General features: G+C 38.0%; 3 protein-coding genes and 1 long non-coding RNA gene across 4 annotated transcripts; 3 read left to right on the forward strand and 1 right to left on the reverse strand.

The window, feature by feature from the left end:
• Nucleotides 1-723: 723 nt before the first annotated feature.
• Nucleotides 724-31241, forward strand: LOC146385571 (uncharacterized). The gene is made up of 29 exons (XM_084931403.1): nt 724-816; nt 2518-2569; nt 2795-2833; nt 3387-3530; nt 3816-4073; nt 5630-6318; nt 6610-6674; nt 7093-7241; nt 7494-7562; nt 10556-11484; nt 11758-11822; nt 12243-12391; nt 12644-12712; nt 14904-16162; nt 16436-16500; nt 16921-17069; nt 17322-17390; nt 19582-20990; nt 21264-21328; nt 21749-21897; nt 22150-22218; nt 24411-25699; nt 25973-26037; nt 26457-26605; nt 26858-26926; nt 29119-29483; nt 29650-29711; nt 29807-29940; nt 30110-31241. The coding sequence occupies exons 2-29, from the start codon at nt 2536-2538 to the stop codon at nt 30196-30198; spliced, it is 8115 nt and encodes a 2704-aa protein (XP_084787529.1). The 5' UTR covers nt 724-816; nt 2518-2535; the 3' UTR covers nt 30199-31241.
• Nucleotides 31242-42254: 11013 nt separating this feature from the next.
• Nucleotides 42255-43413, forward strand: LOC146385572 (5-hydroxytryptamine receptor 4). Its single transcript, XM_084929991.1, has one exon. The coding sequence runs from the start codon at nt 42262-42264 to the stop codon at nt 43336-43338; it is 1077 nt and encodes a 358-aa protein (XP_084786117.1). The 5' UTR covers nt 42255-42261; the 3' UTR covers nt 43339-43413.
• Nucleotides 43414-48211: 4798 nt separating this feature from the next.
• Nucleotides 48212-57153, forward strand: LOC146385573 (uncharacterized). Its single transcript, XR_014800518.1, has 3 exons — nt 48212-48819; nt 51119-51353; nt 52533-57153. It is a non-coding gene; the product is annotated as an uncharacterized LOC146385573 (long non-coding RNA).
• Nucleotides 49418-59417, reverse strand: adra1d (adrenoceptor alpha 1D). Its single transcript, XM_084931404.1, has 2 exons — nt 57969-59417; nt 49418-51322 (listed from the first exon to the last, which is right to left on the reverse strand). Exons 1-2 carry the CDS (start codon nt 58921-58923, stop codon nt 50772-50774), a joined length of 1506 nt encoding a protein of 501 aa, XP_084787530.1. The 5' UTR covers nt 58924-59417; the 3' UTR covers nt 49418-50771.
• Nucleotides 59418-72089: the final 12672 nt, after the last annotated feature.

Raw genomic sequence — 72089 nt, forward strand, 5'->3', positions numbered from 1 at the left:
ATATGCAAATAAAAGAAATTCACACTGTTAAGCAACCAGTTATATTTGCAAATACTTGTGTTTGTACCAATGATTGTAGAAAAGTTATTTTCTACAATCATTGGTTTATACAGTGAATAATAATTTGTTCTATTGTAGATATTGGAAATTGCATATTGTTTGTAAGCTCAAAGAATGAAAGAAAGTAGTCTTTCTGACAGTTTTTTTTATTTTAACACAAATTTTATAAGTAAGATAGAAAAATAAAAGATAAAAGCTGCTAAGTGTCATTGCTCAGAGAGAATACTAAAAGCACTAGTTTCATTGATCAGACTTTTTCTGAAAGTGACTTTAGGTTTTGCTGATATTTTATGTAAATGACACAGATTGAACTTTTTTTTTTTTTTTTTTTTAATTTTTGACAGGTTGTTTAACCATAGTTTGTTTAAAGACAACTCAAACCCAGAGCAGTGTTTATTGCAAGTACTAATGATACAATTTAATCAGTAGTCCTTGCAGCACTACTCATGACAAGATTTTGAAACCATATATGAAAGTGTGAAACTGAAAGAATGGACTTGGCATTTTAATTGCACCTTAAGACTTTCAACATTCTCTTTGCTTAGAAAATGATGAACAAAACAAGTCCAGCTAGTTATGTCACACTTTGAAAAAGCAAGAATTTCTCGCTTCACTTATAAATAACCAAAGGCACAAGTCGTCAGTTACTTATTTGGACTCCAGCTGGTAAGGAGTCTGTTGCCTAGTTAGCCTACCATTCAGGGTGCGTTTAATACTGACTAAAAGAATACTGCTGCACAGTTAGACTCCCAAGAGGTAAGAGAAATTTTTATTTTTTTTATTTTTTAAATTCCGATATTAACACAAGTAAATATTTAAAATTATATATAATAAGGAATTAATTTACACCACAAACATCTAATTTCTTGTCAAGGTGTCATCATTCTGCACTGACAGCTCTGTATAACAAATATGAGAAAATGTTTTTGTACTTTTGCGTGTGTTTAATCCTTGTTTAAACAAAAACATATTTAACAAACACATATTTATATTTATTAAAGACTTAAATGATCATAATATGATCAAACCAATAATAAACAAAACATTTAGACATTGCATGATATTATTATTAATAAATCAGATTAAGTCATTTTTGATGTTCTAAAGTAGCAGACAGCGTCTTAATAATAAAGTACGTGAGAGAAGACTTTTATTATATATGTATGTTTATTATTCATGATGTCACTAACACTGTGTTGAGTGTAAAAGCTGTAACATAGGGCTGAGACCAGACTTCTTACTGGTTATAAATACATTTTTCATATGACAGTCATTTGAATTAGATTCAGAAAGAATAATTTTTTTTTTTTTATCACTAACTAAAATGCTGCTGCACAGTCAATTCTGATACACAAATACATGTTAAAAATACAATGAATGCATAATTAGTTTACACCAAAAAGGTCAAAGTTTTGTATGTTCTAATTGATTTTATAAGCTTTGAGAAGTCTGTTAATAAGCTGTAGATTCATACATTCTTAATTAAATTGGGAGTTTTCATCATCACATTTCTAAATTTGGATTACTGTTTTCTGAAAGTAGTTTCTCACAATGTTAGTTTTTCCTGTTCACATTCAGGTATTTTTCTCAAATTAATCAAATGCATTTTTGAATGCCATTGTTCATTTCACATTAGACTGTTAAATAACAAGGAAATGCCTGCCAACAATGAATTGATTCATTTTTAAAGCCGAAAAAGTTGTATGCTGAATGTGTAATTGAGTGGTTCTTTGTATTTTGAATAATAGATTGCCCTGCTTAGCTTGTCAAGGTGTGGCCACTCTGCACTGACAGCTGAATGTACAGTGAATATGAAAACAAAGTTCTTGTACCTTTGTTCTTTGGAATTTCAAAGAATTCCAAGTAAAGAAAAAAAGCTTAACTTAACAAATACATACTGATATTTATTAAATACTTAAATGGATTCTAATTGCAAACAGTCTGATAGAATAGAAAGATTGAATTATATGATTCTAAATTCATGATATATATAGTTTTAATGTCAGAAAATGACAAATAGTAAGAATCTTGATCACAGAACACATGAGAGAAGATTCATATTTTGTTATTATTTATTCAATTTCATTATACATGCTGTCACACCATATGCCTGAGACCACACTTCTTATAATTTGATTATTTCTTAGTAATATATAAGTATAAACATTTCAGATGAAAAGAAAAAGTATTTCTCAAACATGTCCTCTGTAATTTTAGTTTATTCAAATTGTGGCAGTTTTGTAACTCTTTTCTACACCTGTTATGAGTGAATGAAAACTACTGCCAAACTGAGACATAGAATAGAAAACTGAACCAGAGTCAACAAGTAAAAAGTCATTTTGTTTTGTTCACACATTTTTGTAAGTGCAAATTTTACTTCTCTGGGAAAATTTAAACACAAAACAAACAAACAAACAAAAAACTACAAATATATTTATGGAGGGTTGTGTTTTACAGGAACCAGGCACAGGGAGGATGGAACCTCTCACATTCCTCCTCCTATTAGCAGGTATTTGTAGGATTGTATCTTTCTGTCATTTCACTCTCTTGATATTTGTGGTTTCATGTGTTTGCACGTATGTGTGTGTGTGAGAGAGGGAGAGAGAGTGCAAATAGAGCGATGATGCTAATAGCAATTTATATTTAAAATATATGAAAGTATAGACTGAATTTGCATAATTTAGCTTTTTGCCTAAATTCAGATGAGAATAATAATCCAATTAATATTTTACAGGACTAGTGGGAGCAGCATCTACTGACAATTCAACAACAGGTAACAAAAACAGAAGCTGAAGGAGCCTAGAGCTGAATGGGCTAAAAGATTTCCCCACCCCTCACTCCCATTCCTCTGTTCGACATCCCCTCCACCCCCCACCACAATTTGACGTAACTAAAGAAACTTTAGTGTAATGAAACTAATGTACATGCTTTTAAGACAGTGTTCTTTTTAATGCACAGCTATGTCAGCATTTTACTGTATTCAATGAGTAAAATGCTGAACAGCTGAGGTGGAAGAACATGTGGGCATGGGGGACTCCCATTCTATTAACCCAAACCTACTAACACTTCTATTTTCAGTTAGCACAAGCCCATCAGACGTCAACATAACATCAGTACCAAGCAATGCAACTTCAAACGAAATCCTACCACCACTAAACTCATCTTTACAATCATCAAACACCACAAGCTCATCTACAGTTAATCATGCTTTTACTGCCTTATAACTTCTTTTTCATTTAACCTCACCACCAATCAACCCAGTCTCAATGGGAAATGCAACCTCACCAATGCCTTTTCTTTTTACAATTACCTTTTATTTAACACAGTCGCATCTCTGGTAAACATTACATCAGTACCAAGCAGTACAACCTCACCACCAGAAGGTACAACTCCACCAACAGTTTTTGGAACCTCAGCACCAATAAACTCAAACATAACCTCATTACAACCCACCACAACATCATCTTCAGGTAATCTAATACAAATCGTGCACATTCAATATATGAATGACAGTTAATTTATTATGTTCCATAATCCACTAAAAATATTTTAAGTAGTGGACTTTAGAACAAAATCAAAGTGAAAATGAACTGCAGTATATATTCCTTTGTCTAAAATGCTTTTACTCGTGTCTAAATTATGCCTCAAAATAATCGATGCCTCTGTATTCAGTGTCATTATTTTATTTTAAGCAAAGATCATGATGACCAGATATTGTAAACACAGGAGTAATAAAAGTTGTTGTCCCTCAACAGAAAACATGACATCAGCACCACCCTCACCAACAGCAACAGTCAGCACGAACATGACCTCATTACCAGTTAACCCAACTTCATCGGGTAACGTGACGTCAGCATCACCCTCACAGACAACACCAGGCATAATGACTTCTCCGCTACTCAATGCAACTTCACCAGAAAACGTGACATCAGCACCACCCTTACTATCGTCTCTCAATGCAACCTCACCTCAAGTCAACATGACCACAATACCACTTAACCCAGCCTCACCAGGTAATGTGACATCAGCACCCCCTGCAGCAACAACACCAGTCAGCATGACCTTAACACATCTAAATGCAACCTTACCAGGTAACATCACCTCAACATCATCCTCACCAACAACACCAGGCAGCATTACTTTATCACCACTCAACACAATTTAACAACAGATCAACTGTCCTCAATACCACTTAACCCAGTCTCGTCAAGATGACCTCTATGCGACTTAGCACTACCTCAATAACAATAAACACAACCTTGCCTGTGAACATGTTGTCAACAACATTAAACCATAGAACAAGTTGATATGACCTTAACATTACTTTACCCATCCACAGAACCAGTCAACATAACCTCAGCGTCACTCAGTACACCCAGCATGACCTCACCAACAGTCAAGCCATTATCTCCAGACCTAACTTCGCAAGGAACATCCATACTTTCAAATGTCACCTTTTTTAGCACTACAACTACAGCAGAAAAGCCGATCAGCTGATCATTGATCAGTTTGATGATTGAAGTAGTAACAGGAGGGGGAGGGAGAGAGAAGAGGCAGTCGCTCCATATATCGGTTGTTAAGCTTAACGTGGGAATGCTTTACAAACATCCAGAAATGAACTTACACACTTGCTTTACTTCTCTCTGGGATAACTTTCTCGGAGATGAAATGCCGGTTTGGTAGCGAGGATCCAAATGCTGACCGCCAACAAGTCTCGCACGCCACAGCCGCTCTATCACGTGACGCATACTGCTCCGACGCGCTAAGGTTATGAGCTGAGTTACGCCATGTTGCAAGTTTTGTAAAGTGCTTTTGTGATATTTAATGGATCGGATTACATTTTTTTATTTCTCTCCAATATCCGATCCAGTAATTTAGGTCAGTATCGGACTGATACCGTAATATCGGATCGGTCCATCCCTAAACTCAACCTCAGCCACACCAGATAACATGCCCTCAGCACCATCCAAATCAATAGCACCAGTCAGCACAAGCCCATTGGCACTCAGTACAACCTCACTACAAGTCAACATGACTTGAACAGCAGTTAACCCAGTTACACCAATTAAGGTGACCATAGTACCATTAGCACCAATGGCACCATTCAACATGACCTTACCAGTAGTCTCTACAACCTCACCACAAGTCAACACACCTTTAACACCACTTCACATGACCTCACCAAATCACCTCACTATAATGCTCACCAACAGCACCAGTCAGCATGCTCTCACCCCACTCAGCACAACTTCACTACAGGTAAACATGATTTCAACACCACTTATCCCAAACTCATTTGCAGTCAGCATAAACTCATCAACACTCAGTCTAACCACACAAGTAAAGAGGAGCCTCACCTTTAACCTCTATCGCCAGGAAAATCAGTGTCTGTTAAATCAATCCATGACTATGAGAAAACATGTTTTTCTTTAATAAAATACAGTATGTACCAGTTTATAATAAAAGTGAATGTCCTATCTGTGGCATGTTCATGAAATTCTTTAATTCTCCATTTGTAAAATTAATATATTGTAACTGACATTTGTTCCAACTATATCTATCGCCTCAGCTACTGCCAATGGCACGAATGCTTCCTCAAATACAGCGACAACTTTGGGCTCTAATACAACTGCAGCCACAACAGTGGGTTCCAATACAACTGCAGCTACAGCTGTGGGTTCCAATACAACTGCAGCCACAACAGTGGGTTCCAATACAACTACAGCTCCAAGTGTGGTTTTCAATACAACTGCAGCCACAACAGTTGGTTCCAATACAACTGCAGCCACAACAGTGGGTTCCAATACAACTGCAGCTACAGCTGTGGGTTCCAATACAACTGCAGCCACAACAGTAGTTTCTAATACAACTGCAGCCACAACAGTTGGTTCCAATACAACTGCAGCCACAACAGTGGGTTCCAATACAACTGCAGCCACAACAGTAGTTTCTAATACAACTGCAGCCACAACAGTGGTTTCCAATACAACTACAGCTCCAAGTGTGGTTTTCAATGCAACTGCAGCCACAACAGTTGGTTCTAATACAACTACAGCTCCAAGTGTGGTTTTCAATACAACTGCAGCCACAACAGTGGGTTCCAATACAACTGCAGCTCCAACCACAACTACAACTGCCACGCCAACACTAGCACCTAAAATCAATTTAGGATTTAAGCTGCAGGAACCCTTTTCACCAGAACTTGCAAACAACAGTTCACCAGCCTATAAACAGTTAGAATCAACAGTGACTGAACAGGTGAGTTCTTGGAATTTGGAACCTTCCCAAAAAATCAACTTATCTAAACGTCTTTGTTCTTTTGATCTGAATGTACTTAAACAATAGATATATAAAAATATGAATAAAGAGAATTCTAGCTGGTTACTCCAAATAACTAAGAATTTTATGATGAGCAAGGGAACGTATACATGAAACATAAAATGTATGAAATCTTTGTGATATGACTTATATGAACTTGATTTTAAAATATTTGAAATTTCATTTTATATGATATGTATTTATATATCTTTCAATACAATTTATTCCTAGCTCAACAACGTCTATAGTAAAAAATTTGGACCTAGCTTTAATCGAACTGTCATCAATAGTTTCAGGTAAGAAACACAGCTTAAGATTACTTTCTAAAACTAAACATTTATTAGCTACTAACCATTTAATGATCAAGGAACTGACCACAGACCATTGTGAGGTCAGTTGACTAGTTTCAGTTGTTGTGCAAAGGTACTGTTTATATGGCTGCAGAAACCTGCAATCAACTGAGACTGAAGAATTCACTTGGAACAGTGACAAAACATTTCTCCCACTGAAAATTTATGTCCAGATGAAAAGATTCAACTTTTTTTACTATACCGGATGATTGAGCATGCATCCAGACAACTAACCATTTACCTTTTATTTTTAACAATAGATTTAATAAGTTCATTCTTGCCTTCTTGATGTAAGGCTAATCAGTGATAAAGATTTGACAAATAAAATGAAAGCATAGAAAATCACTACATTTTTCCTTTACAGTCAAGGATCCATTGTGGTTGATGCTGAGCTGATATTCAATGATGTCAGCACATTACCAAATATCAGCTCTGCAGTTGCAACTTTGACAGAAGCTGTTGCAAGCTCAACTTTTAACCTCTCAGTTAACACTTCATCTATTTCAGCAAAAGGTCGGTCCTCATGTAATTTGTTGTTTCATCCTTCCTGATCATTTATTGTCATAAATTGTTATTTTGGATGTCGATATCAAATATATCGACATATATGAAAATATTCCTTTGCAGCATTTGATTGAAAATAATTACTTTGATTCCATCACATCTTAAATGAATAGTGTTTAATGTCTTTAAACACTATTCATTTGTGAACAAGGAAATAGTCACAAGACTGTGCAATAACTTATTTAATATTGTGATTTCCAGCTGTGACAATAACACCAACAGAACAAATCACAACATCATCTTCAACAATGAATCCAAGTACCACACCAGGTATTACCATGAAATAACTATGAATTTTTACATGTGATTATCACAAGCATGTAACACCATCATACAGCCTCACTCTTATAACCATTTTATCCAGCCTCACCACCACTCAACACGACCTCTGTGCTAACAACATTTAATGTGATATTGATTCCACTGAACTCAACTAGAGATGGCACGATACCACTTTTTTATGTCCAATACCGATACCGATATCATAAATTTGGATACCTGCTGATACCGATAGGAATCCGATATAGTTTATTTTTTAATCAATAAAACAGTTTTTTTAATATCTTGCTGCATTTTATATAGGTTCATACTCACGTTTTAAAAACAAAACACTAAAGCTATTCTGTTATACCTGTATGTAAAAAACACACTGCACACAAAATATTTCATAATTCAGCAATACTGAGCTAATAAACTTAAACCTACACCATCCTCCCTATTCTGGTATTTTAAAGAGTACTTACCAGAAATATTAAACAACCTAACTAATAGGGTTGCAAACTCCCAGCAAAAAAACAACAACAGGGAACTACCCCCCACCCTCTGCCTCATGATGCATAATCGACGTAATCAACCTTAATTTAATGCACGTGTAAAAAAAATGCACAGAAATCAATTATTTTTCTACAATAATTAAATAGATTCAGCATCTTTCTTCAACAGAATTGCAGACTGCACAGATGGAAAAGGTACTATAGCTTACTAGGGTATATATTAGACTTAATAGTTACTATATACAGTAATGGACTTCTATACATTTTACCTCTGATTAAAACTTTGGTTGTAAGATTCAGATAATTGTTTATTAATAGCTAGACATTTTAAATGAGAATAAGAAAGAAACATATTCTTTGGGCCCCCCTTTTCCCTGTTAATGCCCTACCTGCCCCCCTGGCAAAACCTTGCTAGATCCGTCCCTGCACAGTTACCAGCCGTCAGCTACGTAGAAAAGGATCCTGGTGTAGAAAGTAATCTTAAATAAATTCTAAGAACAGCTTATCAAGCTTAAACGTGCTGCTGTTGTTCAGCCGCTAGTTTCCTCTTTCTGGTGCAAAGTGGGCGATAAATAAACAAGAGAAACGGGGCTCGCAACAGAAAAGCCGATCAGCTGATCATTGATCAGTTTGATGATTGAAGTAGTAACAGGAGAGGGAGGGAGAGAGAAGAGGCAGTCGCTCCATACAGGGAGTGCAGAATTATTAGGCAATACCAGCCCAAACCAGTACTCCACCTCCACCTTGCTGGCGTCTGAGTCGGACTGGAGCTCTCTGCCCTTTACCAATCCAGCCATGGGCCCATCCATCTGGCCCATCAAGACTCACTCTCATTTCATCAGTCCATAAAACCTTAGAAAAATCAGTCTTGAGATATTTCTTGGCCCAGTCTTGACGTTTCAGCTTGTGTGTCTTGTTCAGTGGTGGTCGTCTTTCAGCCTTTCTTACCTTGGCCATGTCTCTGAGTATTGCACACCTTGTGCTTTTGGGCACTCCAGTGATGTTGCAGCTCTGAAATATGGCCAAACTGGTGGCAAGTGGCATCTTGGCAGCTGCACGCTTGACTTTTCTCAGTTCATGGGCAGTTATTTTGCGCCTTGGTTTTTCCATACGCTTCTTGCGACCCTGTTGACTATTTTGAATGAAACGCTTGATTGTTCGATGATCACGCTTCAGAAGCTTTGCAATTTTGAGACTGCTGCATCCCTCTGCAAGATATCTCACTATTTTTGACTTTTCTGAGCCTGTCAAGTCCTTCTTTTGACCCATTTTGCCAAAGGAAAGGACGTTGCCTAATAATTATGCACACCTGATATAGGGTGTTGATGTCATTAGACCACACCCCTTCTCATTACAGAGATGCACATCACCTAATATGCTTAATTGGTAGTAGGCTTTCAAGCCTATACAGCTTGGAGTAAGACAACATGCATGAAGAGGATGATGTGGACAAAATACTCATTTGCCTAATAATTCTGCACTCCCTGTATATCGGTTGTTAAGCTTAATGTGGGAATGCTTTACAAACATCCAGAAATGAACTTACACACTTGCTTTACTTCTCTCTGGGATAACTTTCTTGGAGATGAAATGCCGGTTTGGTAGCGAGGATCCAAATGCTGACCGCCAACAAGTCTCGCACGCCACAGCCGCTCTATCACGTGACGCATACTGCTCCGACGCGCTAAGGTTATGAGCTGAGTTACGCCATGTTGCAAGTTTTGTAAAGTGCTTTTGTGATATTTAATGGATCGGATTACATTTTTTATTTCTCTCCAATATCCGATCCAGTAATTTAGGTCAGTATCGGACTGATACCGTAATATCGGATCGGTCCATCCCTAAACTCAACCTCAGCCACACCAGATAACATGCCCTCAGCACCATCCAAATCAATAGCACCAGTCAGCACAAGCCCATTGGCACTCAGTACAACCTCACTACAAGTCAACATAACTTGAACAGCAGTTAACCCAGTTACACCAATTAAGGTGACCATAGTACCATTAGCACCAATGGCACCATTCAACATGACCTTACCAGTAGTCTCTACAACCTCACCACAAGTCAACACACCTTTAACACCACTTCACATGACCTCACCAAATCACCTCACTATAATGCTCACCAACAGCACCAGTCAGCATGCTCTCACCCCACTCAGCACAACTTCACTACAGGTAAACATGATTTCAACACCACTTATCCCAAACTCATTTGCAGTCAGCATAAACTCATCAACACTCAGTCTAACCACACAAGTAAAGAGGAGCCTCACCTTTAACCTCTATCGCCAGGAAAATCAGTGTCTGTTAAATCAATCCATGACTATGAGAAAACATGTTTTTCTTTAATAAAATACAGTATGTACCAGTTTATAATAAAAGTGAATGTCCTATCTGTGGCATGTTCATGAAATTCTTTAATTCTCCATTTGTAAAATTAATATATTGTAACTGACATTTGTTCCAACTATATCTATCGCCTCAGCTACTGCCAATGGCACGAATGCTTCCTCAAATACAGCGACAACTTTGGGCTCTAATACAACTGCAGCCACAACAGTGGGTTCCAATACAACTGCAGCTACAGCTGTGGGTTCCAATACAACTACAGCTCCAAGTGTGGTTTTCAATACAACTGCAGCCACAACAGTGGGTTCCAATACAACTGCAGCCACAACAGTGGGTTCCAATACAACTACAGCTCCAAGTGTGGTTTTCAATACAACTGCAGCCACAACAGTTGGTTCCAATACAACTGCAGCCACAACAGTGGGTTCCAATACAACTGCAGCCACAACAGTAGTTTCTAATACAACTGCAGCCACAACAGTGGTTTCCAATACAACTACAGCTCCAAGTGTGGTTTTCAATGCAACTGCAGCCACAACAGTTGGTTCTAATACAACTACAGCTCCAAGTGTGGTTTTCAATACAACTGCAGCCACAACAGTGGGTTCCAATACAACTGCAGCCACAACAGTGGGTTCCAATACAACTACAGCTCCAAGTGTGGTTTTCAATACAACTGCAGCCACAACAGTTGGTTCCAATACAACTGCAGCCACAACAGTGGGTTCCAATACAACTGCAGCCACAACAGTAGTTTCTAATACAACTGCAGCCACAACAGTGGTTTCCAATACAACTACAGCTCCAAGTGTGGTTTTCAATGCAACTGCAGCCACAACAGTTGGTTCTAATACAACTACAGCTCCAAGTGTGGTTTTCAATACAACTGCAGCCACAACAGTGGGTTCCAATACAACTGCAGCTCCAACCACAACTACAACTGCCACGCCAACACTAGCACCTAAAATCAATTTAGGATTTAAGCTGCAGGAACCCTTTTCACCAGAACTTGCAAACAAAAGCTCACCAGGCTATAAACAGTTAGAATCAACAGTGACTGAACAGGTGAGTTCTTGGAATTTTTTTAGCCTTCCCAAAAAGTCTACTTATCCAAACTTCTTTGTTCTTTCGATCTGAATGCACTTAATCAACAGATATATAAAAAATATGAATAGATACAATTCTAGCTGGTTACTCCAAATGACTAAGAATTTTATGATGTGCAAGGGAACGTATACATGAAACATAAAATGTATGAAAACTTTGTGGCATGACTTATTTTAAATTTCATTTCATATGATATGTATTTATATATCTTTCAATACAATTTATTCCTAGCTCAACAACGTCTATAGTAAAAAATTTGGACCTAGCTTTAATCGAACTGTCATCAATAGTTTCAGGTAAGAAACACAGCTTAAGATTACTTTCTAAAACTAAACATTTATTAGCTACTAACCATTTAATGATCAAGGAACTGACCTCACAGACCATTGTGAGGTCAGTTGGCTAGTTTCAGTTGTTGTGCAAAGGTACTGTTTATATGGCTGCAGAAACCTGCAATCAACTGAGACTGAAGAATTCACTTGGAACAGTGACAAAACATTTCTCCCACTGAAAATTTATGTCCAGATGAAAAGATTCAACTTTTTTTACTATACCGGATGATTGAGCATGCATCCAGACAACTAACCATTTACCTTTTATTTTTAACAATAGATTTAATAAGTTCATTCTTGCCTTCTTGATGTAAGGCTAATCAGTGATAAAGATTTGACAAATAAAATGAAAGCATAGAAAATCACTACATTTTTCCTTTACAGTCAAGGATCCATTGTGGTTGATGCTGAGCTGATATTCAATGATGTCAGCACATTACCAAATATCAGCTCTGCAGTTGCAACTTTGACAGAAGCTGTTGCAAGCTCAACTTTTAACCTCTCAGTTAACACTTCATCTATTTCAGCAAAAGGTCGGTCCTCATGTAATTTGTTGTTTCATCCTTCCTGATCATTTATTGTCATAAATTGTTATTTTGGATGTCGATATCAAATATATCGACATATATGAAAATATTCCTTTGCAGCATTTGATTGAAAATAATTACTTTGATTCCATCACATCTTAAATGAATAGTGTTTAATGTCTTTAAACACTATTCATTTGTGAACAAGGAAATAGTCACAAGACTGTGCAATAACTTATTTAATATTGTGATTTCCAGCTGTGACAATAACACCAACAGAACAAATCACAACATCATCTTCAACAATGAATCCAAGTACCACACCAGGTATTACCATGAAATAACTATGAATTTTTACATGTGATTATCACAAGCATGTAACACCATCATACAGCCTCACTCTTATAACCATTTTATCCAGCCTCACCACCACTCAACACGACCTCTGTGCTAACAACATTTAATGTGATATTGATTCCACTGAACTCAACTAGAGATGGCACGATACCACTTTTTTATGTCCAATACCGATACCGATATCATAAATTTGGATACCTGCTGATACCGATAGGAATCCGATATAGTTTATTTTTTAATCAATAAAACTGTTTTTTAATATCTTGCTGCATTTTATATAGGTTCATACTCACGTTTTAAAAGCAAAACACTAAAGCTATTCTGTTATACCTGTATGTAAAAAACACACTGCACACAAAATATTTCATAATTCAGCAATACTGAGCTAATAAACTTAAACCTACACCATCCTCCCTATTCTGGTATTTTAAAGAGTACTTACCAGAAATATTAAACAACCTAACTAATAGGGTTGCAAACTCCCAGCAAAAAAACAACAACAGGGAACTACCCCCCACCCTCTGCCTCATGATGCATAATCGACGTAATCAACCTTAATTTAATGCACGTGTAAAAAAAATGCACAGAAATCAATTATTTTTCTACAATAATTAAATAGATTCAGCATCTTTCTTCAACAGAATTGCAGACTGCACAGATGGAAAAGGTACTATAGCTTACTAGGGTATATATTAGACTTAATAGTTACTATATACAGTAATGGACTTCTATACATTTTACCTCTGATTAAAACTTTGGTTGTAAGATTCAGATAATTGTTTATTAATAGCTAGACATTTTAAATGAGAATAAGAAAGAAACATATTCTTTGGGCCCCCCTTTTCCCTGTTAATGCCCTACCTGCCCCCCTGGCAAAACCTTGCTAGATCCGTCCCTGCACAGTTACCAGCCGTCAGCTACGTAGAAAAGGATCCTGGTGTAGAAAGTAATCTTAAATAAATTCTAAGAACAGCTTATCAAGCTTAAACGTGCTGCTGTTGTTCAGCCACTGGTTTCCTCTTTCTGGTGCAAAGTGGGCGATAAATAAACAAGAGAAACGGGGCTCGCAACAGAAAAGCCGATCAGCTGATCATTGATCAGTTTGATGATTGAAGTAGTAACAGGAGGGGGAGGGAGAGAGAAGAGGCAGTCGCTCCATATATCGGTTGTTAAGCTTAACGTGGGAATGCTTTACAAACATCCAGAAATGAACTTACACACTTGCTTTACTTCTCTCTGGGATAACTTTCTCGGAGATGAAATGCCGGTTTGGTAGCGAGGATCCAAATGCTGACCGCCAACAAGTCTCGCACGCCACAGCCGCTCTATCACGTGACGCATACTGCTCCGACGCGCTAAGGTTATGAGCTGAGTTACGCCATGTTGCAAGTTTTGTAAAGTGCTTTTGTGATATTTAATGGATCGGATTACATTTTTTATTTCTCTCCAATATCCGATCCAGTAATTTAGGTCAGTATCGGACTGATACCGTAATATCGGATCGGTCCATCCCTAAACTCAACCTCAGCCACACCAGATAACATGCCCTCAGCACCATCCAAATCAATAGCACCAGTCAGCACAAGCCCATTGGCACTCAGTACAACCTCACTACAAGTCAACGTGACTTGAACAGCAGTTAACCCAGTTACACCAATTAAGGTGACCATAGTACCATTAGCACCAATGGCACCATTCAACATGACCTTACCAGTAGTCTCTACAACCTCACCACAAGTCAACACACCTTTAACACCACTTCACATGACCTCACCAAATCACCTCACTATAATGCTCACCAACAGCACCAGTCAGCATGCTCTCACCCCACTCAGCACAACTTCACTACAGGTAAACATGATTTCAACACCACTTATCCCAAACTCATTTGCAGTCAGCATAAACTCATCAACACTCAGTCTAACCACACAAGTAAAGAGGAGCCTCACCTTTAACCTCTATCGCCAGGAAAATCAGTGTCTGTTAAATCAATCCATGACTATGAGAAAACATGTTTTTCTTTAATAAAATACAGTATGTACCAGTTTATAATAAAAGTGAATGTCCTATCTGTGGCATGTTCATGAAATTCTTTAATTCTCCATTTGTAAAATTAATATATTGTAACTGACATTTGTTCCAACTATATCTATCGCCTCAGCTACTGCCAATGGCACGAATGCTTCCTCAAATACAGCGACAACTTTGGGCTCTAATACAACTGCAGCCACAACAGTGGGTTCCAATACAACTGCAGCTACAGCTGTGGGTTCCAATACAACTGCAGCCACAACAGTGGGTTCCAATACAACTACAGCGCCAAGTGTGGTTTTCAATACAACTGCAGCCACAACAGTTGGTTCCAATACAACTGCAGCCACAACAGTGGGTTCCAATACAACTGCAGCTACAGCTGTGGGTTCCAATACAACTGCAGCCACAACAGTGGGTTCCAATACAACTACAGCTCCAAGTGTGGTTTTCAATACAACTGCAGCCACAACAGTTGGTTCTAATACAACTACAGCCACAACAGTGGGTTCCAATACAACTGCAGCCACAACAGTGGGTTCCAATACAACTGCAGCCACAACAGTTGGTTCTAATACAACTACAGCCACAACAGTGGGTTCCAATACAACTACAGCCACAACAGTGGGTTCCAATACAACTGCAGCCACAACAGTGGGTTCCAATACAACTACAGCTCCAAGTGTGGTTTTCAATACAACTGCAGCCACAACAGTTGGTTCCAATACAACTGCAGCCACAACAGTGGGTTCCAATACAACTGCAGCTACAGCTGTGGGTTCCAATACAACTGCAGCCACAACAGTGGGTTCCAATACAACTACAGCTCCAAGTGTGGTTTTCAATACAACTGCAGCCACAACAGTTGGTTCCAATACAACTGCAGCCACAACAGTGGGTTCCAATACAACTGCAGCTACAGCTGTGGGTTCCAATACAACTGCAGCCACAACAGTGGTTTCCAATACAACTACAGCTCCAAGTGTGGTTTTCAATACAACTGCAGCCACAACAGTTGGTTCCAATACAACTGCAGCCACAACAGTGGGTTCCAATACAACTGCAGCCACAACAGTAGTTTCTAATACAACTGCAGCCACAACAGTGGTTTCCAATACAACTACAGCTCCAAGTGTGGTTTTCAATGCAACTGCAGCCACAACAGTTGGTTCTAATACAACTACAGCTCCAAGTGTGGTTTTCAATACAACTGCAGCCACAACAGTGGGTTCCAATACAACTGCAGCTCCAACCACAACTACAACTGCCACGCCAACACTAGCACCTAAAATCAATTTAGGATTTAAGCTGCAGGAACCCTTTTCACCAGAACTTGCAAACAAAAGCTCACCAGGCTATAAACAGTTAGAATCAACAGTGACTGAACAGGTGAGTTCTTGGAATTTTTTTAGCCTTCCCAAAAAGTCTACTTATCCAATCTTCTTTGTTCTTTCGATCTGAATGCACTTAATCAACAGATATATAAAAAATATGAATAGATACAATTCTAGCTGGTTACTCCAAATAACTAAGAATTTTATGATGTGCAAGGGAACGTATACATGAAACATAAAATGTATGAAAACTTTGTGGCATGACTTATTTTAAATTTCATTTCATATGATATGTATTTATATATCTTTCAATACAATTTATTCCTAGCTCAACAACGTCTATAGTAAAAAATTTGGACCTAGCTTTAATCGAACTGTCATCAATAGTTTCAGGTAAGAAACACAGCTTAAGATTACTTTCTAAAACTAAACATTTATTAGCTACTAACCATTTAATGATCAAGGAACTGACCTCACAGACCATTGTGAGGTCAGTTGGCTAGTTTCAGTTGTTGTGCAAAGGTACTGTTTATATGGCTGCAGAAACCTGCAATCAACTGAGACTGAAGAATTCACTTGGAACAGTGACAAAACATTTCTCCCACTGAAAATTTATGTCCAGATGAAAAGATTCAACTTTTTTTACTATACCGGATGATTGAGCATGCATCCAGACAACTAACCATTTACCTTTTATTTTTAACAATAGATTTAATAAGTTCATTCTTGCCTTCTTGATGTAAGGCTAATCAGTGATAAAGATTTGACAAATAAAATGAAAGCATAGAAAATCACTACATTTTTCCTTTACAGTCAAGGATCCATTGTGGTTGATGCTGAGCTGATATTCAATGATGTCAGCACATTACCAAATATCAGCTCTGCAGTTGCAACTTTGACAGAAGCTGTTGCAAGCTCAACTTTTAACCTCTCAGTTAACACTTCATCTATTTCAGCAAAAGGTCGGTCCTCATGTAATTTGTTGTTTCATCCTTCCTGATCATTTATTGTCATAAATTGTTATTTTGGATGTCGATATCAAATATATCGACATATATGAAAATATTCCTTTGCAGCATTTGATTGAAAATAATTACTTTGATTCCATCACATCTTAAATGAATAGTGTTTAATGTCTTTAAACACTATTCATTTGTGAACAAGGAAATAGTCACAAGACTGTGCAATAACTTATTTAATATTGTGATTTCCAGCTGTGACAATAACACCAACAGAACAAATCACAACATCATCTTCAACAATGAATCCAAGTACCACACCAGGTATTACCATGAAATAACTATGAATTTTTACATGTGATTATCACAAGCATGTAACACCATCATACAGCCTCACTCTTATAACCATTTTATCCAGCCTCACCACCACTCAACACGACCTCTGTGCTAACAACATTTAATGTGATATTGATTCCACTGAACTCAACTAGAGATGGCACGATACCACTTTTTTATGTCCAATACCGATACCGATATCATAAATTTGGATACCTGCTGATACCGATAGGAATCCGATATAGTTTATTTTTTAATCAATAAAACTGTTTTTTAATATCTTGCTGCATTTTATATAGGTTCATACTCACGTTTTAAAAGCAAAACACTAAAGCTATTCTGTTATACCTGTATGTAAAAAACACACTGCACACAAAATATTTCATAATTCAGCAATACTGAGCTAATAAACTTAAACCTACACCATCCTCCCTATTCTGGTATTTTAAAGAGTACTTACCAGAAATATTAAACAACCTAACTAATAGGGTTGCAAACTCCCAGCAAAAAAACAACAACAGGGAACTACCCCCCACCCTCTGCCTCATGATGCATAATCGACGTAATCAACCTTAATTTAATGCACGTGTAAAAAAAATGCACAGAAATCAATTATTTTTCTACAATAATTAAATAGATTCAGCATCTTTCTTCAACAGAATTGCAGACTGCACAGATGGAAAAGGTACTATAGCTTACTAGGGTATATATTAGACTTAATAGTTACTATATACAGTAATGGACTTCTATACATTTTACCTCTGATTAAAACTTTGGTTGTAAGATTCAGATAATTGTTTATTAATAGCTAGACATTTTAAATGAGAATAAGAAAGAAACATATTCTTTGGGCCCCCCTTTTCCCTGTTAATGCCCTACCTGCCCCCCTGGCAAAACCTTGCTAGATCCGTCCCTGCACAGTTACCAGCCGTCAGCTACGTAGAAAAGGATCCTGGTGTAGAAAGTAATCTTAAATAAATTCTAAGAACAGCTTATCAAGCTTAAACGTGCTGCTGTTGTTCAGCCACTGGTTTCCTCTTTCTGGTGCAAAGTGGGCGATAAATAAACAAGAGAAACGGGGCTCGCAACAGAAAAGCCGATCAGCTGATCATTGATCAGTTTGATGATTGAAGTAGTAACAGGAGGGGGAGGGAGAGAGAAGAGGCAGTCGCTCCATATATCGGTTGTTAAGCTTAACGTGGGAATGCTTTACAAACATCCAGAAATGAACTTACACACTTGCTTTACTTCTCTCTGGGATAACTTTCTCGGAGATGAAATGCCGGTTTGGTAGCGAGGATCCAAATGCTGACCGCCAACAAGTTTCGCACGCCACAGCCGCTCTATCACGTGACGCATACTGCTCCGACGCGCTAAGGTTATGAGCTGAGTTACGCCATGTTGCAAGTTTTGTAAAGTGCTTTTGTGATATTTAATGGATCGGATTACATTTTTTATTTCTCTCCAATATCCGATCCAGTAATTTAGGTCAGTATCGGACTGATACCGTAATATCGGATCGGTCCATCCCTAAACTCAACCTCAGCCACACCAGATAACATGCCCTCAGCACCATCCAAATCAATAGCACCAGTCAGCACAAGCCCATTGGCACTCAGTACAACCTCACTACAAGTCAACGTGACTTGAACAGCAGTTAACCCAGTTACACCAATTAAGGTGACCATAGTACCATTAGCACCAATGGCACCATTCAACATGACCTTACCAGTAGTCTCTACAACCTCACCACAAGTCAACACACCTTTAACACCACTTCACATGACCTCACCAAATCACCTCACTATAATGCTCACCAACAGCACCAGTCAGCATGCTCTCACCCCACTCAGCACAACTTCACTACAGGTAAACATGATTTCAACACCACTTATCCCAAACTCATTTGCAGTCAGCATAAACTCATCAACACTCAGTCTAACCACACAAGTAAAGAGGAGCCTCACCTTTAACCTCTATCGCCAGGAAAATCAGTGTCTGTTAAATCAATCCATGACTATGAGAAAACATGTTTTTCTTTAATAAAATACAGTATGTACCAGTTTATAATAAAAGTGAATGTCCTATCTGTGGCATGTTCATGAAATTCTTTAATTCTCCATTTGTAAAATTAATATATTGTAACTGACATTTGTTCCAACTATATCTATCGCCTCAGCTACTGCCAATGGCACGAATGCTTCCTCAAATACAGCGACAACTTTGGGCTCTAATACAACTGCAGCCACAACAGTGGGTTCCAATACAACTGCAGCTACAGCTGTGGGTTCCAATACAACTGCAGCCACAACAGTGGGTTCCAATACAACTACAGCTCCAAGTGTGGTTTTCAATACAACTGCAGCCACAACAGTTGGTTCCAATACAACTGCAGCCACAACAGTGGGTTCCAATACAACTGCAGCTACAGCTGTGGGTTCCAATACAACTGCAGCCACAACAGTGGGTTCCAATACAACTACAGCTCCAAGTGTGGTTTTCAATACAACTGCAGCCACAACAGTTGGTTCTAATACAACTACAGCCACAACAGTGGGTTCCAATACAACTGCAGCCACAACAGTGGGTTCCAATACAACTGCAGCCACAACAGTTGGTTCTAATACAACTACAGCCACAACAGTGGGTTCCAATACAACTACAGCCACAACAGTGGGTTCCAATACAACTGCAGCCACAACAGTGGGTTCCAATACAACTACAGCTCCAAGTGTGGTTTTCAATACAACTGCAGCCACAACAGTTGGTTCCAATACAACTGCAGCCACAACAGTGGGTTCCAATACAACTGCAGCTACAGCTGTGGGTTCCAATACAACTGCAGCCACAACAGTGGGTTCCAATACAACTACAGCTCCAAGTGTGGTTTTCAATACAACTGCAGCCACAACAGTTGGTTCCAATACAACTGCAGCCACAACAGTGGGTTCCAATACAACTGCAGCTACAGCTGTGGGTTCCAATACAACTGCAGCCACAACAGTGGGTTCCAATACAACTACAGCTCCAAGTGTGGTTTTCAATACAACTGCAGCCACAACAGTTGGTTCCAATACAACTGCAGCCACAACAGTGGGTTCCAATACAACTGCAGCTACAGCTGTGGGTTCCAATACAACTGCAGCCACAACAGTGGTTTCCAATACAACTACAGCTCCAAGTGTGGTTTTCAATACAACTGCAGCCACAACAGTTGGTTCCAATACAACTGCAGCCACAACAGTGGGTTCCAATACAACTGCAGCCACAACAGTAGTTTCTAATACAACTGCAGCCACAACAGTGGTTTCCAATACAACTACAGCTCCAAGTGTGGTTTTCAATGCAACTGCAGCCACAACAGTTGTTTCTAATACAACTACAGCTCCAAGTGTGGTTTTCAATACAACTGCAGCCACAACAGTGGGTTCCAATACAACTGCAGCTCCAACCACAACTACAACTGCCACGCCAACACTAGCACCTAAAATCAATTTAGGATTTAAGCTGCAGGAACCCTTTTCACCAGAACTTGCAAACAAAAGCTCACCAGGCTATAAACAGTTAGAATCAACAGTGACTGAACAGGTGAGTTCTTGGAATTTTTTTAGCCTTCCCAAAAAGTCTACTTATCCAAACTTCTTTGTTCTTTCGATCTGAATGCACTTAATCAACAGATATATAAAAAATATGAATAGATACAATTCTAGCTGGTTACTCCAAATAACTAAGAATTTTATGATGTGCAAGGGAACGTATACATGAAACATAAAATGTATGAAAACTTTGTGGCATGACTTATTTTAAATTTCATTTCATATGATATGTATTTATATATCTTTCAATACAATTTATTCCTAGCTCAACAACGTCTATAGTAAAAAATTTGGACCTAGCTTTAATCGAACTGTCATCAATAGTTTCAGGTAAGAAACACAGCTTAAGATTACTTTCTAAAACTAAACATTTATTAGCTACTAACCATTTAATGATCAAGGAACTGACCTCACAGACCATTGTGAGGTCAGTTGGCTAGTTTCAGTTGTTGTGCAAAGGTACTGTTTATATGGCTGCAGAAACCTGCAATCAACTGAGACTGAAGAATTCACTTGGAACAGTGACAAAACATTTCTCCCACTGAAAATTTATGTCCAGATGAAAAGATTCAACTTTTTTTACTATACCGGATGATTGAGCATGCATCCAGACAACTAACCATTTACCTTTTATTTTTAACAATAGATTTAATAAGTTCATTCTTGCCTTCTTGATGTAAGGCTAATCAGTGATAAAGATTTGACAAATAAAATGAAAGCATAGAAAATCACTACATTTTTCCTTTACAGTCAAGGATCCATTGTGGTTGATGCTGAGCTGATATTCAATGATGTCAGCACATTACCAAATATCAGCTCTGCAGTTGCAACTTTGACAGAAGCTGTTGCAAGCTCAACTTTTAACCTCTCAGTTAACACTTCATCTATTTCAGCAAAAGGTCGGTCCTCATGTAATTTGTTGTTTCATCCTTCCTGATCATTTATTGTCATAAATTGTTATTTTGGATGTCGATATCAAATATATCGACATATATGAAAATATTCCTTTGCAGCATTTGATTGAAAATAATTACTTTGATTCCATCACATCTTAAATGAATAGTGTTTAATGTCTTTAAACACTATTCATTTGTGAACAAGGAAATAGTCACAAGACTGTGCAATAACTTATTTAATATTGTGATTTCCAGCTGTGACAATAACACCAACAGAACAAATCACAACATCATCTTCAACAATGAATCCAAGTACCACACCAGGTATTACCATGAAATAACTATGAATTTTTACATGTGATTATCACAAGCATGTAACACCATCATACAGCCTCACTCTTATAACCATTTTATCCAGCCTCACCACCACTCAACACGACCTCTGTGCTAACAACATTTAATGTGATATTGATTCCACTGAACTCAACTAGAGATGGCACGATACCACTTTTTTATGTCCAATACCGATACCGATATCATAAATTTGGATACCTGCTGATACCGATAGGAATCCGATATAGTTTATTTTTTAATCAATAAAACTGTTTTTTAATATCTTGCTGCATTTTATATAGGTTCATACTCACGTTTTAAAAGCAAAACACTAAAGCTATTCTGTTATACCTGTATGTAAAAAACACACTGCACACAAAATATTTCATAATTCAGCAATACTGAGCTAATAAACTTAAACCTACACCATCCTCCCTATTCTGGTATTTTAAAGAGTACTTACCAGAAATATTAAACAACCTAACTAATAGGGTTGCAAACTCCCAGCAAAAAAACAACAACAGGGAACTACCCCCCACCCTCTGCCTCATGATGCATAATCGACGTAATCAACCTTAATTTAATGCACGTGTAAAAAAAATGCACAGAAATCAATTATTTTTCTACAATAATTAAATAGATTCAGCATCTTTCTTCAACAGAATTGCAGACTGCACAGATGGAAAAGGTACTATAGCTTACTAGGGTATATATTAGACTTAATAGTTACTATATACAGTAATGGACTTCTATACATTTTACCTCTGATTAAAACTTTGGTTGTAAGATTCAGATAATTGTTTATTAATAGCTAGACATTTTAAATGAGAATAAGAAAGAAACATATTCTTTGGGCCCCCCTTTTCCCTGTTAATGCCCTACCTGCCCCCCTGGCAAAACCTTGCTAGATCCGTCCCTGCACAGTTACCAGCCGTCAGCTACGTAGAAAAGGATCCTGGTGTAGAAAGTAATCTTAAATAAATTCTAAGAACAGCTTATCAAGCTTAAACGTGCTGCTGTTGTTCAGCCACTGGTTTCCTCTTTCTGGTGCAAAGTGGGCGATAAATAAACAAGAGAAACGGGGCTCGCAACAGAAAAGCCGATCAGCTGATCATTGATCAGTTTGATGATTGAAGTAGTAACAGGAGGGGGAGGGAGAGAGAAGAGGCAGTCGCTCCATATATCGGTTGTTAAGCTTAACGTGGGAATGCTTTACAAACATCCAGAAATGAACTTACACACTTGCTTTACTTCTCTCTGGGATAACTTTCTCGGAGATGAAATGCCGGTTTGGTAGCGAGGATCCAAATGCTGACCGCCAACAAGTCTCGCACGCCACAGCCGCTCTATCACGTGACGCATACTGCTCCGACGCGCTAAGGTTATGAGCTGAGTTACGCCATGTTGCAAGTTTTGTAAAGTGCTTTTGTGATATTTAATGGATCGGATTACATTTTTTTATTTCTCTCCAATATCCGATCCAGTAATTTAGGTCAGTATCGGACTGATACCGTAATATCGGATCGGTCCATCCCTAAACTCAACCTCAGCCACACCAGATAACATGCCCTCAGCACCATCCAAATCAATAGCACCAGTCAGCACAAGCCCATTGGCACTCAGTACAACCTCACTACAAGTCAACATGACTTGAACAGCAGTTAACCCAGTTACACCAATTAAGGTGACCATAGTACCATTAGCACCAATGGCACCATTCAACATGACCTTACCAGTAGTCTCTACAACCTCACCACAAGTCAACACACCTTTAACACCACTTCACATGACCTCACCAAATCACCTCACTATAATGCTCACCAACAGCACCAGTCAGCATGCTCTCACCCCACTCAGCACAACTTCACTACAGGTAAACATGATTTCAACACCACTTATCCCAAACTCATTTGCAGTCAGCATAAACTCATCAACACTCAGTCTAACCACACAAGTAAAGAGGAGCCTCACCTTTAACCTCTATCGCCAGGAAAATCAGTGTCTGTTAAATCAATCCATGACTATGAGAAAACATGTTTTTCTTTAATAAAATACAGTATGTACCAGTTTATAATAAAAGTGAATGTCCTATCTGTGGCATGTTCATGAAATTCTTTAATTCTCCATTTGTAAAATTAATATATTGTAACTGACATTTGTTCCAACTATATCTATCGCCTCAGCTACTGCCAATGGCACGAATGCTTCCTCAAATACAGCGACAACTTTGGGCTCTAATACAACTGCAGCCACAACAGTGGGTTCCAATACAACTGCAGCTACAGCTGTGGGTTCCAATACAACTGCAGCCACAACAGTGGGTTCCAATACAACTACAGCTCCAAGTGTGGTTTTCAATACAACTGCAGCCACAACAGTGGGTTCCAATACAACTGCAGCCACAACAGTGGGTTCCAATACAACTGCAGCTACAGCTGTGGGTTCCAATACAACTGCAGCCACAACAGTGGGTTCCAATACAACTACAGCTCCAAGTGTGGTTTTCAATACAACTGCAGCCACAACAGTTGGTTCTAATACAACTACAGCCACAACAGTGGGTTCCAATACAACTACAGCCACAACAGTGGGTTCCAATACAACTGCAGCCACAACAGTGGGTTCCAATACAACTGCAGCCACAACAGTTGGTTCTAATACAACTACAGCCACAACAGTGGGTTCCAATACAACTACAGCCACAACAGTGGGTTCCAATACAACTGCAGCCACAACAGTGGGTTCCAATACAACTACAGCTCCAAGTGTGGTTTTCAATACAACTGCAGCCACAACAGTTGGTTCCAATACAACTGCAGCCACAACAGTGGGTTCCAATACAACTGCAGCTACAGCTGTGGGTTCCAATACAACTGCAGCCACAACAGTGGGTTCCAATACAACTACAGCTCCAAGTGTGGTTTTCAATACAACTGCAGCCACAACAGTTGGTTCCAATACAACTGCAGCCACAACAGTGGGTTCCAATACAACTGCAGCTACAGCTGTGGGTTCCAATACAACTGCAGCCACAACAGTGGTTTCCAATACAACTACAGCTCCAAGTGTGGTTTTCAATACAACTGCAGCCACAACAGTTGGTTCCAATACAACTGCAGCCACAACAGTGGGTTCCAATACAACTGCAGCCACAACAGTAGTTTCTAATACAACTGCAGCCACAACAGTGGTTTCCAATACAACTACAGCTCCAAGTGTGGTTTTCAATGCAACTGCAGCCACAACAGTTGGTTCTAATACAACTACAGCTCCAAGTGTGGTTTTCAATACAACTGCAGCCACAACAGTGGGTTCCAATACAACTGCAGCTCCAACCACAACTACAACTGCCACGCCAACACTAGCACCTAAAATCAATTTAGGATTTAAGCTGCAGGAACCCTTTTCACCAGAACTTGCAAACAAAAGCTCACCAGCCTATAAAAAGTTAGAATCAACAGTGACTGAACAGGTGAGTTCTTGGAATTTTTTTAGCCTTCCCAAAAAGTCTACTTATCCAAACTTCTTTGTTCTTTCGATCTGAATGCACTTAATCAACAGATATATAAAAAATATGAATAGATACAATTCTAGCTGGTTACTCCAAATAACTAAGAATTTTATGATGTGCAAGGGAACGTATACATGAAACATAAAATGTATGAAATCTTTGTGGCATGACTTATTTTAAATTTCATTTCATATGATATGTATTTATATATCTTTCAATACAATTTATTCCTAGCTCAACAACGTCTATAGTAAAAAATTTGGACCTAGCTTTAATCGAACTGTCATCAATAGTTTCAGGTAAGAAACACAGCTTAAGATTACTTTCTAAAACTAAACATTTATTAGCTACTAACCATTTAATGATCAAGGAACTGACCTCACAGACCATTGTGAGGTCAGTTGGCTAGTTTCAGTTGTTGTGCAAAGGTACTGTTTATATGGCTGCAGAAACCTGCAATCAACTGAGACTGAAGAATTCACTTGGAACAGTGACAAAACATTTCTCCCACTGAAAATTTATGTCCAGATGAAAAGATTCAACTTTTTTACTATACCGGATGATTGAGCATGCATCCAGACAACTAACCATTTACCTTTTATTTTTAACAATAGATTTAATAAGTTCATTCTTGCCTTCTTGATGTAAGGCTAATCAGTGATAAAGATTTGACAAATAAAATGAAAGCATAGAAAATCACTACATTTTTCCTTTACAGTCAAGGATCCATTGTGGTTGATGCTGAGCTGATATTCAATGGTGTCAGCACATTACCAAATATCAGCTCTGTAGTTGCAACTTTGACAGAAGCTGTTGCAAGCTCAACTTTTAACCTCTCAGTTAACACTTCATCTATTTCAGCAAAAGGTCGGTCCTCATGTAATTTGTTGTTTCATCCTTCCTGATCATTTATTGTCATAAATTGTTATTTTGGATGTCGATATCAAATATATCGACATATATGAAAATATTCCTTTGCAGCATTTGATTGAAAATAATTACTTTGATTCCATCACATCTTAAATGAATAGTGTTTAATGTCTTTAAACACTATTCATTTGTGAACAAGGAAATAGTCACAAGACTGTGCAATAACTTATTTAATATTGTGATTTCCAGCTGTGACAATAACACCAACAGAGCAAATCACAACATCATCTTCAACAATGAATCCAAGTACCACACCAGGTATTACCATGAAATAACTATGAATTTTTACATGTGATTATCACAAGCATGTAACACCATCATACAGCCTCACTCTTATAACCATTTTATCCAGCCTCACCACCACTCAACACGACCTCTGTGCTAACAACATTTAATGTGATATTGATTCCACTGAACTCAACTAGAGATGGCACGATACCACTTTTTCATGTCCAATACCGATACCGATATCATAAGTTTGGATACCTGCTGATACCGATAGGAATCCGATATAGTTTATTTTTTAATCAATAAAACAGTTTTTTTAATATCTTTCTGCATTTTATATAGGTTCATACTCACGTTTTAAAAACAAAACACTAAAGCTATTCTGTTATACCTGTATGTAAAAAACACACTGCACACAAAATATTTCATAGTTCAGCAATACTGAGCTAATAAACTTAAACCTACACCATCCTCCCTATTCTGGTATTTTAAAGAGTACTTACCAGAAATATTAAACAACCTAACTAATAGGGTTGCAAACTCCCAGCAAAAAAACAACAACAGGGAACTACCCCCCACCCTCTGCCTCATGATGCATAATCGACGTAATCAACCTTAATTTAATGCACGTGTAAAAAAAATGCACAGAAATCAATTATTTTTCTACAATAATTAAATAGATTCAGCATCTTTCTTCAACAGAATTGCAGACTGCACAGATGGAAAAGGTACTATAGCTTACTAGGGTATATATTAGACTTAATAGTTACTATATACAGTAATGGACTTCTATACATTTTACCTCTGATTAAAACTTTGGTTGTAAGATTCCGATAATTGTTCATTAATAGCTAGACATTTTAAATGAGAATAAGAAAGAAACATATTCTTTGGGCCCCCCTTTTCATTGTTAATGCCCTACCTGCCCCCCTGGCAAAACCTTGCTAGATCCGTCCCTGCACAGTTACCAGCCGTCAGCTACGTAGAAAAGGATCCTGGTGTAGAAAGTAATCTTAAATAAATTCTAAGAACAGCTTATCAAGCTTAAACGTGCTGCTGTTGTTCAGCCGCTGGTTTCCTCTTTCTGGTGCAAAGTGGGCGATAAATAAACAAGAGAAACGGGGCTCGCAACAGAAAAGCCGATCAGCTGATCATTGATCAGTTTGATGATTGAAGTAGTAACAGGAGGGGGAGGGAGAGAGAAGAGGCAGTCGCTCCATATATCGGTTGTTAAGCTTAACGTGGGAATGCTTTACAAACATCCAGAAATGAACTTACACACTTGCTTTACTTCTCTCTGGGATAACTTTCTCGGAGATGAAATGCCGGTTTGGTAGCGAGGATCCAAATGCTGACCGCCAACAAGTTTCGCACGCCACAGCCGCTCTATCACGTGACGCATACTGCTCCGACGCGCTAAGGTTATGAGCTGAGTTACGCCATGTTGCAAGTTTTGTAAAGTGCTTTTGTGATATTTAATGGATCGGATTACATTTTTTATTTCTCTCCAATATCCGATCCAGTAATTTAGGTCAGTATCGGACTGATACCGTAATATCGGATCGGTCCATCCCTAAACTCAACCTCAGCCACACCAGATAACATGCCCTCAGCACCATCCAAATCAATAGCACCAGTCAGCACAAGCCCATTGGCACTCAGTACAACCTCACTACAAGTCAACATGACTTGAACAGCAGTTAACCCAGTTACACCAATTAAGGTGACCATAGTACCATTAGCACCAATGGCACCATTCAACATGACCTTACCAGTAGTCTCTACAACCTCACCACAAATCAACACACCTGTAACACCACTTCACATGACCTCACCAAATCACCTCACTATAATGCTCACCAACAGCACCAGTCAGCATGCTCTCACCCCACTCAGCACAACTTCACTACAGGTAAACATGATTTCAACACCACTTATCCCAAACTCATTTGCAGTCAGCATAAACTCATCAACACTCAGTCTAACCACACAAGTAAAGAGGAGCCTCACCTTTAACCTCTATCGCCAGGAAAATCAGTGTCTGTTAAATCAATCCATGACTATGAGAAAACATGTTTTTCTTTAATAAAATACAGTATGTACCAGTTTATAATAAAAGTGAATGTCCTATCTGTGGCATGTTCATGAAATTCTTTAATTCTCCATTTGTAAAATTAATATATTGTAACTGACATTTGTTCCAACTATATCTATCGCCTCAGCTACTGCCAATGGCACGAATGCTTCCTCAAATACAGCGACAACTTTGGGCTCTAATACAACTGCAGCCACAACAGTGGGTTCCAATACAACTGCAGCCACAACTGTGGGTTCCAATACAACTGCAGCTCCAACAGTGGGTTCCAATACAACTGCAGCTACAACTGTGTCTCCAAATACAACAACCACTTCCACTACAGTGACAACATTACCCACAACAACTACCAGCACTGCATCAACAGATCCTCCTTCTGCAAATGAAGGAACCCTTGGTCTACAATTCAGTCTCAACCAAACCTTTATAACAGACCTCTCAGTCCCAAGCTCATCAGCTTTTCAGACTTTGGCTCAAACAGTGATTAAAGAGGTAAGACACCAATACTATGTGCTAACAAACAAACCTAAATGTCGGCTAGCATAATAATGTAAAATGTATATATTCTTGGAACTATATATGATTTAAGAGACTTTCATTTCTTTCTTTAACCTTTATTAAACACTTGTAAACACTTCACAATAATGTTCTCTTTCAGATAAACAGACTGGTTAAAAATGTCTTTGCATCATTCCTACGCTCCAGGGTTAACAGCTTTAAGTAAGGCTAAATTTCTGTCCATGACTTATGTTTTTCTTAGATATCTGCCCTTCAACTGCTTTTAAGAAGTATTGCTTCTGTCTTTGTCATTCTAGGAATGGATCAGTAGTTGTCAACATGACTCTTGTGTTCCAAGATCAAAACTCGGTTCCATCACTAACTAATGCAACTACAGCGCTGACAAAAGCACTCCAAAATACCACACTGGACATCATACAAGGCAGTATAAGTAAGTTTCTGGCCACATATTCTGCAGTTTGAATTTATTAATGTAAACTACCCTATATAATGTTGTATAATTGTGCTGTCAGTGTTACACATAAAAGCAAGATAAGAACTCAAGTTTATAAGTCCAGAGAATTTTATGGAGGTACTTTTTTTTTTTTTCAATATTCCAGGAGTGTCATCATCAACCAGTCTTCAGTCTACAATTGGCATATGGGCGCTAACACTGTTGACTGTAGCACAAATCATGATCAACATGTAGGCAGCACTCAAGTTCACTCCAGTGACTTCACCAAAAGTTTTTACTGTGCTATAAAACCCGGTGTGCCGACCAAAGGAAAAACAAAAGATATAAGAAGCTAGCATTATGAAATTTACCAAGATGAAGTAATTTGGTGCTCAGATGTGTGCTGAGTGTAAAAGATTAATATATATATCTTATAGTATTTTCCAGACACAAATTTATGGTGCAAAATATCTAATACTTTTTGGCAACGTATTGGCAGTTACTTGTGAGTAACACATTAGCTTGTTAGTGCACTTGTTTTCGTTGCTATTGTGGCATTAAAAAAAAAAACTATAAAAAACATACATATTAATTTACAATGTGCATTGCAAGATGCGAATTAATATCCAAACATATTATTGAGTTAAATGGTGAAACAGAAGATGTGCATGTCTGTGAAGGTTCTCAGTCATCCAGGTCATCGTAGTCAAAGGAGCTTGCAAAGAAAAGCGTCTGGACTTCTTTAAGTTACTTACCACCCCCCGCAAGTAACTTAAAGAAGTCCAGACGCTTTTCTTTGCAAGCTCCTTTGACAGAAGATGTGCATATTTAATGATGTGAGTTGAACTGAAATGATCTTGATGCAGCAGACAAGTGATTGATTCTGTCATAATCATACAGTATCAGGTGAATAGTTTGGAAGGTGGATTTTAAATGAGAATCAGCATACTAGTCTAGCAAAATATTTACATACTACTGTCTTAATAAAAATAAGTTGTTTTTCTTCTTTTCATTGATTAATTAGTGCATTGATTAAAAGATCTGTATGCCTCTATAATGAAATTAATAAAACCATTATTTATTCAACCAAGTACTAGAATCTTAGGCTTAATATGCTTCTTGTGATTTTTAAATGCCATCTCTTTTACTCTGTTTTTTCACTGCATTTTTTCCTTTTAATATCAGAAGAAGGAAAAACTACTGCAAATAATAATTATTAGTGGTGTGGTGAATGTGATTTGTAGATTTGTGAACTTTATATTTATAAAAATAAAGATTATGACAATTACCAGGTTTGTGTACTACAAAATAATTAATGCGTTAAGGAGCTATTTTGAGATTAAAGTCAGAGTGTTCTGTGTCAAGCAAGTGCCTAAATCACCATGTGAACCTTAAACACGTGAACATTGATATAGCACAAGGTTCAGTTGGCTCTGCATAAAAATAGGTGGTCGAAATTGTCTTCAAGAAGCTACTTTTATGTAGTAATGTTGTCACTGTAGTGGAAGTAGTGTGAAGTATATTTCACAACCTGTACTTTTTTACTTTTACTTGAGTAAAGGAGTTGAATCAGTACTTCAACTTTTATTGCAGTATTCTTTAACACTGGTATCTGTACTTCTACTAAAGTACAGACGGTCTCTACTTTTGACACCTCAATGAACAGGTATGAAATCTTTAACTGGGGCTTAGGTTTTGTCAAGCCAACTAACACAAACAAAGTGTTGCTGTATTGAACTTCTTTACCAAAGATGTGTCATCTTATTACTAGACCTATTATTTTCAGAGCCGATATCCAAGGATAGTAGATTATAGATCAAACTGGGATTGTTAAGACTGGCTGTTAGCCATAGTCATGAATGTATCCCTAGCTACTACCAGAATCCAGGAAAAAACAACAGGAGCTACCAAGAAACAAGTACAAATGTGTTTTCCTTGCAAACTACTGTTTACAAACTACTCTACTACAGGTAGAGGACCACAGGCTTTGATGTACTTTCAAATGAAGGAGCAAAGCAGCAGACAACAATCCATTTACACAATATTGTTTTTTAATTCTCTGTGTATCACACCTGCAGCTCAACCTCAATGGATATACCTGCTCTCACTGTACTGTAATGTAGCATTTATTTTATTGTTCTAAATGTTGTTACGGATTCAAATATTGGGGATGGATACAAGAGGAAAAACCAAAATAACAACACTGGTCCGGCCGGGTTGAGTCAAACGATGATTTTAATGATCACACGTGTGGGAGATGGACACCGTACGCAGACAGCATCAGATCTCAAAATGGTGGAGCATTGATCAAACTCTTATAGCCTCTAGTGGCCCCCACCTAATCATAAAAGCCTAAACATTCACATTCTTTCTCTCACACAGTGCCTAAGCTACGACCTTGGCTCCCTGTTTATCTGCTCCTGCTGAGATGGGGCAGAAAACCTCTCCAGTATGTTCTGTTCTCTTCTAATCAGACAAATAAGGCGATGACTTTCTGCGAACAGTATTTCTTATAACTCAGCAGTATAATGCATCATAAAACAATATCATTCATTCACAATAAATCAGCAGTCTAATGTAATGCAAATCAGTTTAACAAATGTAATAGTTATCACCTTCTTCTAATTCAGGAGAATAATGCAAACTAAAACTACATAATAATTCACAATCTTTAATTAGGGGTCTAACATGGCATAAAATAATATTATAATCCCACAATGTCCAAATAAATTCAATAGTTGTAAATGGGCTCTTCTTGTGGAAGTGTAACTCTCAGACTCTGCTTGTGTTTAGGATGGAGACTTCATGTTGATCACACTAATGGTCACTCATTAGCTGTATCCATGATTTCCAAAGCAAACTTGAACTCTTATAGGTCTGATGGTGAGAGAGGTAGAAGTACATGAAAAGCTGTGAAATCTCTGGTTTATTAAGGAATATATATCTTTTCTAGTGCTTATTTTCTGTGTATTTTGTTTTATGTATTTTAATAATAAAGGCCTGTATAAAGGAAGGCCAGCTTTGACTCACAAACCAATTGCTCAGCCAGACTGGAACTGTGCAGAACAGGAAGTCTTGTGCAGAGCAGTATATTAAGAACAGAAAACCCATGTACAGACAGAAAAGCGGAACTAAGCAACACACACACACACACACACACACACACACACACACACACACACACACACACACACACACACACACACACATCAAGTAAGGGCAGAGGTAAAGAAGTTGCTTTGATCAAAACTGTGTATGACGTGAGTACCAAAATAACAGACTATATTATACACATCTGGCTTAATGCTTCAGATCTGCAAGTGGCTTAGCGCTGTGCACATCTCTCTTCCGGAAGATGATTGAATAAAATGATTATAAATACTTTGACCACTCTGAGTCTGCGTCTTCTCTGTCCAGTAGAAGAATAAAAAGAACTGGGTTCAATAGGTTGTGTACAAAATTGTTTTTATTTACAAGTCACACTGCACACCAAGCTCCACAACTTACATTCTTATCTGTTCTGGAAAATGGGTCATATCCATACACTCCTTTTCTTAAACTCCAACAATCAACACAAAACTAAAAAGATGTTGTAAAAAAGTATTTTTACAGGACATTATCCTGAGCATTTACTTTATGTATGTCATATAAAATACTGGTGACTGCAAGTGCTTCCCCTTAGCCTTCTAGTAGATGCACTTGGTTAGAGATGGGGAATTGATAGGATTTTAGCAATTCTGACATTACAAAAGTCAAAAGACATTAAATTTGTGCAAATTAATTGCATGCTGTTTAGTGAAATGTTTGTGCATGTTGGAGATCGGTGTTCCTCAAAAAACATAAGAAAATATTATTATTATTGTTGTACAAAACACTTCTCATAAAAGTAATGCAATACGTTACTTTGTAATTACTTCAAAGAGAAAGTTATTTATTATAGTACTTGTTACATTACTTTCGTATTGCTCTGTAAAACAGCTGAAACATACTGTCTCACGATTACCATCTAACAATGTAAACCTGAGGCTACAGCCTCACACACCAACACAAATCCCTATTCTAATGAGCAGTGGCGGTCCTAGCCTGTTTGGCGCCCTGGGCGAACACTCCCTGTGGCGCGCCCCCCAACCCCCCCCATACACACACACACACACACACAAAACATATTAAGGATTGTACATTAACATAAAACTGTTGTACACACACACACACACACATGTGAAGAGAGAGAGAGTATGCATAGTATGCAAACGGCTACCAAACAGCCATCATAATTCGTCATACAATGAGAACAGGACAAATCAACAATTAACAATGACTAATTAATATTAAAATATGTAATATAATGTATTGTTTGGAGTTTAGTCTGTTACTGTTGCTATTTTTACCATTTCTTCTTGGAGCAACTGTAACGCACATAATTTCCTTAGGGATTAATAAAGTATTCTGATTCTGATTGTTTCAGGATGACCTGCCATTATCCAATGACACATCTGCTTACCTGTATCTTTTGCTCGTTTCTCCTCCTCTTCTTTTCTCTTTTTTCTAAACTGAGCACCTGGTGGCTTTGAACTTTTCTTGTCCATCTTCCATTTGTTTTAATTTTGCACTCCAGTATGAACACAAATCCCTCAACTCAAGGATCACCACAACATGACCTAATAGACCTACACCTTAGTTCACAGATTCACTTTGTCTAGGGTTTATTTCTGGGATTTCACACAACCCAGGATTCAAATCATGAATACATAATGGGCTTGGATTTACAACATTATAAATGAAATGTGCTCTATTTGGAAGCAGCGGGTCTCCCTCCCCTTTCGACGGGTTGTGTGTGAGACTTTAAATCATCAAACTGAAAATTTTAAATTTTAAACTGTTATTGATCCCATTACCCCAAGTCCTAAAGTGTATATTTATTTTCTTACTCTTTTTATATATATTGATTGTTTACTTGCACTGCTGTAACTGGAGCCTCGTTATCTCGTCTCTCTATATACTGGACTGTATGTAGCGGAGATGACAATAAAGTTTACTTTGACTTCAGCAGCAAGCAGGCCCACCGAGGGCTCTCGCGCTCACTTTTCGTGTACAGAATTACGAAAAAACATCGGTGCAAATTATAAGTCTGTATTATAATGTCTGGTGTTTTCGTGTTTGTTGGTTTGTTTTTATTTTGTTTTATTTTGCGAGTTGATTATTATTAGATGCTGCTCCAGCCAGCCAGAGATTTTTTTTTTTTTTTGCCGATGCCCGTGATGCCGCCCCCCACCACGATACCGCCCCGGGCAACCGCCCATGTTGCCCGTATCTAAAACCGCTACTGCTAACGAGCAAAAATGCATTCTGAATGCTGAAAATTTGAAGCTTTTGCCAAAAATGCTTAAAAATATTTCAAATGTCAAAAGCTTATTATCTTTCTTTTAGTATTTAGGTATGACCACAAAGCTGACAGCACCAAGCAAAGATGAAGACCAGCAGAAAGAGACTTCAAAGCAATCATCACAGTGATTCTACTGTAGAAACATAAACAGAAATAGAAATGGAGGCTGATCATCAGCTTGTTACTTGTTGAAATTCAGGGTCTGGCTGCTGGGCAGGGGCTTAGCTTAGCGTTAGCATGCTGTCTGTGCCAAACTTGTGTTGGTAGCATAATGTAACTGTTTCTCTCCTGCATGCAGTTTGCCTTTCATCACTGTGCTCTCCTCCTTTTTTGCCAAAAAATAAAAGTAATATTCATATTCACGCTCTACACCACTACTTTCCTCCTCTGCCACAGCAACTGAAATCAGCAGATCAAAGCTCAAGTGCAAATGGAAAGCGTAAGCAGTGATCAGACTAAATATTCCAAAGGATTGGACGACTAGGTAATGGTTCTCTATAAATATCAGTTCTCGATTCCCATCCCTACCCATGGTGTAAATTTGAAAACCATAGGTGATTTTCAGAAAAGTTCATTTCTGATCTTGAGTTTGGGATTTTTAGTAGATACACCTTTGGAATCAGTTTCAAAATCCTATATCATTTACTTCTTGAGATGTTGCATTCAAAAGATTATCAGAAAACTTGACCTTTGACCTTGTTGTTAAGGTCAACAAAATTCTTACTTATCCAAGATTTTTAGTAGATGCACCTATGGTATGAATTTGACAAATGAAATTGACAAGCTTGACTGTCCATGTCACTGCCCACCCTTTTCAATAATAAGTTCAGTAAAGAACATCTGTATTCACTGATCAGCCCGTTTTCCCAGGTTTTTGGCTGCTAGTCTTTTCTTTCACATCACTTTCCCCCACTGTAAAACAAATGCCAACATCATCACTGTAGTCCAATCATCTTGCTGCCTGCCTTCTTCAATTCAGTCACCCTCCACTCTGCGTACTTTAATCGCCCTGCTCATCTTTCATTCGCTCTTGCAGTCTCCTTCATGCAAGCCACTTCCTTCCCATCACTGTCTCACACAAGACACTCCACCCAAGCCTCCATCTTGTCTTTACCACCACCACCATCTAAACTCTGGGAGGTCACCCCTGGGATTTCATTCTTCTGTGATGGGCCATCAGAGTCTAATTGCCAAATAGCATAATTGAATTTTGTATATTTATAAATCATGTTCAGTTCCTTCTAATGAACTCTCCTTATTGAACTCTCACTTTTTAGTCATTGGGTATCAATATGAAAAAATGTTATAAAGCATCAAAACAAGCAGGCTTCTAACACTAGCAGTCTTTTCTTAGATTTAACAGGTAAGCTTCTGGGATACACATGTTTTAGTAGTGCATTTAGCAAATTGTTACATGTGAATTTGTCTTGCCTTACCATTTGTGCAATATAAGAAATTAGGCTATTTCTCCACAGAAAATGGCCTTAATCTTGGAGGAGATTTGAGAGAACAGTTGATGAAAACATTAAACTGTTTCTAAGGACATTTTAAAACAAGAGACTTTTATAATGTTGCCATTTAAAGTTTGATTAGGAGTGAGAGAAACTAGTAATACTACTACTAATAATAATAATAACGATTAATAATTTAGGATTGTAAATCCTTTTATCACTAATGAAAATAAATATGCTGAAGGAACTGCTTTAAAAAAAAACCCAGACAAATAAGCTACATGCATAAATGTGTTGTATGTTCCTCAGCAACTGTGGATTGCAGACCGTGGGAGGAATCCACTCACCAATTTACTGTTTGGGGAAAATATATAGTTTATTTAAACAGTAATGACTTTGTTGTTTGTGCATACATGATGCATATAACAATAATAATGTATAATTTAATGATTGTTGCATTTGATTTATGTTCTCATTGTCTATATGTAATGAGAATGGCATGCCAGAAGAGGGCTGCATAAACCCAAGAATTAGTCCCTGAAATTCAAGAGTTTTGGTGCTCTGTAAGACAAGGTTAAACTGCCCTTATATCAACAGGCAGTGACCACAAGTTGAAAAGATTTTATAGAAAACATAAATCAAATTATGTATACAGAGGAGTGCAGCATTTCTCACAATTCTGAAATATAATGTAATTTCTTAAGAGTACCACTTTTTCAAAAACAGCAGTGGTCTGTGTGACCCATAACTATTTGGTAAATAACTTTTCATTTGGGGAAGATGGTGGAGCATGTCATCTACCAATCTAATCGTTGGCTCTTCCTGCCCATGAGTCAAAGTATTTGTGAGCAAAATACTGATCCTCCAGTTGCCCCCAAACCATCCATCGTGTGTGTATGAATGTTACTCAAAGTTCCAAGGTATAGATAAAAGCACTGTATGAATGTGTGTGTGAATGCCTTAAGTTGAAAGCACCTTGGAAAGGTGCTATGTAAGTGCAAGTCCATTCCACATCCACATTTAAACGATATCAAGAAACTCAAGTCAAATTCTGGCCAGTATTTCACCCACACTCTTTCGCTGTCATGTTTCTCACGATAAGAACACACAAAAGGACTAACAGTGATGCTGGAACCCATTGTCGGATGAGAACGTGTTGCATTGTCAGCTGTGGAGCACTGAGGCTGGTGAAATACAGGATGACAACAGGGGGTTTAAGGAAATGTTAACTTGACTTTTCCTGCCAAATGTAAATATGCTGACATCCTTTCTCTTCACATTCAAAAATACATTTTGAGATTGTTTTAGTTTTGAACCCAGCCACTGATGAAGAAGTTCTTGCCTCTGTGCAGTTCTCTTCATGGCATAGCCTGGGATGGTGAAATATGGTAAGGGTGAAGAAAAGCAAACATTTCTGTTAATCCTCCTCCACATTCTTTAGATGAAATGGAAGGATGGATTAGGACAATATGCAAGGTGAGCATATTCACCTTAAATGTACCAAGCAGTGGGGTGAAAACAGCGGATTCTCTCATAACACTTTGCCAACAGGAAAAAAGGAGAGGGAAAAGCAGTCACACCAAGACGCTCTCAAGAACTAAATACACACACTACCATGACCACCAATACCACCGCACACATGGATGCAGCTGCAGCAAAACTTACTCAGCCATTCTTTTAGATTTTAAAAGTTTTCCATTTACCACAAAATTGCTCAAATTTTCACCAAAGAAAAATACCATCACCTTTTGGGCAGTCCACCAGCAATAACCCTACAATGTATGCTCTTAAATCACCAGCTGTCATCATTGTCAGCATTGTCATGCTGAAAAGCAGATGAAAATGAAAATCAGAAAATTGCCAATCAGATGCTTTTCTGAAGGTTTTGCATGGTGAATCTTAATTCTAACAAGAACATTGGCAATGTAATGTAACCCTAATGCATGACAGAACCTCCACTATGTTTTACAGATGGCTATAGACACTGAGTGTCCCGCTTTCCTGATCCCCTGTGTTTCATACTGATGATGATTTGAATGAGAAATTTCAGATTTGACTTCATATCTCCCTAGGATCTGTTGCATCTGATTATCAGTCCAGTTGTTGCATAATTTGGCATAGTTCGACCCCTTCTCCCTGTTTTCCTTCCTTAACAATGTTTCCTTGACAACCAATCTGATGAAGACCATTTGTGATAAAGGTTTCTGATAAAGTAGCTGTATCGCTCACAAAAAAGAAAAGAGAGCTGACTCAAGAAAAAAAATCTCTTTAAATATATTCACTATGGAAGAAGATAAACACACTTTTCAATTCTTCGAATTTAAATTTGTACAATTTGAAATGGTGATTATATAAATTAGGACAAATTTAAATGATCAAATAATAAACATATTGTCTCATGATTAAATATTACAGTATTGATAATGAAATGCGTAACCAAATAAGAAGGGTCATTTTATTTGCAGTCGAGTACAAGAAACAAAGCACTGGAATCACTGTCTTCTCACTTTACTCTCACAAACAAAAGAACAGATGTGTGGTAGTCTACCCTGCCTACAAAGAACACTTGCATTACACATATGAATGACTGGTTTAAAAAAACACTAATTATTGAGGCAATCTGCCTTTTATTGCACCCTTCATTAAAAATTCCCCCATGTTTAATTAGAACACGTCCGCCACACATGAAATACGCCTGTCACTGGCTGAGGCCCAAGGTATTCAAGCTCGGCAGGATTGGCTGTGGTCTACTGCACGCTTAAACGCATGAAAGAGATGATGAGAGATGTTTGAAGGGTTTGTAGCAAATGGAGTTGCACAAATATGAAACTGATTTAAAGTATGAAATCAGATAATTGAATAAATCATTTGCTAATTATTTCATCAAATTGAATTTGTTTTGTTTTTTAATTATTATTTCACTGTTTCTAATAGCAAATTTGATTCTTAAAATTACTTTTATATTGTTTTGAATGATCCTAACTTGCTTTGAAAACTTGCTGACCTCGTTTTTTTCAGTTGCAGACTAGTCACCCCTGATAAGGTTACAGCAGTCTTTCCTGAAGTGAAAATAAAAAAATCCATTTAATAGTTTGGGTATTTTACAAAAATATCATTCACATATTTACCTCCTGTACTAGGAGCCAATGACTTCTAGATCTTTAAAATATGCTTTGACCTATCCATATGGAATTGCGTACTTTAAAAAAAGAGGTTTTTTTTTTATGTTTTACTGTATTACTTGGGTGTCAGATATGTTCTAATTTTTTTTTTTATTGTTCTAAACCACATAATGTCTTTTGTGCCGCTGTGCACACATCAGAAAATCTTTTTAAAAAAATCTAAAACAAAAAAAAATGGTTTCCTTTTTTACATTCATTTGAATTGTGTTAGCAGGGGAGTTGGCAAGGCAAGGCATTTAATTAGTGTGGTTATTGTTGCATGTATTCATTACAGCCCGCTTCCTCTACTATCTCTCTCGTCGGTGTAAATCTAAGGCTGACAGAGCTGCAGTATGACACACACGAGAGCAGACGATAATTTTTCTTCATCACAGGTGAGTGTCATTTTTTTAAACCTGTTTTTCTATGAGTGCTAGTGAAGGAAAATTGTTATAATAAACAAAACGGTTTATTCAGTGAGCGCTAACCCTGACTGAAATGTTTACAGCTTTAAATAAGCTTAGTTAAACTGTAACCAAGTTGTTCTTTGTTCTGATAGAATCCCTGTGATGTTGTGAGTATATTCGAGATGAAAAATGGAGCTTCACCCCTATATAATTTGTAATTAAGATTGTGCAAAATAATGCAAGTGCTTTGTTTGATCATTATGACAGAAAGATGTGAAGATAAAAAATAAAAATACATAATCCTTCACCAGGAATAATATAAAGCAACTGACAGATCATTTTGTGGTAGATAGGACTATTATCAGACCCAGATGCAAATATATAGCTGTTGCACAAATGATTATAGGCTGGAAGTACAATAAATAGAAAAATGAGAGAATGAAAAGATCAAATGATGTGTGCAGGGCTGTGAACATGACTCTTCCTACACCTTTTAGCTGAATGCTGAACTGCCTTCTATTTCTTTGATGAGGTAGGTGCTACAGTAAAACTGCTTTTCCAGAATAAATGGTCAACAGTGCAAATAAACAGACTTTCTGATACAGCAAAAACCAGTATGGACATAAAGTTATATAAAATTGTACTATAAAAAGTTGAGAAGTGTTTTTTTTAACCCACTAATTGCAGCAAACAAAAGAAGACTTTTAAAAAAAAATCATTATCAAAATGGTCCAAGTAGTAGTAACTTACTACTGAAAGTTAAAGCAGCTGAGTTATGTGTGGTATCACTTGTTGTGTTAATCTGTACAGTAATGTGCATAAAGACCAGGAACACTCCTCATTAAGATAAGCTCTGTGACCTCAGCACTTATTCAAGAACTGCGTCTCAACTGTCTGAAGGACAGCGCTTTCTAATTTTGTTTTGCGCCTCTTAACTTTTTTGGTTCTGTCATAATTTAATAATAATTTAAATAATATATTTTCTAGTTATGATTATATTCTTTTTTTAGTTATCATATTCTTTATCACAAATGCTAAAATACACAGTAAGTAACTTTTTCAGCAACTCAGGTTCAGATTTTCTCAATTTGTGACTAATTAGAGACTAATATTCAAAGTTATCATCATTTCAACTGAAGCGTGACACTAACTTTTTTTTTCCTTAAGTGCTGATGATTTGTAATTTTATAATGCACAATGGCCTTGTTCTATATAACAAGTAATTCAAGTTGCAGTATTTAGAGTGTTGATGGGTGTAAAATGGTTTCAAAAAAGGTGTTTTGTTTAATTTTTAAAATGGGTTGGTCAAGAACCAGATAGAGGGGAGCATTAGAAATAAATATCAGTCCAAACAATGTCTTAATACCTCCTACCTCGACATGGATTACAAGACATGGTTGCACTGTAATACTGTAATTTTGCTTTTTTGTTTTCATAAAAGTGACTCTAAATCCTCCTACTTTTGGAGAATTTGGAGAATTCACTTCCCTCTGAAGGTATTCAAACTATTGTCTGATGCATTAAGCCTTTTTTTTTTAATGTCCAGTCGTGATTTTGTAAATAAAATGTAATATAACCTTTCAATCATTATAACAACATCTGTGTTGCTTAGAAGACCACCCGGTATTGTTAGCCACAGCAAGCAAAGAGATTGTGTGTTAGATACGCCCCCTGCTCTGAGAACAAGCTTTTCAGGCCCATGGTCTCTTGTGATTTATATGGCAAACCAAAGTTCACTGTTCAAAGATTTACTGATAAAAAGTAGCCCCGGAGCTGCATTTCAGCCTGAAACAAACAGGATTCTGGGTGGTTTGTCCACTTTTTCATTGTTAATGTGCCATAGAGTGGTGCTATGAAATGCCTCGAAGTAATTATTTCCAATTCTCTCTGTATGTTTTGACAGGTTTGATTAGGCCATGGATAACAGCACCTTGGGATGGCTCGGAGATGATAACACATCTCTTCAACTTGAACTTCAATCGTGTACTTTATTGAGGCATCGGGTCTCTCGCATTTTCCTGTATGCTTTCCTCTCGGTTGGCATCATCTGCACAGTTGTGGGCAACTTCCTGGTGGTCTTGTCCATTGCTTACTTCAAGCAGCTGCAGTCCCCCACAAACTGCTTCGTCATGTCCCTGGCGGTGGCTGACTGCCTAGTTGGCCTTGTAGTGATGCCTTATAGTATGATTCGAACTGTGGAGGGGTGCTGGTACTTTGGTTCTCTTTTTTGTCGGATACACTCTAGCCTAGATGTTATGCTCTGCACTGCCTCCATATTTCATCTCAGCTGCATCGCCTTCGACCGTTACTATGCTGTCTGTAACCCTCTAGTTTACTCTTTAAAGATGAGCCACAGGCGGGTAGCTCTCCTCATTGCTGTATGTTGGCTTGTCCCCATACTCATTTCCTTTGGCCCCATTATGCTAGACCTTCATGTTGCTGGTGTAGACATGCTGATTCCTAAAGATTTATGTGTGTTCTTGGTCAGTCGCATTTATGCTGTCATGGCTTCTTTAGTAGCCTTTTACCTGCCCATGGCAATCATGCTAGTAGCCTACTGGAAGATCTTCAAAGCTGCCAAGCGGCAGGCCAGGCAGATCAGTGCCATGGAAAGCCAGATGGCTGCTGGAGTGGGTAAAGACTCAAGCAAGAAAAAAAGACACAGGAATGCCATGAAGAGGGAGAGAAAGGCAGCAAAAACTTTAGGTATCATCATGGGAGTTTTTCTCATCTTCTGGATGCCCTTCTTTACTGTCAACATCGTGGACCCGTTCATTGAATACAGCACAGAGGTGGTCCTCTGGGATCTCTTTCTGTGGTTAGGGTATATCAACTCATCCCTAAACCCTTTCCTGTATGGTTTGTTCAATCGCTCCTTTCGGAGGGCGTTCCTCATGTTTATGGGCTGCAGGGTATGCCTGCCCGGATCATCCCCAGGGATGGAATTATCACATACTCGAAAAGAGGCAAATGAATGTGCAGAGCAATCCTAAAATATAGATTATCTACAGTATCTATAAATGTAGGTGTAGATATTTCAACAAACAGCGAGGGCTACATTTTTTTAAATCAACAACATTACTCTCGGACTACTTCAGCCACAGTTTCTGTTAACAGCAAGGCAAAATATGCTTAAAACTGAAAGAATATCATTAACTGTGACCTGTCCACTAATGAGGGTGGGTTTAACACTATGCCTTCAACCATTATATAAGAATTTGTTCCCAGCCTATGGGTTCATTTTCATAAAAAATTACATTATTCATTTTTCTTGTTATTATTATTACATTTGTTTCAAAAGGATTTACAAGAGGAAAAATGAGCAGATCATAAAGTTAAGTAAGAGTGGGAACTGTGGGAAATAAGCAGTTAGAAGTTTTGGCTAACTTATGTGAATTGCTCTGTCCTTAGAAGATCCTCTGTTGAGTGTAAGGAATATGTAAATGCAGTAATGATGATGGTACAATTCCCAATGAGTAGGCAATGTGAAAGGTTAAAGTGTCAAAAGCTGCCTCTCCAGGGTTTGTGTTGAACTAAAACCAACTACATCCTAGGTGCTGACCATTCCCATATTTATTCTTAAAGTAATTTTTAAAGGTCTAAAAAATAGGCCAAAGGTTTTAAATTTGTGGTCGTACTGTTTTTCATCTAATAAGAAAGAGAACCAAAAGATACCTAAATTAGAGGTTTTATGTAAGAGTAAACAATTCCCAAGAACTAAATGGGGGAAAGTTTGGAAGATTTGTGAAGCAAGACTTGGAGAAGCAAGTTGAAAGGAACTTCACTTCAGCAACATGCAGATTTAAACCTCAGGTAAAGGTAAAGCTTTTTGATGTTTATAAATTTGCTCTTCTTTGCTCAAGAATCTGAAACTATAGTGATAAAATTCACTGACATTATAATAAACTCAAGATAAGACTGCTAGCAAGAACTGACTGAACTGACTGGCAGAGAAGCAGGAATTCACACCAGTTTGAATGTAAGCAGAAGCAAAAATAATATGAAAAACAAAGCACACAGCACAAATTTGGATGTGTCTTTTGTTCCGCTTTTGCTGGTATTTGCAGTTTGTATAATTCTGCAGCACAATATTTACAATAGCTACTTACACTTACACCCTGAGAGTTTTGATATAAATACACATTACATGAGAAATAATCGAGAACGAAGAATAAATAAACCCTGTTTATAAATATTTAAAATTTAAACATGGTTCCCTATAAGAATAGTCGTTTGCTAATTCCTACACAACCCAACAAAAACAGAGTTTGGATCTCATTGACATGGCATTACACACTATGATTAATTACAGACACCCAGAAACATTCATACAAAACAACATTTTGTGCGCATGCTTATGACTGTTGATAAATATTGCAAATTACTGAGTAAAGAGCAACACATGTGGATAAAAAAAATTGAAATATTTAATATTTTGTAGATTTTATAGATTTGATGTTTATTAGATGTTGTGCTTGACTTTTTCTCACTGTGTGGTCCCTGTAGGACAGCTACAATATTAAACCTTACCTGCTGATACAGCTTCAAGTGACACTTCAAGACATTTAGTCAGAAATATTGTTTCATAAAAAATGATTTTTTTATGATTAAAATAAATACTTTTACTTACCTTGTTTACTTACCTCCATCACTGATACAGATGCAGTGAAATCTCAGTTTAAGATGGGACAGGAAGAGAAACAGATTTAAGGTAATTAAATACACTATGTGAAAAAAAAAAAACCCTACTGGGCCACACCTCCTAATTATTATCATTAATGACATGTTTTCCTATGTGATACAAATGCTTTTAAGGAACTAAGTCTGCGTGCCCTGTCCCAAATACTTTCATCTTGTGTTATTTACTGGATGTGTTCAGTGACGTTAACACAGCTGTTGATGTCTATCACACCTCTGGTTAGCACATTTTGTGAGAGCTAGAAAATGACAATATGACTTATGACAAAGGAACATTTATAGTAAACCTTTAGTGTCAATATGTTAATTTCTAATCCTGTCAGTGTTTTTATTTGTGTTGCTCAGAAAGTGAATTGAAAGCACTCAATCATATGGTTTCATCACTGTATAATATTGGATGTGATGATGTGCTATGGCTTATCATTACAGCTGTTAATATGTTGATGCAAATATTGGGGTGGCCTTTACAGTGTAACCCAGACCGAGACATCAACCGTGCAGTAAATCCTGCACATAAAAAGTGACTACAGTGTACAGAGTTCATTCTGTGTGTGCTGTGTTAGGTCAGCCTGTGGAAATATATTGGTCGGGTAAACTTGAGACTTCATGTTGCTCGAAGGTCAGTGTGATTGATTATCTGTGCCTTACGAGGGTATTGTGAAGTGTATGCTCCCTCTCACCCACTGTATTTGGATAGGTTTTGGGACACTCTGTCCACAAAGACCTCAAGCGGGGAGAGAAGATGAAAATGTAATAGTAACGACAGTGACAGTGAAAAATATGTAGAATGTAAAATAAGATTTGAACTGTAATGCACATTTTCCCCAAGTTGTACACTTTTGCTTTTTCCAAAGTGAAGAAATGTAACTTTGTGAACAACTTCTCTTCTAAGCCATATTAAGATTAAGATTTATTATATTGAGAAACACTGGATTGTATAAATCAAACCAAGTTATCAAATAATATACACATTTGTGAACACTTACATGAAATGTATTAGATTCATCATAAATTACAAGATTTTTTTTTACTTTCTAACGTTAACATTATGTGAACAAATGGCAGATAAATACATACGTAAACCCATCCTTTAAAGTAATGATACACAACCTGTAGTAGCCTGTGAACTACAATATACACAGCAGACTTTTCACAGTGTGTATAATAACCTCTTCTTCTTCACCCACCTCCACAGGCTGATGCAGACACAGATGGTCTTGAAACACACAGAAGAGACCTCATTGGACCACGGGAGCTGATGCTCCACAATGCATCAGCAGTGCAAAGCAAAAAAGCTGTGTCCACTTAATCTCAGCTAAGGCAGCCGTTTTAAATGCTGGTTGTTTCTTTAGTTGTTATTCATTGGGAAACACAGTTTACTGCACCCATGTTTGATATTTGAAAATCCAAAGTTTAGCACATGAATTCCTATCTGATTGTAACATTATATTGTGGATAACAGGTGTTTAAACGGAGTCACCAAGTTTCCTGCAGTAAATAAATGTACAAATTTCCATTAATAAAGAGTTAGCAGATTGTACCACATTCAGTATGTGTTTTGAGGTGGTAGATTTCTGAGGATTTGAATGGTGGTTTGTAATGAGCTCACAATGGAAACTAGAATTTTAATCTTAAGTGTGTATGCAATATTTTAATATACCCTAACTTTCCATTTATTATTACTTCCATGGATACAAGTGTAATGGAACCTAAACACGTTGTTTCCATTACCAAAAACTGCTTGCTGGGGTCTGGAGTCAATGTACATCTTAATTACTGTGTATGTTCTTGCAGACAGTTTACTCATTAAATATGTTAAACCTGTCATGTAAAAGGAAGCCTTCTTCATTTCTTTGCTACAACAAAGTTCCTATCATGTTTAATCAACTTGCATCACATATTTCTGCACTGTTCGAATACATCCTCACAGCAAGCTGTTCTACAACTTACCAGCACCAGAAAGGTTTTGATAGACAACAGCAAATTCAAAAAACCTAATGAAGCACTTTTTTTTTGACCAATAATGTTATTTAATTCACTGCTAATGTTACAGTAGCATAATCATAGTGGGAACTCAGCAAACTCCTTTTATAATTTCGGATACCTCAGCCTTTTCTCCTTGTTTCTCTTCTGGAAGAATGGTTTTTTGAGAGCCACGCTTACACTGAAGTCTACATGGATCAAATGAAGGTCCTGATGTATCTCTCAGGTCCTGTGTCAGGTCTTTGTTGGATGGCTTTTTTTTTTTATCAAGGTCTTTTTTTATTGAACAAAAATTATATTTAACAAATATTACAGCAGTATTAATAAACAGTTTTTTCTTCTTTTCCCCTCATACCTATCCAAAACAATGCAACCAAGGCGCAGCCAGTTATGCTGGATGGTTTTTTTTGTCTGTTTCTTAAGGACATGACTTTCAGATAAATTTCTTTTTTTTTTATACACCATTTGTCCAGTTTAGTCACATTTCTTTTAAAAACACACTACACACCATGCTGACATGTGCAAAGTTTTAGGCAAATAGCCCCACTGACTCACTTCACTGATGTAAAATATTATTTTATATCTGCCAAACTCTGTCATCTTTACTATTTTTTGTAAACTCACCTACAAAAATGGAAACAAAAGATATGTGTACCAGGCTGCTGGTAATAAAGCACCTAAAGATATAATAAAATTATCTCTGGTTCTTTGCTAAATTGTCTTTTATGTGTAAACCCCACACTGGTTCATCCTGTGAATTAGGTGCCTTTTTGTACTTGAATGATTCATAGGTCAGTGCAGAGTGATTTATAGCTGTCAGCCTGTATTTGTTACCTTTGGCATTTTTTGTAGATTCAGCTAAAATGGGAATGGGAATACATTTTGTGTTGTTTTTGATAGGCTGCTATTAACAAAGTCAAGACCAGTTTAAGAAATTACAAGAAACGTTTATATGACCACATAAAACAGGGGTGTCCAAACTCCGGCCCGCGGGCCGCAGTTGGCCCGCGGTCCATTTTTAATTGGCCCGCAAGTAATTTTATAAATAGAATAGAATATGGCCCGCACTTCAACTTTTGCTTGAGTGTATTGCACTTCTTAGTTTTAACACCAGGGGGAGCTGCTGTTGATCAAAGCAGTTGCTCCACCAAAAAGGTCAATCACAGAAGAAATTTACCCCCAAGTTACTAAATATGGCAGAACCAAAGAAGAGAAAGGTAGAAAGTGAGTGCAGAAAATTTCAGACACGGTGGGAGAGTGAATATTTCTTCAAAGAATTCAAGGTGAAGTGTGTCTGTTTGATCTGCACCGAAACTGTGGCAATTATGAAAGAGTGTAATGTACGACGTCATTATGAAACCAAACATCAGGCCTATGCATCCTACACTGGTGCTGAGCGAGAGCAGAAATTAAAGCAAATGGTAGCTCTCCTGCAGGGTCAGCAACAGTATTTTTTCGTGCTCAAATTGTCCAGGAAAAGGCTACAATAGCCAGCTATGAGAAGACATGGCAAGCCTTTTTCAGATGGAGACCACATAAAACACGGCCTCGTTAAAGTCACCGAAATAATGTGCCCGGAAAAAGTGCAGGACTTCAACAACGTCAGCGTGTCCAGAAATACAGTTGTGCAAGGCACTGAAGACTCGTCAGCCAACATTAAACTGCAACTGTCTGATAAAGCTGTGCTTTTGATTTTTACTCCATCGCATGCGATGAGCACCGATGCCACAGACACCGCAGCTGTCAGCTGCTATGTTTTTTGCGGGGAGTGGACGACAGCACGAGCGCTTTAGGTGAGTAAAAAATATATTCCACAGTACCCGTGTGTTAATGTGCAGGTACACATGCTTCAAATATCAATAATGCGCATCAAATCTGTCACTACCCTGCTTTTGCGCACCACTTTCTTATAAGCGTTTTTCTTGTTAACACACAGAGTACACGCTGCTGTGCACAGCGCACGCACACGTAGTCAGCTGATCTCATCTGATGCAGATCTGCTCCTTGATCAAGTGACATTTGTCTGGATTTTTGCCATGAGTGGCGATTAGCACCGCAGCTGGATGGCCCGATTTACATACCCAGCGCAGCTGATAATCACCAGAATAATTTACTAAAATTATATGGACTCCTGTTATTAAGTCCAGTTCAGTCTGTTAATGTTGATAATCGTTTCAAACGGACGTTAATGGATGTTTTGCTAAGCCTAATAACTTAAATAACAAACTTGAAATGTACCCGTCCCATTTTCCCCTTTATTGTTTATTTTCTCTGCACTGCAAATCTTCTGTCTAAGAAGAAATCTGAGGCTGCTGTTCTGATAATGAGCTACCAAAGCTTTTTCTGAATAAATCAATAAAGATTCATTTATGGAAAGCTGTGATGAAGGCAGTTTTGTCTTTAATTATATTCAACAATATAACACATTTGACCACTTTTAAGTGATTTTTCTAACTTTAATACAGTAAAGTTAAGGTTATATACCTAATTTCTAGTAAGGCTTCTAACAGGAATCAACTGTGGTTTATTGGTCTTCATGGAGTTGCTCCCTTTCTCTCTATTAATGTGCACTGCCTCCAATTCCAGATTTATGAAAGTGTGTTTGTGCTTTCCTGAAATCTTTTTGTATTTCTTTTTCTTTTTGTAATTTGTATTTCTCAGTCAGTAGACATATTCTTACTGCTGTTCTGTCTGCTTTCATTAAATGCAGGTGTTAATTTATTTCCAACAGATTCACTTCTACTAAAAACAACTCATCCCAAAAGCATTTAGCTTTACTTAAAGATGAATAGGTGCACAAGGTAAAACAACCAAAGCAACAGTGACATCTTCTGGATGAAGGAGATATTTTTCTTTAATCATGAATCAAATAACGTAACGTAACTGAAAGACTTGAAGGCATAAAACAATAAAAAAATATTGTCTCCTCATTTTTTATTTTTTTGCCTTTCATCTGATAAACATACCCCCCCCCCCCAAACAAAAAAAAAAACAAAAAAAAAAAACATAACTTGACATTACTGTTCACTTGGCAATGTTGGCCACTCGTCTTTACAATGCCTTGTCAAAAAAAGAAACAGAGGCGCAGATTAATGATCATAATTCAATATGAAATTTTACATTTGATTAAACTGTGGCACCAACACAAAAATGCACTTGTGATTTTACTTTCGCGGAGATTGAAAACTTTGTTTCGGTACAGGTATTTGTTCTTTTGCTTCTTTGTCATTTGTTAAATCACAAAACATGCCAACCAAAACCACTTACTCTCAGTCTTTATCACACAGTGTGAGCTGGCTAACATTTAAAGACATCAAACCTGCCTGATACAAAACTGTAAGAAAAACATACAACAATACTAATTATCCAGCTTTATGTTAACTGTCTTTCCCAAAATATTACATTCTTAAAACTTGCCAGCTGTCAGCTGTAGGCTATGAAATCTTCACATCCAGTGCCTTCAAGCGAAAAAGCATTAAGTCCAAACTTACTGCTTATTTCGCACCCATGTCCCAAATGTGGCATTGAGCAGTTCCCTAGAAGTCTCATCCAAATAAACATGGTGGGACCTAAGGGATTGGGATAAGGGTTTCTTTTTTTTTTGCCTGTTTGTGCAAGGATCAACCCATTATTCTCAGCTTTAATCGTGCCTTGATTCTTTGATATTATGCATTATCACAGCCTTTCTTACATGTTGGTCCAATATGGCCCTTTGAAAATAAATAAAAGCCTCTCTGGTGACCGTCTAAATGTCAGTCTCTTTCAGGCCATAGCATTCTGCCAGATCATAAAACTGATAGCTACTCTGCTCACAAGAGTTGTAAATCCCCATAGACACCGTGTCCACCGTTTCAATTCGGCCAACAGCAGGTGTGGTGCATTTTCCCGTCCCTCCCTTAATTTTATTTGACAGATTATTTACTTTCTCTTTGAGCTGGAAGGAGGACTTTCGCAGTGGTGGAAACAGACTCCATCTCTTGAAACCTAGTGCATGTCCTTTTCTTGTGTGTAGCAAAGAGCTGCCGCAGGATTCGTGCACAGCGTAGCCAGGCTTATAATCGCCTCTCTGATCCCTTGTCATTCCCTTGACAGCAGTCCGCCACCTCTGGTCATAGAAGCGGCGAAGGACCCTACGTTTCTGGTAACACTGGCACTTGAGGAGCCTGGTGAAAGCCCGCTGGAACTCTTTACTGGAGCAGGGGTAGATAATGGGGTTGATGCAGCTGTTGAAGTATCCCAACCAAAAGATCACCTTGAACACAGTTTCAGACGGTTTTAGTGCCGGGAAGAAGGAACCTGAAAGGAGATGAAGCCATCAGGAAGATGTGTGAGTTACCATAAAGTAAATGAGCAATATAGTACAAATATTTTCACAAATATCCTACAAAGAGCCGCTGAAGATAAAAGTTAGTACTGTCAGAGAATTTGTACATATGCAAAATATATAAATTTAATAAATATGAATGATTTTTACAGTTGGATGCTGTATATCATTTTGTCAGTCAGGTTGGATACTAAATAATAATAGGTAAGTAATAATAAAGCAAAATAATTATATGGAATAATCTTACTTTAACAAAGATATATATATACTGCAAGAAATGCACACGTCTATGCACAGCTGTGATGTACTTTTATGTTATGTGTATATGTATTTGCACTCTGACGGCAGGATCTTTTTAATGATTTATTGTGCACCTGCAGGTTTTTTTTGCTTATGTTTGTTAATAGAAGCAAAGGAGGTTCTGACATTTTAAGGGCAGATATTTATAGAACATGCTTCACCCACAAGCCTCAGTGCACAGAACTTTTTTTCTTTTTGCTTGAATACCATGCATGATGAAGGCAGATTTTCTGGTATTTATAGATTTCTTGAATGGATTTAACTGATGTTAACTGATTACATGAAATGTGCCAACACAATATTAGATGGCCTTTTTCCTGTGATGGAAACTCTCGCTAAAGGGGTCAGGTGAAATATACACATTGTTATCAAAAAATGTTTTTTCCATGCTCCAAGGACACACACCAGGCTTAGCACAATGATTCATAAAAGTTTTGAAATGTTCCATTTAATGCAAGCACATCGTCTTTGTTTCTGCTGGTGTTTCTGTCTGTGTTTGTTATTAGTTTTGCCTGATGTGAAATACTGGAATGGATAACCTCTAAATATTCAATTTATCAACTCTATTTAGAATAATGGAAAATGAAGGGAATTTCTATTATTTCTTGTAGTAGGGATTATAGATATTTAAGAAATATGGAATATATGGAAGTTTTCTAGCTTTTGTGCATATGACATTACACACTGGTAATTTAACAAATGAGAACATTAGAGTTTTTCATAATGAAAATTGCTTTTTGCACAGATGACTAGCAGCACAAGGCATTTTGCTTTGCTCATATACTCCCAATGCTATTTTTAGTACAATAGTCCGATGACACCCTTATTTTTCAGAGGAAGCTGCTTTTCTCTATTCTTATTCTTATTCTTCTTTCTCTCCAGGCCTGGGATTTAACATGGCATCGAGCCTGGACACAGAGGCAACATTTAACAATGCTATGATGTCAAGTCTGCACTGATATCCCAGAAATCCATTTTCTTTCTGCTTAGTACTGCACAGAGGCTTGTGTGTATTCTCAGAGTTCATGCTCTGACATTACAGACCACTAAACAGAAAGAATGCACTTAGATTAAAAGAAGTGGATGATGAAACAAAGTTGAGACTTTCTTCATAGTCTCATTTTGCTTTCATCACTACCCACCCAAATTCACTCAGGATTAAAGACTAAGATTAATAAATTAATAGGAGGAAGGGATGTTCTTTTTTTGATTTATGTCCCTAAAATGACATCACCTTTAGAGGCAGGCAGCAAGTGATTCACCGCTCTGACGCACAGCCAAAACACCATGACAACAGGTATATTTTTTATGTATTTGTTTTATTGCTTCTGAGATGGCATTCTTTTTTAATTCGTGTATTTTGTATATTAGTGTATTTTGTTTTACGCTTTTCTAAAGCTTAAACTCAACATACGGCCACCAACAGCTAAGATATACAGACACTGAAAAACTTGAAACCTTAAAAGTGAGGGGATGGAGGCGCCCTGCTATGCTGTGTGGATGTTGGGCAAAGGCATTTTGTTGGCATAGTTGATTTTTGTCCACTTGTGCCCTCAGATTCATTGCAAAAAAATACAGCTGCTCATAATGATCACCTTTATTTGTTCCAGTATGACCATTCCTCCATCAATAAGGGTTGTCTGAATGTTTTGACAAGAAAACAATGTGAATTGTATCTGTGCAGGCTCTCGGCCAGCCAGATCAAGATAGTCTTGGGAGCTTGAAAATGAAGGTAACTGGATTTAATTAGGTTTGTGAAGATCTTGTCCAGTTCTAAAAACAAATGTTGGCAAGCCCCAGATATTTAACCTCCAGTGGGGGTTGTGGCCTTTGGAGATGGTGCTGAGGGTCATGAGGTCATTACTTGAGCTGAGGTGTGAAAAAAGGCGTGGGTCATTGCCATACTGGGGGTCAAGCGTGAAACTAATATGAGACCTTGCCCCACCCCATGAGGTGATCTTCTGAGGTCAGCTGAAGCAAGGTGTGAATGGGGGTTGAAATGCCTGGGAGGGGATCTCAAGAATGCATTGGAGTTGGCTGACAGTGGGAGAGTATAGCCAAAGAAACTGAGCACTTATGAGAGATTTTAAACAATTTATCGCCACGGTCAGAACATCAAATGAAGGAATACCCTTTGTCAAAATTGTTTTTGTACTCAGGTATACTGCCAGTGGTTTGCAAAGTCTATTTCAAAGAGTGATATAGTTTTGTTCTGGAAAAACATGGCCGCCCAACAACTTTTTATGACACTCAATAAGTTATATGGTTCAAGTATAACCACTGAAAAACTATTTGGCTACTTTACGCTCAGGTCAAATAAGATCTTCAGCTTCACTGACAAAAAACCCCAAAACCAAAAAAGAGGATTGCATATGGACTCTAAGCCCCTGTCCACACATACTTGGATATTCTGGAAGACATAAATTTTCTTTGCATTTGTGACCTTTCCTCTACTTTTAAACAGTGTTTTAGGTCACTGAAAATAGGCCTTTTGAAAACCTCTTCTAGCCTGAAGATTTTCAACAACGACGTTTCTGTATTAATATGTCAACAAGGAAAGCAAGGATGTTATCTTGGAACATCAAAGATGTGCGCCTTTATTTCAGTTTTTGATGTCAGACTGCTTGGTTTTGCTGTTTTTTCATGTGTTTTCACATTGAAAACAAAAGTGGAAAATCCCTGTATTAAAATGTACCTGTGTACAAATAGAGGATGCCCTCTGCACTTACTCACTTAGTTTCATCATAATATCTAAAACATTTTTCTGGACTTTGTTCTTTGGACTTCTGTCAGAATAATTGAGTGCTTCCTTTTTTTGTACACATTTCTAACTACTATGATTCATTTATGGTATGATATTAATGACCAAATGACATATTATCATAATACAAAACTGCAAATATTACAGACTGTAGCAATAGTAAATGTTTACTAGTAGTTAACATTAGTTGTAAAATTTTAGATTTTCTGATTGCTCGTCTCCCGTTACTTTCCTGCTTAATCAAATCTGCTTGTGAATCACGCCCGGAGTCCACAACTAATTTAAATATTTTAAAATGGGTCATCACTATCAAATGCCCCCCACAATAATGACTATCACAAGAGGGGCTAATAATAAGGTGTAGCTGAGTATTTACAGCAGCATGACTGTGTGTATGTGGTTAATACAATATTTTCATGATGATGAAGGGGCCAGTCACACAGCATAACAATGGGTTTTGTTAATGTGTTACTGAGGTGTTTTAACAGACTTTGGACAGTAGAGGTCTCTAGCTCAGATAATTTATTGGTCAGAATCGCAGACAGTAAAAGTAGCTAATGTTGTGTCACATTTGAAGACTTGAGATGAGCATTTACCCCATCGCTATCTTGGTTACAAAAAAAATGTATGTGACTAAGATTGGTGGGTCTGACTGGTAAACCACATGCCTAATGACATGCGTTTTTTGTTGTTAGCCAATAAATATGCAGTCTCATACCACAAATTAGCTACTATTTTTAAAAATGGCATGACCAAGAATTATGAAACAATTACAAAACATTTTTTTAATCCAAAATGAGTGACTGAGTCCATAAACTCAACAAGAAAGTCTTTACAGAGGTCAAATCAGAACAATGTCCTCAAATAGTTTTCAGTAGGACCAAAGTCCTTTTGCAACCACAGCTATCGCCACCTGTTGGCCTTCAGAGAGACTGCAGATTTTTTGTGCACTTCCTCATTTACAACAACCAATTTCAGTCTATTAAACAATAGTAGGTGAACATATTTAAAATCAGTTGTGCATTTTTGAAAAACAAAAAAAAGCATTTTCTGCTAAGCCTGAAAGAAGAACCAGTTAATTATACCACCTCAGTGGTCGTGGTTGGCTTTTACAGAGGGAAAGAAACGGCCTTAAACAGAAATCTGACAGGCCATTCCTCTTTATTTCATCAGTTTCTGGCAATATAAAATGGGTCTGGTGTGCTAATATAGGTTGAAATGAGTCAGAGGATTCCATCTAGATTTGGATCATCACACAGAAAAGTCCTGATTGGTATAAGATGAGCTGAACGTACAGCTCTGCCTTTCGGCAAAAAGTTACCTATTGATGTCTGTCTCTGCGATGGACCAACATCAACGTGTCTGACTGACCGAGTGTAGGTTAGCAAGCGGTGCTAAGGCCCCACACTCATCTGTGAGTGGTTTGGGAAATAAAAGGCAGCCACCCATGGGGATAAATTGACAGTGTAGAACTTTATTGATCCCTGGTGGAACTTAATGTTTAAAAATACTTCCTTTGAGGAGGCCTGAGGTCATCTCTCAAAGGGTTTTTGCAAACCAGATGGCTTACAGCACGATGACTAGATTCTTAGAGTTCAGAGTTTTATTATGCTTTAAAAACCAAATTGCAGGTCATCCATTAATCTACGGCAGACGTTAGTTTAGATAATAGTGTTTTGATAGTCTGACTTCCTTTATCATGCAAATTAGAGGCCTTTCTAACATTCACCAGGCATCATGAATAAAAAATAAAACAACTCAAGATAATACCAGACATAATTAATGATCCCTTTTGGCTGAGCTGCCTTTGAATGCAGATTTTTAGTGTCACCATTTTAGATTTAAGAGTCTGTATGACCTTTCCTAAAAGCAATAATGTGATCACAAAGTCAGATTATTACAATCATTACAGTAATGTTAATTAAAACTATTATTAGAGACTGCCTTGAGGTGCACAAATTGATTAATAATGTGTGTAATGAAATGTGTACTGACTTTTAACATTTTAAACCTTTAAATCTCATTCCTGTCATTTTTAATTACATGCTGAGGATGGAGTCTGTCTGACTTAGGCATACAAATAAACTTGCCCCTTTCTTTCCCATTAAGTGAATAAAATGATAAGTAGCACCAATTTCATTTCATGCACCCCGTGTGTCCCTGCGGACTTTGCTCTAATAATTCCAGTCTGTAAAAGGAGAGGTGCAGCAAGAATCAGAGTGCTGTGTTAGTGCTATGCCCAGTAAGATACTGGCCATTTGTTCTGAATGGCTCTCACAAAATGAATATATAAAATATATGCAAAATGAAAATCCATGGTGCCACCATTAACATGTGGCACCAGAGCTCTATTAGTCTAAGTCTAAGTGAATCTAGTCTCGCCTGAATCCTGCTACGTAGGCACTCTTTATTTATTCAGTTTTCCATTTCAATCATTATTTTTGTTGCTAATATCCATATTGCCTCTTTTTGTGTTTTAAGGTGTGCCTTTATGTCCAGTTTTGTCTTTAAATTTAAAGCTATTTCCATTTGATTCCACTGTAAAATGTGTTCGTTCAGTTTGATTTATGTTTTGCCATAAAGACTGAATTGGTCATCCTCAGCGGAGGGCCTTTTCAACCATCTGCAGGGGGAAGAGAGGATCTCTTTGCCTGATTTGAATCTTACATCCCACTCTCTTAGTACTGTAGTCAACTTAATGAATATGCTCAACAATAAAACATAAATGTTTATTCTTGAAAATCATGCCTGTCTGAGTTTTTACCAAGGTAAGTAGCCACTGGAATTGGTCATCAGTGAAGAATGTCAGTCTGTTATGACTGCTCTTTGACAAATGTGATATTAGCCATATGAAGGAATAATTACAGTCATGGAAAAATGACAGGCATGAAAACAAACCACTTTAATGGTCATGTTGCAGAGCTGACCTTTCCTGACAAAAGAATTTGTTTTAGTAGCATTATAGCATCTTAATTTTGATCACTTCCTGGCATAGCTCCCAAAATAAACTGCGCATGCAATCCAGAACATGCAATTTTCTTCTTTTGTTATGCCAAACTCCGATTTTACAGAGTTTATTAACAGCTTGAAAGGGTTTTCTTAAATTAAAATTCACGGAATTTCATACGTTTAGGCTTCCTTTTCGACCAGAATTTCGAGTCTTTTATAAAAGTCTGCGCAGCTGTCAAGAGGAGCTTCTTAGACGCAAACGTTTTCAATCACAGCGTCAATTTCTTATACTGAACACGACCCATTTATTCAGAACGCTTTATTTTGGACCGATGTGCATCTCACACATGATCAATTCAGGAGTAAAATCATAAATCATAGCAGGCCCGAAACAGGCGTGTTTGTTGCTCTTAAAGAGCTCTAAACTTTTTAAAAGCGCATTTAGGAGAGGAACATTTATAAGAAGTCATATTCTCCGTCTTTGGCAGGAGTCTGGTGGAAATGCAACAGACTGAATCCTATTTTACGCAGGACCCAGCTCATGACCCAGCATGAAATGCTGAGAAACGATTATATAAAAATAAAAGAGATGAATAAATAAAACATACCCATTGGCAGAAAGAAGAAAAAGGGCAGCCAGCAGAGGATGAACATCCCCACCACTATGGCCAGGGTTTTCGCAGCCTTTTTCTCCCTGGAGAACTTCATCAGCCGCACGGAGAGCGAACTTCGAAACGGGTGGTTTTTGCTGCTTTTTGAGCTCGCCTGACGCGCGTCCTCCAGCACGCTGCGACAGTGTATCCGCAGGACCACTTCCATCGACTTATTTCTCTCCCGTTTGACTCCCGCTTCCAGGCTCCGAGTAGTCCTGCGGGCCACCACGTACACCCTAAAATACATGATGAGAATGACCATAAGCGGGAGGTAGAAAGAGAAAAGCGAGGAGAAGAGCGCATATCCCGGCTCCTCTGTGATCCTGCAGATGCTTTCGTCCACAGGCGGCGGTTCCTTCCATCCCAGGAGCGGACCGACCGAGATCACAACAGATGATACCCACACTAGGACTAAAATAGCGACTGCCTTTCTCTCAGTCATAATACTTGGGTATTTAAGGCAGTATTTCACGCCGATATAACGGTCGATGGAGATCATACAGAGGCTGAGGATTGATGCCGTGCAGCAGAGCACATCCACCGCTGCCCAGATGTTACAGAAAACCCGGCCAAACACCCAGCATCCCAGCACCTCTAGAGATGCAGAGAAGGGCAGCACAATAATGCCCAACAGGAGGTCTGCTATGGCTAAGTTGACAATGAAGAAGTTGGTGACGGTCTGTAACTGTTTGTTGCACACCACAGACAGGATAACCAAAATATTCCCAACAATTGCCACCAAAATAAAAACGGAGAGAAAGATCCCAACACCGACAACCTGTGAGTCCATTGTGAAGTTCCTGCATGTGGTGATGCTGTCATTTGGTAACATCTGGTCCGAAACAGATCCATTAAAAGAAGTGAAAAACAGCCCATGGTTGCTTTCGTTCCTCAAGTTAGAGTCTGTCATTTTGAAACGCCATAAAGAGAAGTAAGGGAGTAAGTTTTCTGAAGAAAGCAGTGTGACACGCGTCGTTCTCAGTCTCCTTTCATTCTGTCTTTCCAGTAAGGTTGCCAAGCAGCCGTTCACACTGTCAGTATTTATCACGGGTCAAGCGAAGGGAAAGTAAAAGGCAACAAAACTAAATAAAAATAAAAATAAAAAATAAAACCGATGGAAAAAAAAGAAGCCCCTGCAAAAACTACATCCACAAAGACTGACTCGTGATTAGTGTTAAACTCACTTAAACGTGTATGTACACAATGTTTAATAAACTATAAAGTTTGGATGCCATTTTTAAAGATCATTACAAAAAACAAATTAGGTAAATGTAAACATATTTCTTCCATGCGACGGGTTTCCACTGCTGGCATCCTTCATAACAAATCCCAGAGTCAGAGCTGGTACAGCAGGTCTGAACCTACTGCACAGCTCCACCCACACCACAAAAAACATAACGATGGGCTCACAGTCTCCACCAGAGAGCGTATATGTGGTCACGAATTCTGCATGACCGCTGCATGTGTACAAGCCTTAAATGCTCCAGTGCTTTTTTATCACCAGGGTGATGATGATGCGCTTATGGGCAAATAAAGTTTGACCAAAGAAACAAATAAAACAAAGCAAAAGGACACGTGTTGGAGGTAGGGGAATAAAAACTATGTTTATTTATTTATTTATTACACACCAGAATAAGCCTCTCTTTCATGCTATAAGCGTAAAACAGTGCCACATCACTGAGATTATCCAAACTGCCACCAGGCACCGACAAGCCATACTGACCCCTGGTGTGAAAATCCGAGTGCCTTCAGGCAAAGTGGTAAAGCTTCCCAGTGACACTGCAGCTGCTTTCTCCAGGCCTGGTGTGCATAGCTGAAGTAGAAAGACGGGCCTGCACAAACCACTAGGGAGCCCAGAGGAGAGGAAAGGTCAAGAGGCAGGGTCACAGAGAGGCCAAACAAACCCTGCATGGAAAACGATCAACCCTAAACTACCGGTCTGTTTAGTGTAGCAACAGAGCGTGTTGTGACACATAGTTAATACATGTCTCCAGGATGAATCTCAAACATGTCTTGGCGAAAAGTAATCAGCAACACCTAAACACACCACACCAGGATGCTGTGGTGTGCGGATTCACATGCATATTTATGGAAGACACCACTATCGGCAGGAAGCTTTCATCATGCAGGAGAGCAGTAGTCCAGTACCAGCAAAACTAGATACTATCTACATCATCTTAGATTGAAACAAATGATTGCCTATTTCCAAGAGTCCATCCTGCAGGTGCGTGCAAATTCAGTAGCACTTTCTCTCTTTCACATTTTGTAATATGAAGTACTGAATCATGCATTGAATGAAAAGCAACTTAGGAGAAACTTCACTAGTTTTCATATCACACAAGGCAGCCGAGCACTCTCAGAGGCCCATAATTACAGCTGAGACCTCTTCAGATTGGTTGGTTTCCACCTCGTTCTTCTTATTAGTTTGAGTGCTCGCAATATGGCTAAGAGTCCGTACCCATGCTGGAGAAAGGCCATGTGTGTCTGTGTAGCTCAAAAAGCATTAGAGCTTTACCCCCACACCCCCAAAAGACCCTAATGATGATTACACACCAGATAACAAAATTGCTGGATGGATGGATAAAAACTGAAGAGACAACTTTTCTATTCTTAGATCCTTTGTGCTGCAAAAAAAAGTGTCAAATTTACCCTAATAACAGAGCCAGTTAGTGAGTGTTGGTGAAAGTTCTCAATGCTTTTAAAATTTTTGCTTCTAAAATACATGTTCATAGAAAAAAACACACAAAAAAAACAAGCTGTAAATTAGGTACGGCATGCTTCAGACATGACACATGCCCACCCGTCCCCTCATTCGACCCTACAACACTGAGGCACTGTACTTCCTGTTTTCATACTGAACAGTGGCTCTGGACCAAAATGTGAGGTATGCAGTGTCCAGTATGACGAGTTCAGTTCATTTCATTTCAATTTATGTATACTGCGCTAAATCACAACAACAGTCACCTCAAGGCACTTTATATTATAAGGTAGACCCTACAATAACACAAATACAGAGAAAAACCCAATAATTATTTGACCATCTATGAGCCAGCACTTTGGCGACATTGGGAAGGAAAGGAAAGGACTAGTCAGAGTTTATAGCTGCTTCAAATTAGATTTCTTCTTTCTCAACGTCATCCCTGCACTCAGCTATAGTTTGAGCTAAGTAGCAGAAATGCTCACCAGAGTTAGTATCACCGTCACCATCAGAATTTATTTGAATTTGTTCACCATTTCCATGCTAAGGCACTGAATGTGATCACAGAAAATATGGCGGTTGGCATTGAGCAGTGAGACTGACTGTCCATCAAACCAAGTAGCTGAGCAGTTTAGATAAAAAAGCCCCAAAGCTATATTAGCAACTTGGGTCTAATATCGACTCAGGAGTCTGGCTACCGGCAGCAGCATTTCTGTTTCTAGTCACGGTGAGTCTGCTCAGCTGTCAGAGCACATCCTTTATTATTAAATTTATAAAAAAGAAAAGCTACAATCTCATCCAGCCCACCTGCTCCTCCTTATAAGAGAGCTAAATCCGCAGTCATGCAGAACCGACTTTAGACCACACTAACGCAGGAGATATTTGGACGAGCATGTTAGAGAATGTTTGAGGTAATGATACATGGGATGAACTGGAGGTGACTAAAAGTAATGTCATTACCAACCCGCTCAAGATTCCCACTCAGACAGTTGAAATAAGAGAATTTCACATCCACATTTGGATAAGTGGGTAAGATTTATAGTCCCTACTTTATGGAGTGAACCCACTATAGCCAATTTGTTTTTCCTTACTAAATTCTCAAAGTTTAAATATTGATTATTGTGTTTAAAAGTGAGTATAGTGCATAAGTGCAGCTCTATTGATCTGATGTCACTGTTCGACCAACAAATTGGAGAATAAAGCCAACAGTCAAACCTCAGAGTCAGAGTTTTGTTTCATATTCAGTGTACAAACTGAAAAATTTACTTTGATCTTTTTTCACCCTTTTTTTGTTCAGACTACAAAGATTATATTTTACTGTCTGATACACAGTGCCAAAAGATTTTGTTCACTTACAGTAGCAGTGGGAATTTTGCATTATGTGGCAAAAAACAAACAAATGTACTGCACGCAGAATGAGAGTTTGCAGTTTTTGTGTTTTCCTATTCAGTTTTATGTCATTTGAATTTTGTTTTTACTTATATAATGACATTTATTTTGTAAAGTGCCTCCAGGCATTTAATATTGTAAGGCAAAGACGCTACACTATTTCAGAAAAAACTTTAACCATCATCAACCTGATTTCCTGTGAGTAAGCACTCGGCGACAGTGGGGAGGAAAAACCTCCCTTTAACAGGAACATTTAATGACGCGCAGTAGTGGCTTCTAAAGACACAGCGCTTGCTGTGAGGGATAATCCTAATGTTTCCTGCTTCTCATTTTTTATGTGTATGTGATGATGCTTGATCTCTATAAATCTACTGTGAGTTATTGTGTGCGTTTCTGTGTTGTTCTCTCTACCCTGACTCAGGTACCGCCCTGCTTCCTGTGGAGCCAGTGGTTTGCGCTCATATCTCAGGAACGCAACTGATGATCAAAGTCAATTTTTCACAACCTCTGCCCTGCTCCACTCACCCTCAGAGGCTTTTGACCTCTATCAAAGTTCCTGGTATTTCCTGTGATAACGTACTGTATGTTTCCAGTGAGAAAAATGCCATTGTAGCCTTTACAGGCTAAATCATTTCTTAAGCAGTCTGCCATCGACGTGTTAAAAGTAAAACAACAGTTGTGTGATTTATCTATTTGTCTCTGCGTTGTACTGAATGTTTGAAATGATGTTTCAAGCTGTCAGAGAGTGGAAGGACGAGTAATCTCTTGCCTGCTCATATCTTCGGTTCCATTTGTTATGGTGCTAACCCAGATTTTTGCACATTTAGACATTACACACGCACACAGACACACAAACACATTCCTCTTTCCTCTCAATATGGCAATCTGCACTAGACTTTGAATGTGTGCCATCTTATCAGTTCTCAGCAGAGTGCTTGGATTCAGTCGGCCACAAGTCATGCTTTGATTTCAGCTCATACACAACTGTTCAAAGGCTAAAATGTTTTAATAGGTCAAACGGTCAGAGGTTTGTTATACTGCTTCTCGAATTGCAATATTTTGTATCTTGGAAGGTAACTGGCCTGCAAGTGTTTTATTTAAAAAAAAACATCATCAAAGACAATGCAGACTTTACATATTTTTAAGAATTAGTTAAAGAAAATAAAGAAAAATTTGTGGACTTCCTAATACAGCTTTCAAAAACATATTTGCTGTAAATCAAGGCTATTTTGCATCAGAGTCAAAGAGCTGCTCTTTTCACCCAGGCTTCACTGTAAATCCAGCAGCAACAACAACATATGGCTCTCTGCTTGTATTCAAAAGTGTTGATTTACACCTTGGAAATGTTCCTCAAAGAGCTCTGTGAGCAGATGGGAAAATTTGTTGCGTGTTTTCATTTAACAGGATCTAAATTGGGGCATTTTTCACACTTTTCCAATGCTTAATTAGTGCCATTACAAAAAGAACACATAGCTGCAAGTGGAAATGGGTGAACAGAGAAGCAGTGTCATTATGTTTTCACCATTTATCATGTCCATTCTGCCTTTGACGATGCAGATAGTTCTCCATTTTACCATTAACCTTCCAGGCAAGATGTGTTTATAGAAATTTTTTTTTTAATCTATTTAATTTATATTTTGAATGTCTAGATATATAGATTTTTATCCAATATCTAAAAGTATATAATTATGCGACTCAAAATTTAGACTTTTTAAATGTATTCTTATTTCATGTTTCCCCGTATTTATGTATGTCTAATTCTGGATCCAATCGGTGACATCATAATACTTTTAATTCATAAAGACAGGGCTTACAAATAGGCCAGCTAAAGGATAAGCATGATTTTCTGAGACTAAGTTCTTAAATTAAGATGTTTGAAACCAGTCTCAAATATGGACTGCTATTATGGCAGCTGTGGAATGCAAATCATATTATGATTGTCAGTTTGGATTGGCATGTTATGAGATTATTCTGTTTGTATAAAAGTTATAGGGGCCATGGCACGGGACCTGAAACAGACCAGAGTACCAGCATGCATGGAGGGGAGAATCTGAATCACTGGGAATGATATGCTCTAAGAATTAGAAATGAGCTGTTTCAGATTCTCTCACGAAGAAAGTCTCAGGACAGATGTGGTCTTTTTCAGGCCTAATTTGGGGCACTGAGCATACTATGGTATGAGAAACACTGAGATTACTGGAAACAGGAAAAAAAAAATTTTTGGTTACATTTTCAGTAGTGGTAGCTCTTTTTTTCATGTTCGAGAAACTGATTTCAGATGATCGGAGCTTTTTAGCATATTATCCTGCTTGATGAAGCCATCAGCAGATGGGTGCAGATGTGGTCATAAAGGGATGGACACGGTCATTAGCAGTATTCGGGTAGACTGCTCAGTTGTTACTAAGGGGCCCAAAGTGTGCCAAGAAAATATCCTTTACAAAGGAGAATGGATCCGTGCTTTCATGTTGACTGCACCATAGTCTGATCCTACTATCCACATGTCACAATGTTATTTACTGTTATAGCCTCAGTTACCTGCTCTTAGCTCATAGGAGTGGCACCCAGTGTGGTCTCCTGCTGCTGTAGTCCACCTGCTTTCACATGTTGTGCATTCAGAGATGCTCTTCTGCATACCTTGGTTGTGACTTGTGGTTATTTAAGTTACTGTTGCCCTCCTATCAGATCAAAGTAGCCTGGCCATTTTTCTGTAACCCCTGACCTCAGCAAGGCATTTTCTCCCAGAAAACCGACGCTCACTGGATATCTCCAGTTCATTCTCTGTGAACTCCAGAGACAGAGATGGGTGTGTGGGGGAAATCCCAGCAGTTTTTGAGACTGTTCTCAGATCAGCACCAACAAGCACAAACTAACTTAAATCACCTGTCTTCCCCATTCTGATGCTCTGTTTGAACTTCAGCAGCTCATCTTGACCACATCTGCATGCGGCCATTGAGTTGCTGCCATGTAATTGGCTGATTAGCTTTACTTTAACAAGTAGTTGAAAATGCGTACCTAATAAAGTGACCAAACAATGCAAACTTCCGTTTGTACATCTGTTGTTTCACATAACATCCCAGGGCTGATTGCACTCTTCTTCACATGTGGTCACTGAATGTGTGCTCACAAACTGAGCATTTGTACTACAATAAAGAACAGTAGATTAATGAGACAAGTCCAAATGACAAAGCATCTGTTCTGTAGTCCCCTGCTGTTAGGCCATATTTGTAGGCCGCCCATTGTTCCACAGTCAGAGGATATATGAAACCGCATTTAGTCAATACCTGGTAGTAGTCTACCCTTCATCAATATAATTGTGGGGTTACCAAGCTGCTTCCTCAGAACCTGAGTGGCTTAAAAGTAGGTTTTGTAGTGACAAATAGAAAAAGAAGTACCATTCAACATCTTTCGCTCCCAACTCTTGATGTACTGATGCTTGGTCAGCACGCTTTCTCATTATATTTTATCACATGTAGCACATGTATACACAAGGAGCATGTTTGGACACTGGGTAGCATAATGACAGGACCTCCAATAAGAAAGATGTTTGAGTCTCATCTAGGACTGCTGTCTTCACACGTCCAATTTACTCTTGTTTTGACCTCTTTTTAAAGAAATGCACCAGCACTAAGTTGCTACATTTAGAAAAGGTCATTTGGGCCAAAAATAAATAAATCTCCAACCTGCAACAACTTTTTTTCACTATTCCCACTCTGACCTGGACATAAACTGCCTGTTTATATATCCTTGAGCCATGTGCGAAAAAGTAATTGCCTTCTAAACCTAATAACTGGTTGTGCCACCAAGAATCAAGCAATCAAGAATAACTGGAAATAAGTTTTTCACTTTGCTGTGGAAGAACTTTGGCCCGCTCGTCTTTGCAAAATTGCTGAAATTCAGATTTATTGGAAAGTTTTCAAGCATTAATGGCCTGTTTGACATCATGATTCTTGATTCACTGATTTGAGTCCAGACTTTGAATATGTCACTCCATAACTTTAAAAGTCTTGGGGATAAACCAAGAGATATTTTGCCAAATGTGAGACAAGCCTTTGCATTCTTTCTGGTCAGTAGTGCTTTTCTGTTTGAGACTCTTCCGTAGAGAGAGTCTGACCTCTCACTGACCTCAGCTGGGACAAGTGAGGCCTAAAGATCTTCAGATTTTGTTCTGGGTTCTTTTGTGACCTCCTGGATGAGTTGCTAATGTGTTCCCGGAGTAATTTTGGTAGGCTGCCCACTCCTGGGAAGGTCCACCACTGTTCCAGGTTCTCTCCATTTGTGGATAATGGCTCTCACCGTAGTTAACTGCAGTCCCAAAGCATTAGAAGGTTTTGTAATCCTTTCCACACTGACAGATGTCGATGAGTTTGTTTCTCAGCTGTTCTTGAGTTTCTTCAAATCGTCGGATTGTGTGTTGTTTATTGAGATCTTTCAGCCTACTTGTCAGAGAGGCTCTGTTTAAGTGATTTCTTGATTCAACGGGTCTGAAGTAATCAGGCCTGGTGTAGTTAGTGAAATTAAATTCAGTTTTCCAAACAATGTGTTTAATCAGAGTTAATTAATGATTCAACAAGGAGGGGCAATTACTTTTTCACATAGAGCCACTTGCGTTTAAATATATAAACATTGTTTAAAAACTGCATTTGTGTTTCGTCTGGTTAATTTAATCTAAAATTAAAGTTTGTTTGATGATCTGAAATATTTAAGTGTGAGAAATGTGCAAAAAACTAAGATCAGGAAGGGAGCAAATACTTTTTCACAGCATTGCACACAAATACACACACACACTTCTACTACCATATACATTTTTTCTTTGGAGAGACATACATTCAGTTTCTGGGAATTGACCATTTTCAATTTCCTTTTCCAAAAAGATAGAAAAAGCTAGTGGTGCTTACAGGAAGAATAAAATACTAAAACAGCTTAACAAACTGTCTTTACTAGTTAACATGAATATTTTTGTTGTGTGGGTTTGAAGGCAGAAACAATTTCTGTAAAATTGTTGGCACACAGACATTTGAAATGTTTACTTTTTGTTCTGATTCTGGTATCTTGTTGACAGCATGACACACCTCCGGCAATATGAGATTGGTCTCTTTGCATTTTAATGTTTGTCTGAGGACTCTGATTGCTCCACAGTTTGCTAAAATAAATGCAGCTTTCTTAAAATGCTGTAGTCAGTTCTTCTGCATGCCCATGATTTTGAAGGCCGAGACATATTTGTCTGTATTTTCTCGGAGACAGAGCTTTTAATATGCACCCTGGAGTTGTGCAAATTGAGTAAGAAAATTCAAAACAATTATATTTCGAGGTCAGGATTCAGCAGTGTTGTCCAAATAAGCAGAAATTCATGTTTCAATATCCCCAAGGTAAAGTGTCTGATGAGAAGCAGATAGATAGATAGATAGATAGATAGATAGATAGATAGATAGATAGATAGATAGATAGATAGATAGATAGATAGATAGATAGATATTATGACAATAAAGGATTCTTCTTCTTCTTCTTCTTCCTCCAAAGGCTTCAATAAAATTATTTCACTGGACAAATACCATACAGTATATACATATATTAAACTAACAGGTCAATTGCATGCTATGTTTTAATTGTTTGAGTGCAGAAAGATGCCAAGTGAACACAAAAATTATTTTAAAGTTGAACTTCTCTCCTTTTTTCCTGTTCTTATTTTTGTTAGTGTAAAGTAATAAAAAGGCCCATAAGGGGTTGAAGTCTCATGAGAACAAAGGACAACATCAAGTGGGATGTTGAACATGATCCCCGAGTTTAAACTGGAAACACTGGAAAAACAGAGAGACAACAGAGCAGAGGAGCAGAGGAAAGAGGCATTTGTGGTATGACAGTGGAGACAGGGCATGATTTTCTTTAGGCTCTCAACTTGAATTCTAATGTTAAACCAGATTGTTTTTTTTGTTTTGTTTTTTTTGCTGCTCACAGAAAGACGCCACCAACAGTCATCGAAACAGTCATTGAATTTTGGATATTTGGAGATATGCAGTGAATCACTACACTCTGTAAATTACAGTTTGTGGAATGTGTAGGTGATTCAGTGCAGCGTGACACTAGCAAAATAGCTAGTGCCTGCTCCAAATAACTGTAACTGTGAGCTATAGAGTATACATATATTTATATAAATGACAAGGTGTTTTATTCTGACAAACATGGAATTCTTAAAAAAAAGTAACACACACACACACACACACACAATTTAAAACTCACAACATTTATACTCATTAAACAGAAAATACACACACAAATACTAACTACTAACTTGTAGTGCATTGCTTTGGGCCCGCGGGTACAATACATTACAAATATGGTAAATGGTAAATGGCCTGTATTTGTATAGCGCTTTACAAATACCATAAATAAAAAGGAAAACCACTGGCCTTCATCCCTTTAGGCCTGCAGGGCCATTTGGCCATCAACTAAATCAACAAGCCTGCGGATATTGCACAAAGACTTTTATATCATTGGTAAATACAATGCTGGACAACCCATCATCCATCCATCCATCCATTCATTCTCTTCTGCTTCTCCATTGTAGGGTCGCAGGGGGACTGGAACCAATCCACATGAAACGTATACAATTACATCAACTTGAAGCTACATAGACGCATTTTTCATGGTATACCTAAACTGGCTATATACTCAAAAGCCTCAGGTGTGCCCCTCGTCCTTGGCCCGATTCAGCAGAACAAAAGGACTTCCTGTTTCGTGTCCATTCATTTGTGGTTTTTCCTCCCCCTTCAGTTGCTCCCTACTAAACCCACAGAAGATGCTGAGAACATGTCACCCCCCCACTAGTGGAAACAAAAATCATCTTACCCCATTTTTCCACCTGGTTTACAAAAGCATCAAAACTCAAATGATGGAAAATACACTTGATAGATTTTTTTAAATGTCTGGTGTTTTAAGACGCCACTCCTTGTCATCCTTGTCAATATACACAATATGTGAACGTGTCCTCTTCTGTACCTGATTAGGGTGGGGATGTGTTTAACTGAACAGGTAACAGCTCATTCCTCCCTAGTCTTCAGCAGCAGACACCTTGGTTAGCTTTCATTGGCACTTCTAGGCAGGAGCACAGCTACACGGCTTGTGGTGGCTATGTCTTCCCATTCCCCACTGTTAGTTTTCAATGATTTAATTCAATTTTCAGTAAAATAAATAAATAAATAAAATAAAATCTCCTATGTAAAGTCTCATATATCAGCATATAGTGTCTGAAGTAATGTAACTAAGTGGCCACACAGGAATTTACAGATAGTCTCTTGCCCATCTGGTGTAGTGATAAGACCTTCAAAAACCCAAGACAAGAAAGGCAAGCAAGTAAGGTCAAGGGGCTCGTGATAAGCAAGCAGATTCAAAGGCTGGACTGATAAAGCTATAACACATAGCCTTGGCATCTCATCTGGCATCTGTCATCTGGGAGCGTGAGTTCGTTTGGGAGCTACTATGGTATACACATATAACACCCATTTATTTCTTGACAGCTATTGATTGTATTTGGTGAGACATATTTGATGTTTTTATAAAGAATATTTCTGCAAGTTAATGATAGGACTCCGAGGTAATTCTGGTCTCGACAGTCTTTGCTTCAGTAGTTTAGCAAATGTAAAAATGTAAAAAATAAAACGTTTTTTAAAACAAACCTTATATGCAACCACTCAGACAGACTCACCAACTTCAGAATCCAAAAGTCACATATCGTGAAACTGAGACTGTCATATGGAGACTGTGAACGAAGGTTAATTGATTCAAAACTCAACAAAGAAAAATATGTTTTGAGGCAAGTCTTGCAGAACGAAGTCTGCTAATTAGACTATGGGTTCAGCACTGCTACAAACAAAAATCTTCCTTCTCCAGTTTAGACTGCCGAGACCTCGGGCTGACTGGCACTGCTCGTTAGCTGCGTCAGAGGGGGCCCAAACAAGATAATAAGATTAATACTGGGCTGTGATTATGGACACAGGATTGATTCACAGCATTATCTTACCTGAGGACTAAAAAGATTGTGTTTCATATCGAATACTTAATATTCATACGTTTCGGTATGTGCTTTGTCCTTTCATCGTGCAGAAAAAAAATTCATGAAAAGCTAAAACTAACATATCTTGAATATTGATAACAGTGCTACTGATTTCCGTGGTTGCTCCTTTCACTCCCACACACGCGAAGAAACACTGCGTGGAATGACATTTCACAGATGTACAGTACACGCACTGTAAACGCCAACACTCGCTGCTTTTTATCTACATGCTCATTCTGTCGGCCCCACTTTGACACCGTGTAAATCTCACTTAATTGCAAGCCGCTGACTGAGTTTACTGAGACAACTCTCCTGGGATCTGCTCTGTGTACTCTGAGTGTCCTCCAAAACGCGGGGACCCTGCAGTGCCTTTCTCACGCTACAAGCACTTTGTTGAGTGTGCGTGTGTGGAGATAGATGAAATCAGCGCTGATCCCAACAATAATACTGTTAACACACACTCATATTCAGCTTGTGAGCTGCTTGCTGACAGATAGAGCAGTGCAATGATTCACATTCTTTTCATAACTGTCTCTTATTTTTATCTCTGCCTGACAATATAGGAACATAATTAGAATTCATGCTTGTCCTTAACGCTTCCTACCCCATTACAAACGCAGCTATATTGCTCTGGGTCTTCCCCTCCTACCCCTTGAAATGAATTACTTTGTTTCTATGTTTCAATCAGTTGACACTGCTTACTTAACATAAGCCTAGCACTGCCTCTCATGGCCTTTAATTTTTGTATCACCATATGCAGTGTTGGTCAAGTTACTTGAAAAAAGTAATCAGTAACTAATTACCGATTACTTCCCCAAAAAAGTAATCCCGTTACTTTACTGATTACTTATTTTCAAAAGTAATTAAATACTTAGTTACTTAGTTACTTTTTAAAAACACGATTTACAACCTGAATAGGTGATAAAGCGATAGATCTTTCAGCCCAATTCCACTTTTTCTGCATAATCCATCATACAAAATGTAATCAAATGGAAAAGTTTCTTTTTAAAACTTGTTTTATTAGTTTTAACCTTTTAACTTTATGCATCAAGCAAAAATTTAATTATATGCAACATTCTCTGACTGGAAGAAATTTGTTTAACATTTAAACTTATTTTCTGCACATTCCAGCACATAAAATATTTTTTTTTGTGTTTACACTCACTCTTTCAAATAGATGCAAGTAAAACACAGCAGAAAATAAATAACATCAAAGACTAGCGGTCCTGTTGCTCTATTTTCACCTGTAAAGCAGGAGTGGCGTAGGCGGAGGTGTGCCCTGGTGCAGGTGTGCCGCAGCGGTCAGTGGAAGAATCCACGAGTTTCTCTGTGAATTTCCCATTACGTGGTAGCGCACTCGGTGCTTGCTTGGATGTTTAGGGGGGTTTTTTCGCTGTAAAAAGAAGTTTTCTTCCCACGCACAACGGACACTAATGTTTTTGTCACTTTTTATGGAATCAAACTCAAAGTAAGGTCAGTACTTCCACGCTTTAAACGCTGCACGCTCATACACTCTCCCGCACTCGATATATGATCCACTGTTGATGATACAGTCATTGATCTGCACACAGCTGTTGTCACGAACGTCGCACTCGCTTATGTCATTGTCATGAGACATTCTCGCAAAAAAAATCACGGTTTTAGTAGCGCAGTACCGTTTTTGCAATAGTAATCCCTTACTATACTCGTTACCTGAAAAAAGTAATCAGATTACAGTAACGCGTTACCCATCTCTGCCCGTATGTTTCTGAGTTTTTTCCCTTCCTGTGTGAGAACAGGAAGACCCACATAGGAGAACTATGTGGGTCTTCCTGTTTGTCTGTGTGGGTTGTTCTTCTTGTTCCTCTCGTTTTACTTCCTCACATGGTTTTCTGTGCTTAAACGGCTGCCCTTTGCTCCTGTATTTAGTGTTGGTGTCATCAGCTCTGTCAAAGAAGTTTGC

This window comes from Perissodus microlepis, chromosome 6, assembly GCF_051167445.1.
Source record: "Perissodus microlepis isolate ML-2025 ecotype Zambia chromosome 6, ASM5116744v1, whole genome shotgun sequence".
Taxonomy (NCBI): Eukaryota; Metazoa; Chordata; class Actinopteri; order Cichliformes; family Cichlidae; genus Perissodus; species Perissodus microlepis.

Bases quoted from the DNA above. Each gene is read 5' to 3' on its own strand.
- LOC146385571 (XM_084931403.1), top strand. From the start codon at position 2,536: ATGGAACCTCTCACATTCCTCCTCCTATTAGCAG. The intron at 2,570-2,794 runs GTATTTGTAGGA...AATATTTTACAG, and splicing joins ATTCCTCCTCCTATTAGCAG to GACTAGTGGGAGCAGCATCT. The intron at 25,700-25,972 runs GTGAGTTCTTGG...ATTTATTCCTAG, and splicing joins AATCAACAGTGACTGAACAG to CTCAACAACGTCTATAGTAA.
- LOC146385572 (XM_084929991.1), top strand. From the start codon at position 42,262: ATGGATAACAGCACCTTGGGATGGCTCGGAGATGATAACACATCTCTT.
- adra1d (XM_084931404.1), bottom strand. From the start codon at position 58,923: ATGACAGACTCTAACTTGAGGAACGAAAGCAACCATGGGCTGTTTTTC. The intron at 51,323-57,968 runs GTATGTTTTATT...ATCTCCTTTCAG, and splicing joins TTTCTTCTTTCTGCCAATGG to GTTCCTTCTTCCCGGCACTA.